The sequence below is a fragment of the Uloborus diversus genome, chromosome 9, assembly GCF_026930045.1.
Source record: "Uloborus diversus isolate 005 chromosome 9, Udiv.v.3.1, whole genome shotgun sequence".
Lineage (NCBI taxonomy): Eukaryota > Metazoa > Arthropoda > Arachnida > Araneae > Uloboridae > Uloborus > Uloborus diversus.
Window position 1 is genome coordinate 61,850,976 of NC_072739.1, and position 72,089 is coordinate 61,923,064.

General features: G+C 32.0%; 2 protein-coding genes across 2 annotated transcripts; both read left to right on the top strand.

The window, feature by feature from the left end:
* The first annotated feature begins 1,060 nt into the window (after positions 1-1,060).
* LOC129230692 (alcohol dehydrogenase class-3 chain L-like) lies at positions 1,061-17,804 on the top strand. Its single transcript, XM_054865111.1, has 11 exons — positions 1,061-1,128; positions 4,776-4,808; positions 5,683-5,784; positions 6,622-6,763; positions 7,548-7,636; positions 9,216-9,338; positions 9,438-9,654; positions 10,511-10,638; positions 13,711-13,846; positions 15,266-15,404; positions 17,562-17,804. The coding sequence occupies exons 2-11, from the start codon at positions 4,788-4,790 to the stop codon at positions 17,596-17,598; spliced, it is 1,134 nt and encodes a 377-aa protein (XP_054721086.1). The 5' UTR covers positions 1,061-1,128; positions 4,776-4,787; the 3' UTR covers positions 17,599-17,804.
* Positions 17,805-28,912: 11,108 nt separating this feature from the next.
* LOC129230261 (alcohol dehydrogenase class-3 chain L-like) lies at positions 28,913-59,036 on the top strand. Its single transcript, XM_054864662.1, has 11 exons — positions 28,913-28,945; positions 38,071-38,103; positions 39,714-39,815; positions 41,256-41,397; positions 45,464-45,552; positions 49,411-49,533; positions 51,416-51,632; positions 52,876-53,003; positions 53,934-54,069; positions 57,185-57,323; positions 59,000-59,036. The coding sequence occupies exons 2-11, from the start codon at positions 38,083-38,085 to the stop codon at positions 59,034-59,036; spliced, it is 1,134 nt and encodes a 377-aa protein (XP_054720637.1). The 5' UTR covers positions 28,913-28,945; positions 38,071-38,082.
* The last annotated feature ends 13,053 nt before the right edge of the window (positions 59,037-72,089 follow it).

The window sequence follows — 72,089 nt, forward strand, 5'->3', positions numbered from 1 at the left end:
TGCTTAAAAACATAGGTCCAAAAGTAGTGAAAGACTACACTACTTTTCAGTACTTTCAAAGCTTTAATCTTCCCCTTCCCTTGAATGCACGGCAAGTTTTACGTTCTGTGTATCAATGCAAGCCAATTAGTGCATTAGCCAATGTTTTGGCTAGGAGTGACACATAAATTATGCTTGGATATGTATACTATATACAAGAGATCGGCAATGTTGTTCTTTTCAATGATCCGTTCTTTAAAAAATCGTTCAGTTTTCTTACCCGTTCACTAACCTCTTTCATGTGAACGACTTCGTTCATTTAGAAAAGTTGCAGGTGGTATTTCTGCGAGAGTTGGTCCTGCATATAGTCAATTGAAAACGTTTCATTGGTTTCGTTACATTAATTTAAGGAAAAGCAATTAAAACTACATAACAGTTGGGGAAAATATTTCATTTAGGTTTTGATGCACAAAGAAATTATAGTTGCTTTTGTAAGCTATTTCTTGGCACTCGAGTGGTAAGATATCTGTTCTCCATTCCTAAAGTCTCAGATTCAGCTCCTGCATGGCTCCTGCAATTTTGAAAAAGTTTAGTTACCGTAAATATTTTACTTTGACCCACATTCCATTTCATAAGAACTTCTCCGTCGTTGCATTTTGTCGTATCCGCAGACATGGTTATGCCATATATTGAATAAATTAAGAAAGGTCTAGTTTTAATAAAATGAATCTTTCCATTTAATGTCAGAATTTGAAACTTTTTGTGGTTTTTTTCTAAATAGAACAAGGCTCCATTTACGGTTTTTTCAGAAAAAAAATAATTTTATGACATTGACTGAATTCTGAAGATAAACTTGAACCTCAAAGCACGCTTTATCGTGATACAAGAATGCATCTTTTATCACTGCATCGCATTTTAAGAACCATTTCTAAATTTACCTAGATTAGATGTTGAAAATAATCTGTGTTGTGCAATGGTTTTAAGGCTCACCGCTAATATCCAGTTCGTTCAAAGTTGACTATGTTATATCCTCAAGATATACTATCTCATGATGCTGATAAGATATTATTAAGTGTTTTAAGAATTTTTCAACCCTTATCACACTCCGCCTTTTGCTGCCGTTCGAGCTCCACTTCTTTGGGCGAACAAGTACGTATTGAATTTGTTTGAAAAAGATTTCTTTATAATTTTATTTTCTTATACAGTTTAACCCGACATTACGCATTCCGTTGAACTAGTGATAAAAACGCACGAAGTGGGAAAAATCGGGGACCGGGGAAAAAACATTGTTTAAACATTTCCTTTCTCAATGAACTTGCGATAGGAATCTGCTATCTCTATTGTTTTTTTTAGATACAATTTCATTTATAGCATGTTCTACACTAACAGTTTTTTGCAGTTTATTCTTTTGGTTTGCTTTGACGAACAAAATTTGCTTGATAGTTTTTATGCCTTCACAATAGACAAAGAGAATGAGACGGAACAGAAGGAAGGACAGAACGACTTCAAACAGCTAAGAAAAACAATTATCTTGGGGGAGGGGAAAGACCCAGAAAAAGGTTTCTGAGTCTTGGTAGAAAAACATGATATAGATATGTTCCAAGAAAAACGTGTTAAACGTTTTTTCTGAAAAAGGATAACGTGAAATCCGGAATATTTTAACATTAGCGGATATTGTAGTTTTTAGTGACCAACAGAAAATGAGGTAGGAAGCGCGATAACGTGTGAAACAGAGTGTAAAATTGGAGTTATATTGGATATTGAACTGACGTACGCTGGAAACTGAAAAATAAAAATAAAAATAAAAAGCTTAGTACGTCATAAGTTTTCGAGATTTTTTTTCAAAGCTATAGCTAGATGACTTCTTTGAAAATGAAGTTACTCGGCGAAAATCGAATTTCGGGTTTCCGGAAATGAATTCTAAGTGTCTTTTATTATAAATTAGTTACTGAAAATTTAATTACTGTTTAAATATGGGTAAACATTTTTGAGTATTCATAAAATGGAGTCGTTAAAAATATATATTTATATATATCTTTCTAAGACCCTACATATTCTATGCTGCTTAGTTCCACATGGGAAAAATCAGGACTCTTTTTTTCTACTTGCTGTTTTTGATACAACTTTGTTACTTCAATCAATTATTTTTTCCTTACGTAATTTGCATATAATAATTGTAATAAGTGAGTGCAAACGTTTAGTGCCCCCCCCTTTTTTTAAATACAATTTAGCTTAATAATGCGAAAATAACAAAATGCATACATTTTAAAGAAATGTTTTACAGATTTCGATCCTAAAAGATGTTTACATATAATTAGTGAAAATACCTTAATTAAATATTTTGCAGCACACTATTGTAAAAAAAAAATCAGTAAACCCACAAGACCTATGTGTGCACAACAACAGGAAACGAAAGCTATAAGTCAAACTAAGGCAACTACAAGCGTTAGAAAAATACTGAAACGTCGTAACGACCTTTTTTAAAAAGTTACTGCTTTTCGTGATGAGTCTGTGCGTGTGTTAAGTCCTTACTTGTTGGTAGCAAAACTCGTAATGCTCTTTTTCTCTCCCTTTTTAACCTCTGAAAAATCCTCACTGGACTAACAGACATATTCATCTATTAATTTTTATTTATTTATTTTTTTTTCATATCTTTCAAAATTCTTTGCATTTGCCTTTCAGTAGATTGTTATGTATTTTCACAGAAAATATTTTAGCAGAGCCTTTCATTTCGTACTTTCCTAATATTTTCTTTTATTTCATCCCTTGGTTTATAATTTCTTTTTGTGAGATCATTTAAATAAAAATAGCTCAGATATAAATGAAACTAGGAAAGTAAGCAGAAGAAAGGGGGTACATGTGAACATGGTATGTTTTACTAAGATAACTTCAAGTAAAAACCTTGAAAATTCTCAAGCAATGGCAGTATAGTAGTATTACCTCATGGCCAAGACTTTAGAGCAATGAGCTGTTTTATGCTTCTTTGATGGCCATTTTTTTTTGTTTGATCAGATGTTGTATGTAATTGTATCACTGTATTTTTCTCATGAAAACATATGTGCTTTAAAACTAAGCTATTAAGCTGAAATTAACCTCTGGACATTCAAGCAAATTTATGTTAATGTTTAGTTTTTTTTATTAAATAAAGAATTCTTTTTTAATAAAAAAAACTTCTCTTTTTTTTTGCAAATTAGGGCAAAGGTAGATGATGGGGCACTTGTGAACATAACATATAGGAACACATGAGAACATACATTATATTAATATTAACATTAGAGTAATGTAACCTTCGTAACATCAATATTAGAGTAGCATATTATAAGTGCTAAAAATGTCTGAACATTTAGATTTTTTTCTTCTATAATCAGATTGTAAATTTATTCTTACTGTTTCTTACTTATTGTTATTATTATTAAATAATTCGTTTTTTTTCTGAATTTTTATCATTTTTTTAAAACTTTTTTGTAACCAAATAGTTGGTCTACAATTTAGGGTATATAATGCTTATAGGAAATAAAAATACACTAAATATTTGCATTTAGTCAAAAACTGAAGTTTAAAATACACTATGATACTTTGTATAAAGCTTAAAAGCAATGCGTAAGTAGAATAATCTTTACATAATGAAAAATTCTTTGCACTGTGCAATCTTGCAAATTTTTTGTTACGTGTTGTCTATCCAGTGATCGTAACAGGCTATGAGATTTTTAAATTTGACCGTGAGCGGTTATACATTTTGGAAATTCATATTTTCTTAATGATGCAATTACTCTACAGTTCCAACTGATACAGTATAGGTTACAAATCCTTCAACGCAATTCGTATGTACGTATATGTTTCACATTAAGGAGTTTAATTTAAATGCGATTCTCATCCTGAATTTTGTAATCATGTTCATATGTGTCCCAGGCCTGTTCGCATGTGCGCCCTGTAAGGGCACATGTGTGCAACTGAAGACATTTTAAAAAATACTATGAAGTAAAGAAACAATTTTTAAAACATGTCAAAAACCCATGACAGAAAGAAAAGACTATTCAATCATGTGGAACTTTCTACTCTGAAAAATTGGTAATAGTTTTTGAAAAAAAAAAAAAAGAAATGAAAAAAAAATCACATACGCCCTATTTCCCCTACTTTGTACATATGCTTCAGTAATACTTACTTCAGTATTGAACTCAAATAACCGGAGTCAATGTCTAGAGTTACGCACAAAAATTCGTGTTTGTAAAATTCACGTTGATTTCATTATTCATTTAATTTTATATAAAAAAAATACCTCACTTTTTGACGCATTTATACTTAAGTAATTTCTGTATACATAATGAGCCAACTAAGTTTGAAATTTACAGCTTATCTCCGGATATTTACGGTGCCAGGATGATCAAGGAACTTTAATGTTTTTTAAAATTTGAGTTTGATTCTAAATGCATACGTGATTTAATGTTATTGAAAAATGTCAGCTGGAGCATAACACTTAGTATGTAAAACGTTACATAGCAATTGATCTGTTATTTCTCGAAAAATTTGAAAAATGTGAATTTTTGAAAGTGTTCGATTTTTTTGGTAGTAAGTGAAGTTTTACAGTTGACAAAAGAGCCAATAAGTCGTCAATTAACGGTAATATTGAAGCAAGTATTTCTTTTTATCTTAATGCAAAAATAAAAAAGGCGTATCTTATCATTTGTTTTATGATAAATCTTATCCATGCCATTTGTTGCATTAAGATAAGATTTCTTAATTAGCTATTTTTACATTCTTAATCTTTTGTCCTCATTCTCACTGTTTTTTCTCATTAGGTCTGATTCAAGATGTCTAAAACTGCAGGAAAGGTAAAGTATTCTGGTTGATGTTTCATAGAACTGATAAAATTGTTTTAGAAATCTATGAATATATTTTTAATGTTTAAAAACATTCTTAGATACCGCTATTGTACATATTTATATGTATCTTGAGCATCTCATTAAGAGTTGTAAGTAATATGGCAGAATATAAAATGGCATGGTTGAAGAGTAAAATTAATTCGTAAAAAAAACAGTACTTGTTGTTTATAGTGAAACAATTAAGAAACGACCAACTATCCAGACCAATAAACGGCAGTTAATTTTCTTAAAAGGGTACTTCTGTTCATTGAAAAAGTTTTTAACTTCATAGATTTGCTTAATTTTAGGTAGTGTGAAATAGTTAATAAGTTAATTAAAACAAAAGAAAAACGGAATATTATTTCTTTTTTAGAAATTTAAAGTTTTCAGCTGTAATAGCTACCTTTGATGTTTGTCTGAAAAACCTTTTAAAATAGAATCAAAAATTATTTTTTTAAATTGGCAATTAAAACAGCGTGGTGTCTTAGAGAAAACTGGCTGCATTGCTCGTCGTTGCATGGTCTACGTCATAATAAAAGCTGTGTCAAATGATGCATGTTCAACAATCAGGGTAAGAGGAAAAAGCAAAAATTTTCCCGTGAACGTGTAAGGGGGTTTCCCTCTCCATGGGACCCGCTATGAACTCTTATGGAAATTCCCCCAGAGAAAAAGGACCTCTGTGCTAAAGTTAGGAAAAATTCTACGCAATCTGTGAACTTTTATTAGGAACACACATACATATGCAGTCATTTATGTGTAATACATACATATTTACTTAAAAAAAAAAACTTATATGAGAACACTCCTAAGGCTCTCGATATCTGAATAGCACCTTTCTTTCTAGCCAATCAGATGCCATGCTGCTGTGTTATGGAGCGCAAATACTCCGTACGCCATAGAAGAAGTCGAAGTAGCTGTTCCGAAAAAAGGGGAAGTTAGAGTAAAGGTAAGTTAAGGTAGAAAACTTAAAAATACAACTAATTTTCAATAACGAAATGCATCATATTTATTGTATTTCAGTTTCACGTGCTTCTCTAATATTATGTAAATCTCTTTTTTGGCATTTAAGTCGAAATAAATAAAGAACTAAATAAAATATAAAAACAAATAAATAAAAGAAAATAATAAAGGAAATGTGCAAATAAATGAAATAAAAATCCTCATTAATTGTGCCACCTAGTATGCCATACGAATTTTGCTGGTTTTATTTCAATTTCTTTTACACTTTTTAGTTATTAAAGGAGCCTCTTTTTAAATACTGTTTAAGGCTTTCACGGCCGGCGTCAATCTGGATCTGTTTCTACTTTGGCTACTACTACTACTTTGGCTGCTACTAGCCGCTGGGATCACCCAGCGGCTTGAATCTCATCCAATCAGGAACCTTAATCCACCAGCGGCTTGAGAACGCCTCCCAATCAGGACCAGCAGCCCAGCAGCAGTTTGCTGAAATACCGGAGCCACCGAAGCCAGGAATCAGTCTCGCCAAACTCAAACCACTGATGATGGCTGCAGCAGAGCAAGCCGAAACGTCTGGAATTTCTACTCCAATTAGACCACGGCCAATAATCCCGGAAATGTTATCTCCCCATATTGAGCCTCTTTTTATTTATGGTTTTGTTTTACCTATATTTAATTTTGAAACAGTTTAACCTTCATGCTGTAAATAAGCTTTGATAGTCAAAAACACCTAAAATCCACCAGTTTACATTATTACTTACTTTCTAAACTTACTTTATTACAATGGAAGTAAACAAAACCTATTTTGGAAATTATTCTTCTTCAGATGGCCTCTACCGGACTCTGTCACTCTGATTTGCATTTTCAAGAAGGAATCGACAAGCAGTGGCCTTTCCCCTCCGTCATTGGACATGAAGGTGCTGGAATAATAGAAAGCGTGGGTGAAGGCGTTACTTCTGTCAAACCTGGTAAGCAAAAATTTTCTATATCCTTTTCGACAGTTGTTGAAATTCTTCCATTAATAAAATATCATAGGTTCTGTCCAAAATATCATAGGTTCTGTCCATAAAGTGACCCTCTTTATTTCAACATTTTTGACCCCCTCCCCCTCCTTCAGGGGCGCCCCGAACTTAAATTCTTGAGAAGGCGGAAATTCTCAATTTGCCGAATATAACACCAAATGTCACCGAATGATGATAACTTTATGAAATAGAACTCCAAAATTTGCCGGTTTAGGAAATTTGTGGAAGGTTACAGTGACACTAATTGGAGCTTACTTTTCGGTATGAAAATTAGGAGAAAACAATCATGGCAGTGTTAAAAACATTTAACTTCCCATTAATAATGTGTCAGAGTTTTGAATTCAGAAAATATTGTTAAACTTTGCATACTTCTTTTTACCTTTTATCGATTGTAGAGTTAAGTACTATTGTTTTTTTAATAGGAGTTAGTGACAAAAATGTCTAAAACTCTTAGCAAGTCTTGGACCTATCTTTCTTTAAAGTAAAGTTTTTTCTGTGCTATAACAGAAACGTGAATTTGAATAATAGTTAAGTTAGCATACATTTTTATTCCGTTTTTCCTTTGTAATATAAGCGTTAAACTTTTTTTTACTGTCTTAATAAAATACAAGATGCAAACAAATTATTTTAAAAATTGAATTTTTGTTGATTGTTGAAATTTTGAAAACTCACAAGTGTTTTGAAGTTGAAAAATAAAAAAAAAACTTGATCTGTAATTTTTACTTTTTAGGTGATACAGTGGTATTAGTGTTTGAATCCTATTGTGGGGAGTGCGAGTTTTGCAAGAGTCCCAAGACGAACCAATGTAAAAAGCAGCCGGTAAATGAGAATTTTTAATATGTTGCACCCTAATACAGTATGAAAATGATACAAACATGCATTGAGTATAGCATAGATAAAATTTATAATCATTCTCTTCATTAACATTTTGGTTTCTGTGACTGCACTCTGTAGTGCAGTATTTTACAGCAAAAATATAAGTATCTTTGAGTGTCCTAAAGGGTATATCGTAAAAGGGTAAAAGAGGGTCTCGAAGTGTGTTTTCAAAATTTTACTCTAACGACATAAGTGAGCAATTTCTCCGCATATGCCTAAGGTAAGTTCACATCGTAATAGAAAAGCACAATAGACTGAAAAGTTTTCGAAGTAAACTTTTCATGCGCGGGCTTTGAAATTCTGATCGGCATTTTTTTTTTTTTTTTTGCCACTGAAGTGGCGCGGTTGTTTTTTGTGCGATGAAATAAGATTTTCTCGCTTTCTTCTTATTTCGCATGCATAAAGAGCACGCTTAATGCATGCAAATGCATAAAAAGAAATACTGTTTTTTTTTCGTATATGCATACAATTTGTTTTGAACAAAATGCTCCTGGGTGACACTCAATGTTATTTTTAGAAGAAAACGTGATTTAGGACTAATACTATACTGTAAAAAAAAAATCCGAAACGTTACTGAGTATTTCCGTGAAACGTTTCGGGATTTTAATGGTTTTTATACACTTCCTGGAAAAATCAAGGATCATTGTCAAAAAGTTTCCTGAATTGCTACAAGTCGCACGGATGCGGACTTCTCACTGTTGTGAAAAATATTTTTAGCTCCCAGTTGGCCCGTCCAGACCGATAAATCTCCCAAAGCGAGCATTAAATGCTATGATTGTGTGGGTAGCTTTGCAAGAATTGCAGGCGGTTAATATTCTTGATACTTGCTTGCAATTCCAGCATAGCTTTGGCCATGTTTGCAATACTGCTCTTCCTTCATAAATCAGGAAGGTTTTAGAGACATGACTGGATTTAAACGGGAAGATATCAGAAATTTTCAGAAAGCTTCCAGAATAATTTCAGGAAGGTTACTAATTTTTTGCGAAAAACGTTTCTGGTTTTGACAAGATATGTTACCGGCAAAAATTGGGCACATCGGCTGCCTATTATTTTCAAGAAACGTTTTTGAATCGTTCTTACAGTGTAAGTAACGCTAAGATATTTTCACAATTTGCATGTTTAGGGATATTTCATTTTCAAATATTCAAGTGAAATGAATGTAGTTATCCTAGATAAATATTCTTCTAATAGGCTATCGACCAATGGGATAAATTTTATCAATCTAGTAAACGCTCACTTTTACTACTTTTTATTCATTCTTTAATTGAGTTAGTATAAGTTTAATTCATCTACCCTGATTTTTTTTTTTTTTTTTTTTGAAGAAAGAAAAAATAATGCATGAAAATATTTTTGCTTTTAATTAGTAATTAATGAATCGAATGATTAATTGCATAGTAATACTGATTTATTCCTAATTATCTCGAGTTTATGACATGGTACACATACGGAGAGGGAGTTAAAGAGAATTTATGTGCTTTAAATATAAATTAAAAGCAAGACATGATTATTTATTCTTTTACAGCGAAATCAATTGCAAATGGATGGCACCAGTCGCATTACTTGCAAAGGACAAGCCCTCAGTCAAATGTCATCTATCAGCACATTTTCAGAATATACCGTCACATCTGAAGCAAACGTCACCAAGGTATTTAAGAAAAATAGTCTAACAAAAAATGTACTAACTAATAAAATGTGTTTTTTTCACTTCCTTTTTTTTCTAAAATAAATTTATTTTTTTCCACAGGTGAATCAAAAGGCTAATCCGAACACCTTGTGCTTAGCAGGATGTTGCATTCCTACAGGATATGGGGCCGTTATGAACGCGGGGAAGGTCCCTAAAGGTGCTACGACTGCAGTCTGGGGCTTGGGGGGTGTCGGAATGTGCGTCCTCATGGGACTCCGGGACAGTCAGGCTGGAAAAATCATTGCCATCGACACCAACCCAAAGAAATTTCCCCTTGGTAAGTTCACTTTTTAAAATAATTTAAAAGTAATTCAGTGATCAAGAAGTCAAGCAAAAGTAGAGAGGCAAGAAAATAATCATAAAAGTCCGAATCACTGAAATTTAAAAAAAAAAAAAAAATATCGCGACGAAAAGTTCATGAGGTTTTTAGTTTATTCTTTAAGTACAAGAAACATGTTTTATAAAATAAAGTTTCGAAATCTTTTTTTTGAAACTTATTGTTGAGAAATGTTTGAAAAACTTTATCTTTGAAAGGAAAAAAAGTTGAAAAAAAATATTTTTCGGAAAAAAAGGTAATTTTTACAATTTCTTATTTTCCAAGAAATGTGGCATGAGAAGGTGTTTTTTTTTTCTGAAGCGTATTCTTAATGATCTTTTCTTAAGGCTAAAGTACCGTAAAGGAAATAATCATAATTCTTAGTTTATTCTGTAAAAATAAAAGCTTCCTTGGAGAAGTACTTACAAAACTCTATTATCTTTAAAAGGAAAAAAAAAGTTTAAAAAAAACCTCATCATGGGAGAAAGGAGATTCTATTTTCTTTTATTTCAAAAAAAGATCCATATTTATTGTACTGAAATGAGGGAAGAAAATGTTTGCAAAAATAGACCAATTTTAGGTATTATGTTTCTCTAGGTAGTCGATTAATTCAGTAACTGCGTAAAAATTATGGTTTCTCTGCCAATATCCAAAGCTTGGAAACATTTATGATTTATTGAAATCATTTCAAGCTCCAAAGCCAAAAATGTTTTTAAAGAGTAAATAATGTGGAGAATTAATATGCAGCATAAAATGCGAACAATATGGAAAACTGTCTTAAGTATTTTTCGTTTCTTTCTTTCTTTTTTTTCTATAGCCAAAGAATTTGGTGCAACTGACTTTTTAAACCCAAAAGAAGTGGACGATGTTCCGAAGAAATTGGCGGAAATGACAAATGGCGGAGTCGACTACTGCTTTGTGTCCGTTGGCATCGTACCTGTTATGGTATGTAATAAGAGTGTACTGAATATTAGTACAACATTTGAAGCATGAATATTTTGAAGATAAAAGATAATTTTAACTGAAAACTTATTAATCAAGACAACAAGAGATTAAAAAGAATAACAAGATATTCCCCCTCACTTCATTTTGTTTTGAATTTCAGAAGTTTTGCTGAAATGTTTAGTCTTAACCTTTTCACTGATGGAACAGTTTTATACAAATCACTTGAAAACAGTTGATCAGACGTAGTCATTTTCTAATTACCGACATCATGGAAAAGTGTTTTATTTTTTTACTAAATTAGAGCTTCTGTAAATCAGTGTGAACATGTAAGAAACATTATTTTATGAATATATTTTGCTACTCAATTTTGTCATCATTATACCTTATTCTGGATTAAATAAGTACCATACTAGTTTGAAATTATATTTCATTACATGCATCTAAAGCTGGTCATGATCTTCTTCTCTTTTCTTCGTGTTAAGGAATTTTTTGAGATTTTTTAAATAAGTATTTCTTCATTAAATGTTTAAAAAAATGTCTTCCATTATTCACATGTGGCCTTAAAAGGGATCACATGCGAACAGGATTGGGGTACATATGAACTCGATTACAAAATTCATGACAAGTATTATGTTTTAAAGAAGAACTCTTAAATATGAAATATATACGTATGTATATACCAATAACATTGAAAGTTTTGTATTTTATACTGCGCAAATTTAAATTATATAACAATTGGGTCCTTAAGAAAATACTTTTTCTCAAATCAAAAACTGTTCGTCGTCGAATTTTACAGTCTGCAGCCTACTCTGATCACTGGATAGACACGGAAAAATTTACTAGACTACATTTTACAAATAATTTTTTATCATATGTAATGATCATTATAATTATATAATGTTTTTAAGCTTTAGACGGAGTTTTATAATGTATTTTGGAATTATTTTAAACTTTAAGTTTTTACTAAATGAAAATATTTTGTCTTTTTATTCTTGTGAGTAATAAAAAACAAAATCGTTGACCAACTATTCAGTAATAAAAGAATTTAATTAAAATATTAAAAGTAAATAAATGTATATTTAATAATAATAAGTAACAATAAATTTACAATCTGATTATATAAAAATATGAAATAAATATTTACCCATTTTTTACCTCTTATAATATGCTACTCTAATTTTAATACTGCGGAGGAGGTATGGAAACTGTTCCCATGTGCCCCTAGATGTTGTGTTCACTAATTCCCCATCATCTACAATTAGAACTAACAAGTAGAAAAAGAGATTTCTTAATTTAACTTAAAAAATTCAACATTGTCATAATTTACTTCAATGTTCATATAATGGTTTGAAATAAATCAGTCTAGCGCACTAATTAGTTTAAAATACGTTTTCACGAGAAAAATAGAGAGATAAAATTACATACAACGCCTCCTGAAACAAAATTAATCCGAGTTAATTGGTACCGTCGGATGTCTGAAATCACGGTTAATAGAAAATTTTGTATGAAAAATTGTCAGGATCGTAAATTTTTAAAATGTATTGTTTAAAATACAATAGAATATTTTTAAACTGAAAATGAGCATATAAAAAGTAATGTTTTACAGTTAAAAAACTTAAATAGGAAAGTAACTTTTAGTAAGTTATAAAAAGTCGATTGAATTTTTTTACAATGCTTAGTTAAATAATGTAGTAACATTTGAAAAAACTCAAACTTTTAAGAAAGTATTTTTATTTTTTCAAATTGAAAATTCTATATTTTATTTAACTTACATTTGTTTAAAAAAAGTCTGGAACCTTTCTTTATAAAAGTCCCGAATTTCTGTCAATTCGCAACTCCAATAAACTATAGGCGGCGCTGCAGCTGCTGTCTAATGGCGAATGAAAAAGATAAAACAAACAAATCCCGTAACTTATAACTTGTTTCGACGCTTAGTGAATGACAGTAATTTTTCATCGGGTTTGTGGGAAGCTTTCTTTTCTATTCTTCTGAAATTACATTACAGCACAAACTGTCTGAATCCTGTAATTTATCGCAAAGAAAACTCGTGGAATGTAATGCTTTACCTTTTTTCGGAAGTACTGTCAATCACTGTAAGGTAGCGTATTCGAGCTCTGGAGTTGCGAATAGCTACCAGATCACATTAAAAAAAATGACTTTAATATCGACTCGGTGAACAGAAACTTCGGTTAATCGAGGTTCTACTGTCTTGCTGAAAACCTTGATTTTTCTCTATTGCTATTTTTTGAGATGTGCCACTAGTTTTGCCGATATTTCCCCAAATCCCATATCAAGTGAAATGAAAAGCAACACAATATTTATGTTTAAAGACATAGTAAACCAGTTGACTGAGTGACCAAAAAGAGAAAGATAATAAACTCCGATATCGATTATGAATTCGCAATCATCGCAGTACACCGATACGCATTAAATATACAATATCATCTGCAAGTTTTCGATTTTTCGTCCAACTTTCGCTCAATGACAGCTGCCAATAAAAATATTTTTGGTACAGAATGTAGAAACATTTTTCGATTTTTTGAGAAAAGGAAATATTCGTTTTACTTCGAACTGATATTGGTTGTTTCATGTGTTATTAGGCTCAGAGTGCAATCGAGGTTAAAAACCTTTGCATTAAGATGCAAGAAAAATATAAACCCAATTATGAAAAAAGGAAGCACTGATTCCATTTATATGTTGTTGCACTCATTTCATTTATACGTATTGCTCTGTTTCTCTTACACTAAAAATTTTATCAGTTTTGTTTTCATTGCATTAAATCTCGAATTTTTCATAAAAGAATGAATTCTCCTTATATTATCATAGAACGTCTATTTACATTTCTTGAATCGAGTTGTATGACCTCCTTTGTTAAGAGGACCTACAAATACTCTCATTTTAAACATCTTTTGAACTGATGCAAAACATTTTTCCAGAATATTTAACAGTTTGGTCATTTTATGTCTAAGAGATCTAGTTTTATTACAGTATGTGCTTAGAGTGTTAAAAGAACTTCTTATTTTGTAATGATTGTAATATCTGAAACTAACGCGATGAATGTTATTATTTCAGGAACAAGCATTTAACTCTAGTCACCCAAACTGGGGGAAAACTGTCATCATTGGACTGTCGGACCTCGGTGAAACCATGAGAGCCGGGGTGTGGGAATTGCTTTTTGGACGTCAACTTGTTGGAACCTTCTATGGATGTAAGTTCAAAGAAGTTTGAAACTTTTTTACTGGATGGTTTTTTATAAGGATATTACTGCTTTAAATACCTTAACTTTTTTATTGTGATGAGTTAATTTTAGAGCACTACATTTTCTTGAAAGTTGTTTTCAGCAGGGTTGCGAGTCGGAGGGAAAATGACCGACTTAAGCTCCGACTCCGAGAATTTTAGAACCTTCGACTCCGAATTCCTTACCCCGAAATCAGTCTGACTCCGACTCGGACCCCGACTCCTCAAGCACTGGCAGAGTGGCGGACTTGTGTGAAAATGATCGACTCCGACCCTTGGAATTTCAAACCATCCATTCCCGACTCCGAGTCAAACTGCTTTACTCTAAAATCAATCCGAATCAGACTCTTTGACTCAGACTCCGACTGCTTAGCCCTGATTTTTCAGCGCTAATAAAAGAAAATGGCCGAGCTTGAAAGAAAAAGTTCGGATGATGATATATGTGAGTTTTAGTTTTTTTCTACGGTTATAAAAGGAAGTTTTTTGAGTTTTAAGGAGGGTAATTGTCTCCAAACCCCTTCCTCTGGATACGCCCGGTTAAAACAAATTGTTTCTTGTAGAAATTCTAAAATCCAAAAAACTTTGTTTTGAAAACGTTTGACTTATTTTTTGTGGACGACGTTCTGTTTTATAGTATACAAATATGTAGTAATGGTTTAAACAGGGTTGCCAACTCCTAAAAATGTTTCCCCCTAAACTCAACTCATAAAACCCCTAAAACCCCTAAATGACGTCAGAAAGTACGTGATCCTTTAACTGTGACTTCACACATGGGATTAAAAGATCACGTGACCATTGCTATTTTTCGTTGCTGAGTGAAATAAAGTCATTTTTATCATTTTTATGTCATTTCTGCTCAAAACCAATGGTTACAAGGCTCAAAAAGTATATGTAAGTAAAAAAAATGCATGAATCAATCGAAAAATAGCATTTTCATAGGTAAAAGAAGAACATTTTTACCTAATAAAACCCTAAAATCTAAACCCCTAAATTTACCCCTAAAAATTTTATCCCCCTAAAAAAAATCCCATTCTAAAATTTTCCCCCTAAATTTAGGGGAAAAACCCCTAAGTTGGCAACAATACCTAACGAGAAATGTATTTCATGTTTTCTTTCAACTCAAACGTAAATGAGTTCGTGCAAAGACAAGCATGTTTGTACTTAAAATTCAAACACGATTTCCATGATTTATTGAATGTCTTTTCAGTCATAGCCTGATTTTTTGCTTTAAAAAATAGGTTCTTTGTGAAACCAAATCGGGTCTGATATTTGTATTGATATTCTTAATGTTGTTGTGATGTTTTTGATTTTACCATTTACCTGCTATTATAAAACTGATAAAACAGCAATATCAAATAAATAATTATGAAAATATTTTCCCCACATTTAGCCTATAAAGCAAAGTTAGGTATTCCAGACTTGGTAGACAAAGTGGTGGCCGGACAAATCCAGTTGGAAAAATTGATCACCCATCGCTTGCCGTTGACCAAGATCAACGAAGGATTTAATATGCTTAAAACTGGAGAATCGTAAGTGTGTTCATTAATATCATGCTCATCTTTGTTTTATTGAAAGAAAAAATTCTCATGGTGTTGGGAAATATTTTGAAGAAATGTATCAAGAGGTTTTCTTTTCTACAGTTATCCTAGCCAAAAGATATAATATCTAATAATTTTCAGATGACGAGTAAAATGATTTTATTCTCCTACACGTATTTTTGAATGCATTTTTCTACTTAATGAAATTAATGGTGTAAAAAGTGAAATGACAAAAATAACACCGAGCTTAAATAACATGAAAACTTTAAACTACTCTTAAATGACAGAAATTTTAAAAACAAAAATGTGCATGGATTAGTGAAATTACGTGGAGTTTCTTGCACATGAAATTCCTATCATAGGAAGTTTTAATGGAAAAAATAGTATATGAACATCAAAAACGGTTGGATGGAAAAAAAAAAGAAATTTTTAAATTATTCATAAATAACTTTTTTTAAACAAGCAAATTAGATGCATGTTTCGAAAATGGCAGTACATAAAGATAGAACAATATATCTTATTATAAAAGTTGCATTGAAATATTTTTTTTACATTTTTAACAGTATATTTTTGCCCTCGAAAGAAAATGAGGAACATTTTCACTGTTTTTTTCCACGGAGCAAAGTGAACATTTAAATATTTTTCTAAGGAAATATTTTCTACTTGATTATCAAAAATACTTTTGATTAAATCAGCCACTAAGTAAAGGAAGAATTGAATAAATTAATATATAATGAAACAATAAATGAAGGAAGATAAAACTTAATTAACTTATGCGTGAGAAAAAGATAATGAGACAATAAAGTAATGAATGAATGAATAAGAAAACACATGATAATTAATGAATAAATCAAAGAATTATTAATGGAGTGCAAATTTATCAATTAATAAATGAATATGGAAGTGATTTAATAAATAACGGAATAAGTAAACGATATTAACTGCTTCACTTTGCGTCGCATGCACCTGACTGTTTGTATAAGTGTTCAAAATAAAAATAAGCTAAATATTAAATACATAAACATTGTATTGAATATTGGAAGTTCTGAATCAATATTTAAAATATTAATAACAATAACTTAATCATTTTATGATAACAAGAATATTTTTGACTTAAAACAAATGACTAAAAGTTTTTAAAACTTGCTTGTATTGTGATATGTTTTGATCTTCAAAGATAACTTTTTTCTGACTGGAATAGACTACATGTGTTACTACAGATAAAGATAAAGAATAGATAAAGTATTACCAGAGAGACTGATACATTTGAATAAATATTTTAAAATTTCACTTTGCACCACATTCCCATATTTTAAAGAAAATTTTTATTAGTGCTATTTTTCAACTGACCAATATTGGTTTTTGCTTAAAAGTTTATTTCTTCAGGGAAAGTTTCTGATAATAAAGTCATCACTTGATAAATTTCTGCATTGAGTTTGTCAAATGTTAATACGCAAAATAATTTTAGGCGAAAAAAAAAAGTTGATTAATCCCTAATTCACGCATAATAAAGCCATATCACTTGATAAATTTCTGCATTGAGTTTGTCAAATGTTAATGCGCAAATTATTTTAGACGAAAAAAAAAGCTGATTAATCCCTAATTCACACAAGGTGATTGATTACATTGTGGAACAACTTTCAACTTAATTTTTGAAGAGAAGAATGTTTGAGTTATTTTTGAGTAAAATAAACATGCGTAATGTAAAATACTTACTACTTAGTTTTCTTCTATTACGTCAGGTTTTTTTTCTCAACACTTAGTAAGAATAGGAGAATGCAATCACTTACCCGCATGAGAGTACATATGTCGAGAATCTCTACTGCTCTCTAATTGATTGACATAAACCATTTTAAACTAAAATAAAATTATTCTTTTCCAAAATACTAGTATTATTATTTGTGACAAACTTTAATTCGTTTTATTGTCACGATAAGAAAAATAATAGACAAGGAATCTTCAATTTTATGTGCATTAGAAACACAGGAAGGTAACTTTTTATGTAGTGCATAAAAAATTTTAAACAACCAGATAATTTCTTTGAAAAAGAAATCATGTTTTTGATTTTAAAGATTTCATTTTACTAGTTAAAGAAGCGATTCAAAATATTGATGATTAATGATTTTTATTTACTTTTTTATTTTTCAGATTAAGAGCCATTATTGATTACGACATAAAAGGATAAAATAAGTGCTTAGTTACATACTGATTTAAAAGAAGAATGGAAAGAACAGCAGTATATTTCTTCACAAGTCTGTTTCAGGAAACCATTTTCATGCCGTTTGCAACATTAACTGTTTGAATTCAAAGTCAAAAGCCATTTTAGTGTTTTTGGCAACACTTATATTTGTTACATGTGTATATTTTCACATAAAAATATTGAATTTCTGATCTTGTCAATTTTCTTTCCACTGTTTAAGAAACAAAATCTAACTTTTAAAGAATATTTTGATAAAATGCAGAGGGAGTGCCCAACCTACGCCCGAACATCCATGGTGTATCCAGGAATATATCCATGATGTATTATCATATGTCTCCCGATCATCGATGATCCATGTGACCCGTTGCTATCATCAATATTACGAATCAAAAAATGTGTTCTGGAGTCTTTCAAAACAACCAATGATCTTCATATGGTTTTAAGATTGAATGATTATTAGAATCATTCTATGATTGGAATTAAATTATTATAAGAATGATTATTAGAAAATTTAGAGCCAAATAGTTAGAACTAGGTTTCTGAAAAACAGATGGACATTTTTTATTGATAAATCAATAATGCAGCAATGAGATTGCAATAATTCTTAGTTTGTATATTCCCTTTTCCGCGTTTTCCAACGTCATCAAAATGTTATCTACTAATGCTATTTAAAAATGTATTAGTAAAATTTCAAGTTTATATGCATTCTGGCCTGCGAGATTCATTTTAAAGCGGCCCGCGGAGAAAAATAAATGGGCATCACTGAAATACAATACTTACCTTGACAGCTTTAGAAACACTATTTGACAAAGAGTGTTTCTAAAATGCAGAAATCTATAGAATTTGATAGAACTTCTGACTTAATAATTGTTTTTGGATGTTCAACTTTTACAGAAAAAAATCAAATTAGTATGGAATGCACTTAAAAGATCAAAATTAACACATACTGTAAATGATTTCAGAGGTCGTCTACAAATGATGTCACGTTTTGAGAGGGAAGGGTGTTCGTGAAATTGTGATTTTCCAACAAGAGGAAAGGAAGGAGGGAGGGAGTAACTTACTTTTTTCTCTAAAAATATATTAGTGAAAAAACAAACCGTGGCATGTGATAGTGGGAGAAGAGGGGGTAAGGTATGAAACTTCGTAACAAAAAGGGTGACGTCATTTATGGACCGACCTTAAACTTTTCAAATATAACGAAAGCTCGATTCAGAATGACCCTTTGAAAACAAACTAACTACAACTTGCATTGTAACTCTATTACAAGTTCGAGGAAATGTATTTTTGAAATTCTATATATGTTCCAAATGCAATTTTGACGTTATGTATTTTTTTATAGTAATTTCATGGGTGTAAAAAAAGGTTTAATTTTTAATATACAGAAAAGCATTGGGGCCTCCATTATGTGAACTTTTCTCTTTTAATTGGGAAGTTGAAACCTATTAAATGTTCATATTTTGACTATTGGATATTGTTAATTGACCCTCAAAACTTAAAAATTCATCATCGCCTAATTTTAAAACATCGTGATTGATTTTTAATGAATTTTTAAAAATCCACGCGCAAAAGTGCGCTTTTCTGAAACGTCACGAGCTTACGTCACAGGGCACTAATGGGCAGCCTTCCGCCGAAGATCCCTTGTTTTCGCTGCGGACATTTTGACCGCGGTGATATTTTTGTTTTTAGAAATTCAATAATCCTTTTGAACACACTATGGAGGCCAGATTCGTTAAAGCACAATCTAATAATCTTCCTCAAGTAACATCAATGATGGTATTCGAATATTTCCGAGAGGGATGAGAGGTTTAATGTTCCAGAAACGCGAGGAGTTAAATGCGAGGAGGTAAGCCATACGTTTCGTCTTCGAAGCCAACTGCACGTCCTTCGGCTTCTCCCGCGGCGGAAGAGCGCATGACGTCACTTCCTGTGCCATCTGACGTCACAATTGCTTGAACTTTAAAAATTTATTTAAAAAAAACTACTCATCGTATCGCAAAATTTTTTTTACCTATGATGTTCATCCATGTTACTTTATCATATAAAAATAAAATTGAAAAATCGAAAACTTCTCTATTGTATTAAGATATCTATATTCTTAAGAATTTTGGCTTAATTACAGAAATTATACAAAGGAATATTTGTACACTACTTTCTACATTTTCTATTACATACAAATAAATGCAATATAAATATATTTCCTGTGAAACATCACATTATTCACACTATACAATAGCCATATTATTGAAAGGTATTTTTACTTAGTCAGTTGAAATGAAAAATTTTTTCGTATAAAAATTAATTCAAAAACTATTATGCAGTTATATTGTGAGAGCCTTCTACAATGCCGTTAGGTATACTTCACAAATAATGGTATAACATCATTCAAAAACTCATCCAAAGGACTCAAAAATTGCCGCAGATTCAAAACTAAAAGCATCAAGTTTCTTTGGTTCTTTATTTCTTCTTTTCCGTTTCCATTTGTCGGGGATATAAACCACCAAGTAAACTGTAGAATTTCACTCACTTCTGAAACTTGATTTTCGTACAAGAACAGGGCATGCTCCGAAGCATTTCAGCTAATGCAAAAATAGTGAAACAGACAACGACAACATACAAAATGCTCCAACCACAGTTGTTTTCTCTGTCTCCATAACTGTACTGAAACATATCATGAATCCAAAATGCATCACACACGCAACGCTTAGTTTCCCAATCACATATCCCATGATTAAAGTAATTGTTCTGGCATACAACTGTATCAACTAAAAGAAATGCTTCATCCAACAACGAACTATCAAAACCATTTTTTACTTCCTTTTACAAAAAAGGAAGTATTGTATTCGCGAAAAAATTTTCACTCAAAAAATCGACCTTAATTTCCATTTTGCTCACCCCCGAATGAATGTTGAGTTTTTTTTTCAACTTGACCACACGTGGGTAAGTGCCTAAGAACGTATAGACACGCGAAATAACCATTTTGAAAATTCCCGAAAAAAAAAAAAAAAAAAAAAACCGAGTTTATGTACGTATGTATGTCGCATAAGGGTCATTCCATGCGAAATGAGCAAATCAGCTGTGGCTGACATGTCACAGATTTCAATGAAAATTTTTATTTAGGTAAACCATGCATATCTACGAGGAAATGCAAAGTATGAAAGTTTAAAAACTGTTTGTTGCTTTGTTATTGAAATTAGAAATTGATGCTTACGCTAAGCCTAAATTTTCAGAGTTCATTGCTGCCAGTTTGTGACTCAATAACTCCATAAGTTATAAACGTACACTTAAAAATAAATATTTCCGCATTCTATGAACAAATCTCTATTGGGAAAGAGCAAAGTAAAATTTATTCGGATCTTTTTTTGAATCTGAGATATTAACAAAGATTGAAATTTTGCCAATTTACTTCAGATTTCAAATCACTCTTCTAGCTCTTTTAATGAAAAAATAACAGTAAAAATGATTCAAATTGAAAAACTATCTATAACTAACTATCTGCTCTAATTTAGTAATTGTTTATGAATTTCTTGATAACGAAATCGTACTTTAAAAAATCTAAAATTTCCGAAAATTTCATTTTTTTCTCTATTTCAGATGTTTTTTTGAAGATGAGGGAATTCTCTAAATTTACTCAATTTTTTTTACGTAACATAATGAAGTGTCTTTTAGATGTTACTAAATTTTAATGATTGGTATCAGCGTATTTTTGTTACTAGAGTAACTTGAGCTAAGGAAAAATTTCATTAGTTACTTCTTTTTATTTTGTAAGTTTAGCAAAACTAACCATTTCTTTCGTGAAATACACCGCCAGCTCAGTCATTTCCTAGCTAATGGGAACTTTTTGCTTTACAGCTAATGGGCGGTAATTTACTGAATACATTTCTTTCGTGTTTCATTTTCTCAAAAGCATGTTTATGAAGTACATGCTGAAATGTATATTTTTTTTAATTGAAATAAATGTCAATTTTACTTGCTTTTATATCATTTAGTCGTTTACCAAGTTCTTTGAATTCTCGTTATTTCACATAAGGGTGAATCCATAGAGGTTCCACGCAGTATAAACTTCTCATTCATGTCCAAATATTTCTAAGTTATCAAATTAAAATAATTATTTTGAAAATTACAATATGTTTTTTCAGTAAAATGTATAATATAAGGGTACAATATACGTAATTTAAGAAGGTGCCATGAAGTTTTTACACTTTTTATTTCTGTTTTAGTGTGTGAATTGACTAGCGAAATTGCTTAATTTCAAAGACCTGTATCTTTTTTACAAACCAAATAAAAAAAACAATATGTATAACATGTATAGTACTGGAATGGAATATTCAATTGGACAGGAAATTTTATTTTTAATTCAATCCTCTTTTGGTTTATAGGGGTCTAAAAATGTCATTTTTGTCATTTTTCCGAATTTTGAGGGGCTATAATCTATAAAGGGTACACAAACACACAGCAACAGTTACATACTCTATTTAGCATGGTTCCAGTGATTAGTTTTTGCCGTATTTCATCTTGTGTTTCCGTCCCCTACGTGAGTTATTCCCCTTTGAAATGAGTAAAATTTTTACATTTGGTCTTGAACTAACCTGTTGCCATTATTTTAATTATTAACGTACAGCTACGTAACTTAGCATGTAAGACTATCAACTTATTCACTTTAAAATCAAAGCGTTAAAATAACTGTCATAAATGTAATTCAAATAGATTTTGGCCAAAATGCAAAGGTCTAAAAGTCCTATTTTTGACTACGAAAATCACTTTTGATGACCTCCAAAAAATCAAAGTTGAGAGAAAAAATAAAAGAGGTTTTAAACATCTTTCATATGCAGCTTTTAGGGATATGAATTTCAAAAAATTTAAAAATGGTCGAGCGCAACCATCCGTCGAACCTGTATGGATTGACCCATAAAACAGAAAGAAAATGCTATTTTTCTGATTTTTATTTTACGTTTGGAAATCAAAAACCAATTTCGAGTTTCTTCAAGCAAATAGTAGAAACACAGCTCTATATTCTTGAAAAATTTAAAAGTTGTCTGAATTTTCCCTCATTTGAATTTTTGTGTGTACGTGAAGGGGAAAATCATCATTTTACAAAATGTCACTAAGTTTAAAACTGATTTTGAAGACAAATGAGTCAAAATACAACTTCAAAAATAAGGTATTTCTTTTATGATACTTAGCACAGTATTGGGTATTAATTTCATCAAAGCTAATGCATTCCTTAAAGATTGAGATTAAAAAATAAAATGTTTAATTATGAGAAAATTGAAATATTTTCAGTTTTTGAAACTCGGTTAAAAGTTAACTATAATAACTTTGAAAATTTTACTGATATCAGATTGATTACCCTACTCCATAGATTGCAAAAACATATAACTTTTATGTTTTCATTAAATAGTTAACAAGATACAAGCCATTAAAAGTGCAACATTTAGCATTTATGAGAATGCTGTTCAATTTGACCAATTTTCAATCGCATGTAACTATTTAAATAAAAAATTTTAAGCAAAAATATTTTAGATATTTTTATACAGGCATAAAAGGAACCTGTATACCAAATTTCATAAAAATCTGTTACCATGCGGCCACTACTTTTTTGCGAATTTTGCTGATTTCGCATGGAATGACCCATAACTCAAAAACGGAATGTCCTAGAAAGTTGAAATTTGGTACGTAGACTCTTAGTGGGATCTAGTTGTGCAACTCTCTTTTTGGTTGCATTCGGGTGTTTCTAAAGGGGTCTTTTGCGTTTTTTGAGGGGAAATCATTGTTAATTTCGATGTAAACTCAAGTGGTGTTATAATTTGCCTAACATTTCGCGATATATCGCCAGTCTTTTGGTCGCCAAGTTTTGTCGCCAACTTTGGCGATTTTTTTTATTTTTTTTTTAAAATCTGGTTTCAATTTGGCCACCGTTGGTGATATTTAGAGAGTAAACTATTGAATCACATTAAAACTGCCAATAATGAGAAAATGACATTAAATTGGAGGAAAAGGAAGTCATGTGATGCACACATCAGCTCGTTTTTTCTTAATACGAGATACAATATTAACTTAACCATTTTTAGACTATTTTAGAAGTGCGCATAGGAAGCCTTATCGTCTCGATACAATGGGAATTTTCCTGGAAACAAAGTCTGTATAAAAAGATACGCCGGATCTCTGAGGATGAAGGAGAAAAAAAACATGGAAACAAACACAAAGAAAAATATTCGATACTCCGTATGCTATTGTAAAAAAAAAAAAAAAAAACTGTTTGCTTGCTATACATCTTTTGTTATTTACAAGATGTTCAACAAGACGCGAGTAAATAACATTGCTCTTAAGATTACTCTGAAAAAATCGGCATGGCACTGAAATTTTTTCAAAACTAATTTTATGTTATACATTGTTTTGAAAATTGAGGGTTTTATGTTTTTTAAGATTTCAAACAACAATTTTAAAAAAATTGAAAACATGCTTTATAACTTCGTCATCTTCAAATTTGAGAAATTAAAAAAAATATGCTGCTTTTAAATAGAATTAACTCTTGGTTGTTAGTTTCACATATAAATGTTGCGATGACGCTAATTTTGAGCTTTGGATGGTTGAGCTTAATAATTAAAATATTAAAATGAAACCTTAAAATTTTAAGTGTAGAGTTAGTCACTAAGAAGAACAATGATCTAACTGCTACTGTTAAAACATTTAATGATTTTTTCACAAAGCAACTCGTGGATCTTTTTACAAAGCTAATTGAAAGAGAACATTATTAGAAGCCTTTAGTATCGAAACCAGATCAATCTAATTTACAAAATAACTCATGGATCTTTTTACAAAGCTTACTGAAAGCGGACATTATTTGAAGCATTTAGTATCAAAACTAGCTCAATCTATTTCACAAAACAACTCGTGTATCTTTTTACAAGGCTTTATTGTAAGAGGACATAATTTGAAGTATTTAATATCAAAACTAGCTCAATCCATTTTACATAACTACTCATGGTTCATTCCACGGAAAACGGTAATTTTGTCCCCCACGTGACGCTGCATATGTCTCATAAAAAATAGTTTAAAAGATGATGAACAAAATTTTGTTGCTTAAGAAATCACAAACGCATGTGTGACTTCTAAGCAAAAAATTTCTTCAAAAATTATTTCTCTTTTATGAAATATAGGAACCGTCACGTGCGGGACAAAATAACTATTTTCAATGGAATGGGCATATACATATTTTTTCAATAGTTTAAATTATTATTTCTAAACTAATTAGGTATGTTTTCTTTGCATTGAAACCATAGCTTTCAAAATCTACAATTTGTTTCGTCTTTGCTATATTAATAGAGCAAAAATATGAGCTTATTCATAAGCAAGTTACCAAAGGTTGACTTCGGATGTCCCGCACGTGGTGACGCATGTAAATAAATTTTATTTTAAGTAGCAAAATTGTTTAATAAAAATATAGTTGTGTCAGGAGTATCAAAACCAGCTCAATCTATTTAACATAACTACTCGTGGATCTTTTTACAAAGCTAATTAAAAGAGGACATTATTTGAAACATAAAGTATCAAAGCAAGCTGAATCCAATTTTTCTTAAACTTTAAAAGAGGAATAAAAAATCATTTCACGATTTGCCCATTTAATTTTACGGAAAGAGTTTCTTTGTTTAAATAACATTTGATACACGAATTAATTTTTGTTTTCTTTACAAAATTACTTGCAAATTATTTACAGATAAAAGAATGAGTTAGTTTTGAAGTAAATTGGACTTTAAAAATTTTTTCATTTAATTTCCAATCAAATTCATGTGGTTTTTCTCTTTTATTTCGCGTACTAGCCAGTACCATCAATAATGAGACTAGATTAAGAATGTGTGCCTGTTTTACATATGGCTTTATTGGAATATTCAATACATACAAGTTTAATTAAGACAGCTTGGAAATCACATAAAAGTCAGTAGGATAACAAACTACAAATCAACTAAAATAGGAACTGGAATTAATCAACAAAAGATCATAAGATAAAGATTTAAGAACTAAACTTACTTTTCGTCGACACGAAATGTTCTTCCTTCTCGTCTTTCAGTTTCAACCTTATCCTTTTGATGTACTTTGGGGATATTTTAAATGTGAGTGAAAAGAAAGGTATATATATATATATATATATATATATATATATATATATATATATATATATATATATATATATATATATATATATATATATATATATATATATATATATATATATATATATATATATATATATATATATATATATATATATAACCCCCCCCCAAATAAATAAAGATAATAGGAACTTACGAAATAGACTTTACAGATAGTTCATGTAAGTACTAGCGTTTCAGTATCTTCACGTTTCTAGTGAGGATTTTCAAAATTTTGGGTATAATAAGACGTTCTGGATTCATAACGCCCGAGTTATTCATCTGCCATATACTACATGGAAATATGCCTATGTTATTGAGATGATTTGCCGTGTGGTTTATACCGAGTTGCGGGCGCCAAAATTGTTTTTCAATTAGCATCAACTTGGAGGCACGTGTGAATCAAAGATTTCACGAACGCGAGTAACATTACCGCTCAAATTGATTAGGTACTTTTTATTTTATATTAATCTTGTTAATGATATACCGGTTCTTTTTCACAGTGGTGATATGGTAAAAAGCATGGGTTGAGCTAATTTCGAAATAAAACTTTTTTACCAGTGCTTTTTTATCTGATTGACAGTGATTCGTTGCAAATCACTTAGTGGAGTGTTAGTATAGTACTGTCACTTAACGAAAACGCACCACTTAGGAAATTTCGTGTATTGGGTTGATTTGGACACTAGACACGTCAAATACAACTCAGATTTTTATTTATTTATTAAAAGTATTGCACACTAGAGAAAGAATCCAGTTGCAGTGGCAACAATATAAAAATAGCAGTTAAAACGAATTATACATTTAAAGTATTAAAACATAAAGACTTACAATTCTAAAATGACAAGTTAAAAATATCTAAATCGCTATTAAATAATTACACAAAACTCAGTGCGTTATCAGCAGTAATTATTTTTATTGTAGTTACTGCGGATATCCTTTCTTACCAAAAAATACAGCATTTTCTTTCACATTTTGAATACTTATTACTTCAAAAAATCAAAATTCTTGAAATTTGATAGCGCCATACTATATTGCTCTATATATTATTCAGCAGTTATAATATATCTTACAACTTCCAAAAAAAAAAAAAAAAATGAATTTACGAAGCGCTTTGAATGCACGTATATGAGTGCACGTATCTATTCTTTTGAGTTGTTAAAAATGCATTTACATTTTACATTGCGTTACATCAAATATTTAACATAGGTGAAGTTATGTAGTGTACTCATCGGATATCTTTCCTTCATTTAAAAGATAAGTCAATTATTACCTGTGCTCATGTTAATGCCTTTACAGGGGTGAAGTTATGTAGTGTACTCATCAGATTTCCTTCATTTAAAAGATGAGTCAATTATTACATGTGGCCATGTTAATGTCCTTAAAGCAGCAGCCTCAGATTTGAATAACCTATTGTTCATAAAATCTATAAAATATGCAAATAGAATCAAATTGTATTGATTATTTAGATTTCATGAGAAATGTGAAAATGTGAAAACATTCCCCGAAACGAAAATCTGGTGACGGCCCTGTGTAAAATGTACGCAAAACAGTTATGCGTAGTTTATACAAAACCAATATTGATATTCAGAGTGTAGAAGTGCACCTTTAAAAACCGTTAGCGATTTCTCTCGCGTCATTTGCCAACAAAATTGGCTGCGTCGAAAACATAATTCCTATATATTTTAGTACATGAGATTTCATCCAACCGCAATATTTTATTATACCTTAAACACAGTCACAGTTGTGAACAGGGCGGCCAAAGTTTGGGTTTTCTCCCAAGATCTTGAGTTTTCAATAGATATCTTGGGTTCTTGTTTCTTTTTTAAAGCCACGGTTTTGAGGTTTATTGATAAAAAAATTAATTTATTGAATATTTCAATGAAAAATCCTAATAGTTTCTCTAAAATATAATTGTTTGAATAAGCAATTTGAAATGGCGATATCTTTCGTGCTTATTCTGTGAGTACTTCTGAGAAAAAGATTGTGTTCGGAAGGAACCTCCCCCACCCCCCGGCTCTACCTGTGGAATATAATATCTTCCTTAAAGTTGTAAATCTTTCCTGCCTTCCATCTTGTGCTGTTTGTGTAATTGTATCAAAAACTTAATAAAACTTTTTATTTTTATTTTTGCAGTAGACGGTTTTTACACCATGTTTTTATGAAATTGTTTCAATGAAATAATTATTGAAAGATCAATTTTAGTATTTAGTGTTAACATTTTTTTACATTAATTTTTAAGATTAATCATACCGACAACAATGCATGCAATGGGGTCGTTTCCGAAATTTTAAAAGTATTTTTTTCTGAAAGAGCATGCCTAAAAACATATAGATTGAAACTATTATTGTTGTTTTTTAAATAACTTGACAAAGTTTCACATTTTTTAGAAAATTATTTCAATCGGTTAGCAGATTCAATTTTCTTTTTTACGTTTCTGCTCATGACATCACAAGTGAAGAAATGCCATTCACGGAGGCCATTAGCGCAGAGCGCAATATTTAATTCGCTTCTTAATCATCATAATCTGTAAATGTGGAAGAGAGCAAGCGTAAGCACTCAGACGCCAGTGGAATAGCGCGCCAAAGTTCATCACTTGTGACGTCATAAAGTTTCACGCCTTGTTTGAAAAGCCGATCATTTAAAAAAATTTTAAAAATTAAACGTTTTGAAAACAAAAGATTTTTTTCGCTCCATGTCGTTTTATTTTATTTTATTGCTAACTCTATCAACTTCAGTGACTAAAAGTAGTACATTTGAGGGATGGAAACAACCCCATTACGAAAAAAAATAATAATAAGAGTTTACACGATCTTGGGTATTATTGCCGAGATCTCGGGAAATTAATAAGCTCAATCTTGGGTTCTCAAAAACTCATTGTGACGTACAGGAGAAAAGTTATTAAAGACTTAATTTCGGTAAAACTTTTTCATTTAATGAAGGCTTATATACGTTAAGATATCTTGTGAGGTTTTCCAAATACTGAAAGGCTTTGTTAATAGATTTTCTAGAAAGATAATCACTTCTTGGCATTGACTGAATTCTATTGTCCTCGAAATTGTATCACGTGATGCTGATGAGATACGCCTCAAGTGTTTCCAAGATCTTTAAACGTTTTGAGAATTTTTCAACCGTTATAGCACTCCGCATTTTGCTGTCGTTCGAGCTCCACTTCTTTGAGAGAACAGGTACAAATTGAATTTCTTTTGAAAAAAAAAATCTCCTTTTTTACTTACTAAAATACTAGTCGCGTCGTCCTGCTTTCATGTTCCACATTGAAAATAAAAGTTATTTCAAGTGACGCGTGTTCACCAATTAGAGTTCAATTAGAGAAAAAAAGAACAAAAATTAGATAAAATTTCCTGTCAAAATAATAATTCTTAAATTTCGTTAACGGTAAATCTAAAAGTCTCGAATAAATTAAACGCAACTCTTTATTAATGCAACTAAAATCCTTGATTATCTTCTGCTGGCAGTAGAAAAAAATTAAAAGGGTAAAATTTTACCTCAAAGCAAAATCAATATTTTTATTTGTTCACAGTCGAGAAAAAATGGCAACATATCTTTCTTCACGTGAATTTAAACTGAGCTTGTTGCCAAACGATACATTTCTGATTTAAACTTGGAGTTCCTTTAGGCTTAAAATTACTTTTAGTATTTTGCCCGGTGATTTTACAGCCTTGCTTTTTTTAAATTCGTAGGAAGTAACTTCAGGGGTATTTTTTGTGGTTTTTCGAATGGGACTTAAATCAAGAAAATCGGACAATTACTTCGGGTAGAAAGAGTCATTACATGCCATTATTGGGTCCTAAAATTAAAATTCGAACGGTTTGGTATTTTTTTGGCGTTTTAAAAACCCTACTTTTTTTTTCCTGTGCCCAAGTACCTCCCTCCCAAATTTGGTCAAGATCCGACGTGAACTATTGATTTGTATAGGGGGGGGGGGTATAATATGCAAACACACATACACACATACAGTGGCTCCCAAAAGTGTTCGTACACTTTGAAATTTTTTAGTAAAACCAAAATAACGCAAAACTGAAATCGAATATGAAATCCAATATTGTTTTCAAATCATTCCTATGTCATTTTAAATAAAACTCTGTAGTTTTTCAAAAATATTGACAGATCTTCTTTTTGAAATGGATCAAAAAACGAAGACACAGAGAAACAATACGCCTCAAAAGTCGGCGCACACTCAAATATTTTTGAATAAATTAATGATTAAAATCATCACATGTCGTTATTTTTACTATTTTTGCAGTGTGTTGACCCTTAAAAGTCATTTGGCTTTAATTTTTTGTTTATTTATTCCTCAATATTGTGCTTATTACTTTAAAATGGCTGGTATTCGTAAAAAATCACAAACACCATTCGAAATTTGATTTCGTTTGTCACAGTACCGGTAAATTGATTTGAAATGTCTCTAAATTAGTTAACTTATTCCACTCTATTTTAAAGTACTTGATAAAATGCTTTAAAGAAAAGAATCGGACATAAAACAAATTAAGAAAAGGTCAACCGGCAAAGTTGACAAAGCGTGATCGGAGATTTACAATTAAACAATTTATGAAAAATACACATTTGAGTGCCGTAAAGGTTTCTACAGAGTTAAATGAAACTTTTCACATTTAATTTTCACCTAAAATGGTTCGCCAAGTTCTCTGATTAGCTGGATTAAATGGGACCTCTTCACGCAGACATTTTCTTGGCTGTGCGAAAAACAAAAGGCTTACGCTTTTCGTCGCAAAATCAATGATAAATAAGTTCAAAACGTTTTGGAATAACGTCTTACTTACAGAAGAAACTAAATTCAACATGTTAGGTTAATTTGTTGTATAATTGTAATTAGAAGAAAAAAAGAGGAATTTAATCTTAAGAACTTAGTTTGACCAGTTAATCAGGACGGTGAAGATGTTCTTGTGTGAGGGTGCATATCAGCATGAGGACTCGGTAGTTTGGAATTTTTTGATGAAATAATGAATCATGCTGTTCATTAAAATATTTTAAAAACCAATTTTAAACTCTCAGCCAAAAATTTGGTTATTGGAAACAACTTTGTTTTGTATCAAGATAACGATAAGAAGCACACGGTTTTCGAAGTTTACGTCTAGTGCTTCAAAAATTGTCCTAAAGTTTAGAAAATACTCCTTCAATATCCAGATTTGCACTTAATGTAACATATTTAGAGATATCTGGAGGCTAGATTACGAAAATACGGCTTTGAAACGAAAATAGAGCTAGAAACAGCAACACTCGAAGTATGGTTGAACACTTACTCAGGAATTACGCAAAAAAAAAAAAAAAGAAGAAGAAAAGAAAAAGAAAAAAAGAATGAAATTTATTCCTAGACGTTTATAAAAGGTGTTGTTGATACTGCATGATATTCTACTAAAGAATAATTTAATAAAAAGTTTGATTATTCAATAATAAATAAACATTTTTTACAGTGTACGAAGACTTTTGTGAGATAAAATTTCCGGCAATTTTTGGTTTTTGATTTTTAAAAAATTAAGTTTTAATATTTTTAAAAACATTTTCATGTTAGTTTTGTTGAAAATTGATCATAGATCTCATAACTAAATAGTTACTCCGTAAGATTAATTCTAACCAATGAATAGGACCCTATTTCATTGAAAGTTGTAGAGGTACGAACACTTTTGGGAGTCACTGTATATTTATTTGTTTTATGTATCCAGATTGAGGTAACATGCGCGAACGACGCTGGTCGTATTTTTAAATAAAAAAAATAAAATCTTTATTGCCATGAATTTTCGTGAAAACTTTCAAATTTCGTAAGAAATTCCATAGTTTCAAAAACGGCTTCATCCGTGTGCAAGTTGAAGGATTTCGTCAGAAAAAAAAAAAAAAAATTCTGGACTTCCGGAAATTATGTTTTGGATTAAAAAACATATTTTAAGTATAATTTTTATGAATTGCTTTTTTAAAACTGAATTAATTTACGTTTTAATAAGGGTTTGCAAGTTAACAACTTGTAAAATAGGTCTTAAAATTAAATGTTTTTAAAAAAATTAAAATTAATTTATTTAAAAATTTTCTTTTACAATATTTATCATTAGTACATAATTAATTGAAAAAATAAATGTGATTACAAAACTTACAGAAAAGTCAGACATCGCAGAACTTATATTAAATTTAAAATTTGAACTACCACAAGTTAAAAAAAAATAAATAAAAATTGGCTAGAAAACCAATGCAGTATAAAAATATCAAACACACATACAGTAAACCCCCGTTTTACGCGGGTTTATTTTACGCGGTTTCGATCATACGCGGTTTAAGATTTGACACCTTTTTTAAATTTTTTGCTTATGAGTTTCGATATTACGCGGATGCGGCAATGCAAAGAGAAAAAAAAAAAAAAAAAACCTTCTTTCAAAATCCAAACTCCTAAAGATTGCTCGTAATCAACTGCATTTTGGCGTGCTACAACCCAAATTCAAAATACTAGAATACGTCCGACTTTTTGGAAAAAAGTTTATTCTAACCAAATATAAGTGAAAATTATCACTCTTAATTCAAAAGAACGAAAAAATAACTCTTAAAAAGAGTGAAATCTATTGCGGGTGCATTCATTCTTTCTGAGTGCTAGCTTTATCGAAAAAAGACGCTTTACGAAAAAACCAAGACTAAAACTTTTCCTTTATTGGCGTGAAATTCGGAAACACTCCCTTTGATGAGCGAAAAATAAAAACATTCTTTAAAAGAAGGACTCAAAAACATTTTCATTGGTTCGATTCTGTCACGTGATTTTGTTTAGGGAGAATCTTCTATACCTCCACGTTCGGTTTAACTAACGTTGGTGGCGAATACCAAGTGGATGTTGCTATCTAAATGTCTTCATTTAATGAATTATAACAATATTCGTTGCCGAATGAGGTTTCTGAAGGAAATGCACGAAAACGGTATGGTAAGTGCGAAGGATTTTCTTTTTTATTAAAACTTGTAACTGTTAATATTTCTTGAACTGCTCGTATATCCTTACAAATCACCCACGTGCAATGTTACGGCGAACATTTTGTAACTTTTTCTTCCAAATTAATGAAACTTTCATCAACAATTTTGTTTCGGTCATCGAATCAAAAATATGACATTCGAAACAGTCGTTACCATCTTTGGTGTGTGTGTGTACTGTATATATATTTTAGGCAGGTGTTACAGACCCGACCATGCGCAAATCTATAGGTCGGATACCGAATCCGCTCCCAATGGTCGGAGCTCCAACCACTGCGTATATTTTAAATTAATCAAATATTGTTTTTGTGTGTAATAATCTTTAAACAGTATCATAAACTTTGTATAATACACTCATTCATAAGTGTAACGGGCCATTCATTAATAAAGTAAGGGTCCTGAGGGGGAGGGGGTGGAAAATTCTCTACATACCCTTGCTTGGAGAGGGGGGGGGGTAGATCCATTCTTACGTAACATTTCCTAAGCCGATATTTTATATTAGAAATCCGCGGTCAAGTGGTTTGGCAAATATTATATTTCATTTGCTTCAGGAAGGTAAAAGTATGTATTATAGGATGAGCTGTTTTTTACTTGTGTTTCAAAGAATGAAACGTGTAAAATATAATAAAAGAATCGCACTGTGTTTTGCATGTCTTATTTTTAATTATTATCGCATCATATACAAAAATTATTTGTCGGAAAAACATTCGGTCTAGAATCCTTACAGTAAACATTTCTTTACTTAAAAATGTTTTAAAAAAAATAATAATGATAGTTAATTTAAAAACGATCCCAGTGATGTAATATATGTTATTTTATTATTGTGAAGAAAAACAGAATCTTACGTAAGATGGGGGGGGGGTGTCTTACATACCCTTACATAGGGAAGGGAAGGTCAAAATTTGCCAAAATTGTCCTTACGTAATTAATGAATGGCCCCGAAGAAACAAAATTGAATTCAAACGTATCTTGTCACACTTTATGAGTGACTTTTTAAATTAATTTGGACTGATGTAACTTTTAAAACATTATTAATGTTAAAAGGCACACCGAGAATATCAACATAGAGTTTCAAAATTTTTAATCTATTTATTTGGAACTGTGTGGGTTTTTTAATTTTATTTCAATCTTTAGATTCGGAAATGTACGTAATATTGCACGTGGGTGATTTGTAACGATATACGAGTAGTTCAAGAAATATTACCAGCTAAAGTTTTAATAAAACAAAATTCTTCGTACTACTTAAAATACAGTTTTTGTGCATCCTCTTCGGAAACACTAAAAACAGTTTTTTTTTTCATTTTTTTAACTTAAAAACTAATTTTTTTTTTTCAAATGAAATAACAGTTTTGAAAACAGTTTTAAATTCAAATACACAGCATAAGCACATGAAAACACATTTAAAAAACAATTTCACCAAATGAGAGTGAAATGATTTTACCTATTTTATTCTAAAAAAGAGTGAAATAGCGGCTTTCCAAAACGGAAAGCCGCCACTCATTTAGGATATTAATTTAGTCTTAAAAAAGAGTGAAAATAACTTATCAAAACTGAGTGAAATTAGCTTATCCAAAAGGAGTGAAAATAACCGCTCCGCAAAAGGAATGAAATTCACTCCTATAAGGAAAGTGCGTTTTCGACACTGTCAAGGAGTGAAAATTTACTCAGTCTGAGTTAAAATCGCTGGAATTTTTTAAGAGAGTAGCCATTTAAATTAACGTGCCACCTTTCTTAGACCTTAAAGTGTGCATTTCATTTCAAATATACTCAATTAAAAATAATCTTAGAAAGAATAATCCAAAAGTTTATAGTGATGAAGATTTACATTGAGTCAAAAAATTAGAATATTCAAATTAAAGGGGGAAAAACACTTTCAAAATAAACAACATCAGTACTAGAATGCGTCATTTTTTGCTGGATTCAATGCTTCAATCCTTTCTCACACGGATTCTACCACCTTTTTCCATTAATCGTTTCTGACAGTTTCCATATCCTCTTCAATGAGGCAACGAGCTCAATTTTATTCGCGAGCACCAGGTCTTGAACTGCTTATTTTAGATTTGACGGTACCACAAATTCTTGATCGTATTGATATTGGTACAGTTGCTTGACCAGTTTAATACCGAAAATCCTTTTTGTGTTTAAAACCTCCGAGTTTTTTTAGAGATGTGACACGGATTAGTATTTTGCTGAAAAATAAAAGCGTCACTAAATCTGTAACTGCTGTGCCTGAGATGAAGTAGCATGCAGTATTATTGATAAACAGCGGAAGTCACGCAGTTTCATTTTACGCGATATACATAACTTCCCAATTCCAGCAGCCATCATGCACCCACAAACCAAGAAGGATGTGTCAAAGTGGAGAGAACGTCTTAAACAAGATTTCTCATGCGCTTTTCTTTTTAAACGTCAAACCCTAACAACATTTTTCGCTTACAAATATTTCAAAAAAAAAGATTCATCACTGAATATAATTCTTTTCCAACCTTGCTGCCCCTGTTTAGGCTTCTCTTTGCTCCAGGAGAGTTGTGCACGTTTCTGCTTCATGTTTATCTCTTTGATCTTACTTCGTAGATCTTCAATTAAAATTGCAGTTTATGCAACCGTGTAAGTGTAGTTGGCGTGGATAAGATAACTATAGATTCTGTCCAACACTTATGGACATAAGAAGCATTTTTCAACAACTATTTTGGACAAAATATTTTAATTTGGGTTCATCTCTTCCAGGTGTTACAATTTTTCTACTTCGTTTACTTCGGTTACTTTTTAGTTGGTCAGTCCTTCTATATTCCTTTAAAATCTTACGTACCATGGATTATAGAAGGTTCCTTTGAATTGAGTTGGATAGTTTTTTTTTTCTAATTTTAAGAAATGATACAATATGTAACTTCGTTTTTTTTCCTATTTATCACCTTGATGACCCATTTTGAGCAGTAAAAGGCTTTTAAAAGAGCGTAAAATTATACAAGCGCTAAGTTGCATACTTGTGACAAACTATAAGGTAACAGGTATGCAAATATTTTCGCTACTTTTTAAAATTTACATTGAATTAATAGATTATTCTAATTTTTTCACCCATATAAAAAATCTATTTTTCCAGTTTGTTAATGATCCATAAATTAATAAAGTAATATCTGAAAAAGTTGTTTAAATTGATTTACCCATTCATGAATAATGAGTTTCAGTCTTTTTAATTTGCATGCGTTCATATTTCCCGACTCAGGGACAAGTTTTGTTCGAACAGTTCTGATATTCTATTATTTTGAAGTAATAATCGAGCTTGGGTCACTGGAGACATTTTAGGCGACTGGTTCCAGAACTCTTTCCACTAGTAAAGTTATTAAACTCACACAGTTCAGAACTCATTGGAAGAAGAGTTTTTAGGAGTGACAAAGGAGGCTAAAACCAACGAGGATACCGATGTCGGTGACGCACAACCAATAACATTCACATTGAAAATTTTGAGCCATTCATAGACAAAAGACGCAAGTGGTTATAACTGCGTTGATGCTCTGCAAAGAATTACAGAGCAAATTTCTTAATGACTGCCAAAAGAATATCATAGCCAGCTCCTCTTTATAAACAGAGCATGAAATTAATTTACGTTTTCTTTATGCATGTTGAGCATAAAAGTCGATATAAGTACACATCAAACTTATTATACAATTAGTCATCACTAGAATGAAGTATTTTGTTACCTACGGAACCGAACCCCTATTTTAACACTATTATTAGGGCTCAATTTACGCGGTTTCGATTTACGCGGCATTTCCGTGGAACGTAAGCCCCGCGTAAAACGAGGGTCTGCTGCATTTCAAAAGTACATAACTTTTAAGAATGATGATGATAATAATAAAAATAAAAAGAGTAAATGAATAAAAAATGAATAAAAAATAGTAATAATAATACTAATAGTAATAAAGAACAAATTATTTAAAAAAATGATATTTAAAGCACTGATGATTAAACAAATAAATAAATTGAGAAAGGAAAACAATCCTGACAATGCGATATATTTTTAAAAGAATGAATATTGCGAATTCGATAAACAAAATGCATTTTTTTCTAAAAATGTGAAAAGGTCCTCAATTTGATTGAAAACGTTTTGAGTATTGTTGACATGAAAAAATAGGTCAAGAGAAATCTTTTGAACAGTAGAGAACAGATAAAAACACAAAATCTTAGCTCATTATCTTTTTACGTTTCTTAAGTTTTTTTTAATTAAATTTTTTTTTCATTATTATTCAAGACTTCTCTTTCTAACATTTATACATTTTGTTCGTTGTGTAGTTTCGAAGTACATGTTCGATACAAGATAGAATCACATGTGAACAGCAAGGCAAATTATATATTTTCTTCTGCCTGTATACATATCTTGAACATTTTCCTTCTTTCTTTCAGTAACTCTCAATTATTAAAGATGAGAGCACATTTTATAAGTACATAAAAATATTCCTTTGATAAACTTCAGCTTAATAATGCGTCAACTATTCGTTTCAAAAACATTTTACTGTTTACAAAAGCAAAAGACGTGGACCTGTCAATACCTTTCTTTTTTAAAGTAGTTTGGAACAAGCAACTGAAAAGAGCGTTACTGTAAACCCATCAATGCTTTTGTAAGAATAACAGGAAGAAACGAAACCAATAAGTTAAACTAGAATAATTTCACACATAAAAAAAAAAAACAAGTGTGGACAGAAGCAACTTTTAAAGTGATAACTGGAATCGGGGAAGGCGTCGGAAGCATATGTTTTTTGAACGGATTTGAAAGCTGAAAATCAGAAAGCCTAAGTCTATGCTTGCTTCATTCAACCTTGAATTTTATTTGTTAATTTTTCTAACAATCATTTATATTATTTTTATTATTTTCTTAATATTTTTTAAACATTGAATTTTTTTTGACTGGGGGGGGGGGGAGACGACTGAAAAGATTTCCCACCCAACCAAATTGACGGAACTCTGCAATTTTAATAAAAGACAAAACATTAAAATAATGAAACGAACGTTTTAAAAATCTTCTGTTACTATTTTTCATATTGAGTCGGTGCGTGTGTTACCTCTTTCAAATTTTATAAGAAACTCTTAATGAGTTATTTATTTATTTATTTATTTCAATTTATTTTTTAGGGGAAGGGGAATTATCTTATCCTAGAACTTACAGACATATTTGTTTACATTATTATTTTGTGTAATTATCTTAATACAGAAATTAAAAACGATTTTGCTTATTACTTAGTTTAATCATAACTGTTAAACGTATCTTGTATTGGAATTATAAGATCTTTTAGTTTTCGAATTTTATATTTTTAACCTTATGTAATTCTTTTTTACTTATCAGGTCTTATTCAAGATGTCTAAAACCGCAGGAAAGGTAAAGTATATTAAGATGTTTTAAGCTGTTAAGAGAATAATATCTTCTAATAGTGCAAAGTTTCAATTAACATTATAAAACGTAAAGAAAAAGGTTTAAAAGAATCATGACTCTACTTTTTAAAAATCTTACCTATTTAGTTAATTTATGCTGTTTAAGAAAAAAAATAATGCGAATACAAGTATATCTTACTGTGATTTATATATGTAATTTAAAACTAACTAATTTAAAACTAATAATACTTTTTTTAGATCTTTCAAAAATTTCATCATGTTTTTCAAGTTAAAAAAATAATGACAATGCAATTAAGTAAAATTGTTTTCAAACAAAAAAAAGTAATAAAATAATTTTCATACATCATCAAAGAAAAAAATCCTTACTTGAAAAATTTAATATCTCTCTCAAAATTTGAAGTATTTATATGGCATGAAATTTAATTCAGCATAAGCAGACAGCTGAAGCATACCTTAAATGGACTTCGAAGACAGGAGTTCTTTTCAAAAATATTCCTTACGAAGAATTGGTATAGAATTGTTTTTCAAGAAAGATAATCAATTTCTGGTTAGTTTATAGTTAGAGAGCTCTGAATTCAATCTTGGTGTTTTAAGTTTGTGTAAGGTCCTCATTTTTTAGAAATACGCGTTTAAATTAGCAGAATATGATGGATTAGGCGCAGCGTGTCGGGCATAGATGTAAGAAATTTTCTATATACGTTTAAAACAACAACAAACGAATTAATTTACAAGTATTTTGTACACAGAAACTGAATGTAATATTGAACCAGAAGTTGAATACGCTATTTAAGAGCAGGCCTGATTGCCTGGACAACAACCTATTGATTAAAAACACACATCAAAATTCTGGATGTACCTCGCGACCAGAGTAGTCTAACTTACCAAGCACGAAATTGGACCCCAACCATTGAATTCAGCATCTTTCAATTCAAAAAATCAACCATATTTATTAATTTATTCGTCTTTTTATTTATTTATTTATTTATTTTGGATCAGAAATCAAATCTATTGTGTTCTTTTGCTTGCAGACAAACAAAGCATAAATAAGTATTTTGAAGATGCAGAGTAGAACTGGAAAACAAGTTTTAACAATTTTTCTGTTGAGTGTAATTTTTGAGCTTTTATGGAGTATAATAGGCACGCTGATTTCAAAACTGAAGTTAGTCTTCTTTTGCCACTTCAAGTTTTTTTTCTCACTACACCTCATGCGAATGTGATCACATTCCTCGGAAGAACGTTTATCACAGAAAGACTTACTGCTCTTCTATTGATTGACTTAAACCTAATATCATATGATGTAAAATATTTTTTTCCGAAATATAATAATTTTTAAGAGTGAAATATTTTAATTCAGGCTATTGGCAAGGTAAATCTTACATTTTTAGTAAAGAAAATTAAAAATAAAAAAATCGCGTGCTCATCAGTAACACAAGAAGGCGTTTTAAGAAAAATGTTGACCGTGAGATACTACAGTTAAGATCATTTTTGGAGTCAGGGATGAAAGTTAAAAAGCAGCTTCTTATTTCGTGTTTGGCCGCAGATACAACTTTTATGCTTAACATGGTAGAGCGTGTCCCATTATCTCTTTTTTTTCAGCCAATCAGATGCCATGCTGCAGTGTTATGGAAAGCGAATACTCCGTACATTATAGAAGAAGTCGAAGTAGATGTTCCAAAGAAGCGCGAAGTTAGAGTAAGGGTAAGTTGGAATACAAAATATGGTTTTGATACTAGGAATTTATTTTGATACTAGGAAGAAACGAGTGTGAACTATAATTTGAGGGATATAAAAATATAAGGTATGATTCTAATAAAAGTAGATCAAATATTTACACGCGAAACGTAATGCAGAATACATAAACCGAAGAAAATAAAAATAAAACAATGCCTTCTGAATGTATGACAGTACTTTTAATCCCTTGCACAGTAAAAATAGTTTGAAGCAGTAAAATTTTAGATAAAATGTTGTGCACTATTTAATTTTTTCAAATGTTAACAGAAAAGACCTGTAGTGTAGATATAATAATGATAAATTTAAACTTTAAGAAAGTTTGATTAAAACTACAGTTTATAAATCAATTTTACAAAATGACAGCTGCGAAAAATGCAGTTGTCATTAGAGCCCAGTCAAGGCGTACTTTAAACGCAAACATTTCTTTTATATAGAATCACTGGTTATTAACTAAATCAAAAAAACACCTTATTTACAGTAAAGAAATGAAGTTTTTCGATTGGATACTACTGTTACGCGGGCCTGATACATTATTAGGCAAAAAAAGAGGGGGGGGGAGAATGGTGGGTTTAGTTCTTCAAATTGGTTTTAAAAGGTTGTATTAATAATGAAAAACTTTAATTCTTGTTAATTTTAGTGCTTTTTATATCTCTTACGGAAACCTTTCGCGAGTATTTCCGTACACATAAATTGTTCCTCAAAGGTATTCAAGATAAAGCAAAAATAAACGCTCTTTTGCAAACTCACCCAATTAATGGTTACATGCACTATATAGATTTGGTGCCATCATTTCAGTCTCTTTTTACTTTTTATATATTGTAGGAATATTTAACAATAAGTTACCGCCCCAAAGCAAGGACTAAGGGAAAAATTCATGCACTATACCAGACAGTCCACTCTAATAAGAACGAAACAGCGTTTTTGGATGTGATAACCCGGATGTCTGGTACAATGCATGGAATTTTCCCTTAGTCCTTGCTTTGGGGCGGTAACTTTTACTGCTAAATACCCAAGCTTTGCCTTCAATTCACGAGTCGAACCGCACTATGTCGCGGACACACGCTGATGAGATAAATTTACTTTATCTATCCGTTTGTTGGCTCTCTCAGCTTCAATGAGATGACATCAGCCTCCAGCTCGGTTATTCACTATTCCAGACAGAAGAGTTTTAATAAGAACGAAACTGCAGTCTCTGGATGTGATAACCGGCCTGCCTGGCATATTGCATGGATGAAAGAAATGTGTTTCTTGTTGTTTTTTCTCTTTCTTTCCACTTAATTTGTTGTAAATAAATGAAACTTTATTTTAGGAAAACATTTAAAACCCCATGACAACATACAATATATTTTTTTAATGTTATTTTCATACAAGTTAACAAAGAATAAATGAGAAGCTTTTGTCCTTCAGATGACATCTACCGGACTATGTCATTCGGATTTGCATTTTCAAGAAGGCATCGACGAGAAGTGGCCTTTTCCCTCTATCATTGGACACGAAGGTGCAGGAATAATAGAAAGTGTAGGTGAAGGAGTTACTTCTGTCAAACCTGGTACGTAGAGAATGCAGTTTATATTTTAATCAATGGTTGTTTGTCAATAAAAGCTAAAAGTTCCCTAGTTTCTAAAAGCAGCTTGAAGTAAGTTCTTGAATGCTGAAGATGTGAGGTTGCGTACTAAGATTTTTGACGAAAAGTAAAATCTGAATTCACTATATCAAAGAAATTACTTGAGATCAAAACGGCATCGTGGACTAAAAAAATATGATGTTATACTTGAAAAAAAAATGTAACTTGACCGATTAAAATCCTATCAACTAAAAACCTACGCATTGTGATAGAGATAAAAAAAAAAAACTTAGATGAAGTAGATAAAATATAGAATAGTGCAAATTCTCGACATAATATTTATTTTTAAAAAAAAAACGTTTGCTAAAAGGAATTTACCCCTTTATCAATATCAATATTAATTCTAAGGATCTGGTTCAACTAGATAGACTTTTGCTTTGAGTGGAGTTAAATACTTTAGTGATTTTAATATATAATTAATTCAACTCTCTGAAAAATAATGATTTGATAAGTTCGACGCATACTTTTATTTTAAAACATACGTGTTTTATGCGCTTGCTTTCATGCGTCACTCAGTTCATTGGAAATGCAAAAAAAAACATTGACAACATGGAAAGGTATGAAACACTTAAAATAGAAGTAGAGTAAGAAGGTAGTTCTAGCTGAGATACCTTATTACTACAGGTTTCTTTTGAGGATTTTGTGCTTCCTAAATATTAATTCATTCGCAGATATTGCCATCGTCAAAATTGGGGAAATTTATGTAAAAATGCAGTAAACTACCTATCAGTAATTTAAATCAGAGTAGTAATGCTGTGGATAGTAAAAATTGCGGATAAACCACCAAAAAATGTTAAATGAGGAACTAATAAGGTAAAAATTGTTCATCCTCAAATAATTGGCTGTATTGATACATAATGTCTACTACAAACAGTTAAATATATACAGCGCAGTAAAAATGTTTGGTATTTTTGCACAACAAAACTTGACATCAATTAAAAAAAGTGTATGTACGATTAAAAAAAAATTGTAAAATATAACAAGTAAATAAATAGTTCAAGCAAAAGCAACCGAGTTTAAATTTACAATTTTTCGAGAAAAAAAAATGGTGATAGGTATTTGCTGCAAAAATACATGTTCCAGATTGGTAATTGGCTTGCGGATAATCCGTTCGCGGATAAATGGTAGTTTACTGTACTTCATTGAGCATATCGCTCCATTTTCCGTGCATTTTTTCTTTTCTTCCCGCATACTATTTAACAGCGGTAAAAGCTCAAAATGGATTTAACGGCGGTTAACAGAAACAATACATCTGACTCCGAAGAAAAAAACCCAAAAATACTTTAGTTAATATTTATTTTTAAGTTCAGGAGGTAAGGACAGTAAAGCAGCAGTAGCGAAAGAAGTTTTTGCGCAATGCTTCAAATCAAATTTCTTTTTAACATGAGAGAGAAAATTACAGACTGCATTTTCCTTGAAGTGAATACGGTATTCCTACATTTTAGTAAATAATCTTGCAAAATAAAAAATCCCTTTCAAAACCGATTCAACTTCAGTTTAGCATAGAGAAGCTTCAGAAGAGAGTAGTTGAGGACATTCCAATTTTTTTTAATTATTTGAAGGTATGTCAATGCAGAACAAATAAAGATACTTTCTCCAAACTTACTCTACGGCGTCTGTTTGGCCTTGCGAAAAAAAAAAATAGTGGAAAGTTTAAATTACCCTTTCTCAAGTTTTCTTCAAACGCGCTAGTGAAATAATGTTTTCTTTTCTTTTTTTACATCGGTAAGAAAAATGGTACACGTGTGTAAAATAGTTAAAAACCTATAACTTCAGAAATAATTGAAATATTTTCTTTAAGCGCGAATCGCATGACAGATTCAAAAATAATGTTTTGAGCTATTATATGTTCTTGAGTAGTTAAAGATGAAAAGATATGACTGATGAATGTTTAGCTTTGTTGGAATAGCGTTGTAGATACAGCTTAGTTTCCTACTTATCAAAGCTTTGATGATTGTTAATTTTTTTAAACCCTTGAAGTTGTAGACAGAATTTTAATTTTTTCTGTGAAAAAATAGGGCTAATTCTGATGAACTTTAACCCATCAATTAAGTTTGTATGATTATCGGTTTATACTTTTTCAGAAATATTATTGTGAAGTTATTGAAACGCAAATGACAGAGATTGATTTTAAAAACGGTCGACACATCCCTCCCACCGACAAATCACTCACACCATTACTTTTATAGTAGCAGAGAGCATTACCCTTGTATTGGACATTTTATATTAATGACTTTTGCAGGTTCGTGGTTAAAAAATGGCAGTCATTTATGCTTCGGGCAGAAATACACTTAACAATATTCACATACAAGAAAAGAAAAAAAAAAACGCCTACCGACTTAAACGAGAAATCTTGACTTTTTATCGACAATTTGTGCTCAATTTGCGCTGTTTTTACATTTTAATCATACCCCTATACCTCTTTACCAAAAAACAAAGAAACTTTTTATCTGCTGAATTAGTTTTTACAATCAGCGATATCCGCCGAGTTTTGAATTCATGTTTTTTTAATGTTTATTGAAATGTTCTTTTTCTTTGAAAAATATTTTGCTCTACGGTTAATTACACCGTGCTTCTAAAAATTTAAATTTGACATACATTTGAGGCCATCTTTTAAAGTTTTTTTTTCCCGTACTAAGTAATTCCAAAAAAGAAAGAAAGAAAGAAATTTAATAAATCTTAAAAAGTTAAATATCTTTTGCATAAGAAATTCTTAAATTATAAAAGATTTAAATCTAGGAATAATTCATAGTTTTCGTATTTAAACTTACAGTTAAATAATAATTTTAAAATATACAAAAATAATAACATGCACAATATTTAAAACATTTTTGTATGGATTAATCCAAAAGAAATTGCCGAAAAATGAGAGGAAATAATTTAAATTAAACAATGTTTTTACATGCGAAAAAAGCGCACAACAATATTCACTAAGAGAGACGTATTTATTTCCATCAATAAATTAGCTTTCATGAATTTCATATCAAAAGTGATGAAAATCGTTCAAAAACTAATTTTGTTCAAGAAAATTACCGTTCTTCAAAAAAGTTCCAGTAAAAATCTTCTAAAAATTATTTTTTAAGCAATGGCTTTGGATAATGTGAGTCGCTATCTGCCAATAACAAGGTGAGTCAGCTATAGTACAGTGTAAAAAATTTGTATTCTCGATTTCTCTACGGAAAAAAAAAACAAAAAACAAAACAAGGTTTCAAAAATATTGCGAAATAGTTTTTTTTTTTTATAAACAAACGAGATCAGCAGAACTAGCGTTTTCCTGAAGGGAAAAAAGCTGTTTTCATTTTGTTCAGAATTACATATACTTTAATATAGGATTAAAATTTATTTTGTTGTCAAAATGCACTGTGCCATAGCGTGCACAACGAGGTAATTTTATTCAAATTATATTTTGGTCTTTATTTCAGCTTTAGGCTAAAGTTCTCGTATGTTTCGTAATTTGGGGAATGAAAATTATTCTACTGCTCCAAATTTTCATGTGTTTTTACGTTAGGTGAGGAATTCTTTTCGCACTTTCTATGTATTAGAACTTTTGCTTTAAAATCAGTAAAAAAAACTAAATCAAAACTAAGAATGTAACAGAATTTTGAGCTTTGAAACTTCGTAAAACTCTTTTACCTTTTATCAATTGTTAAGCATGGGAATATATTTTTTTAATAGAAGGAAGTTGCTATTAAAAGTTTAGAATTCTTATCACATGATTTTAACTTGGCATTTTTTTTCCTTAAAGAAAAAACAATTAATTAGATGTAAAAACTTTACGACTATGTTGTGGTCTAGAATGCAATTAACTATGTTGTGATGTAGCTGCGTTCACATACATTTTCATTCTGCTTATTCTACTGTGACATAAGCGTTAAACCTTTTCAAAAATGATTATTAAATGTAGGATAAATATTGAGTATGGGATAAAAAAAAATTACTGTTTTGTTAAATGTTTTGGAAAAAAAGTTGATCTATGCTTTTTACTTTTTAGGTGATATAGTGGTGTTAGTTTTCGAATCGTATTGTGGCGAATGCGACTATTGCAAAGGCACCAGGACAAACCTATGTCAAAAAACGCCGGTAAATGGTATTTTTTGGTCTATTAAACATTGGTTTTTAAGGATAATGATGAAAGAATTCTCTGAATATGAGATAGGTTAGCACCATTGTTGGCACCATTGTCATTAAGAGAAACTCTTTAAACTTTGAGGTCATTAGGGTCAAATTATGGTGACAATAAAGAAGTCCAACATCTAAAAGGCAGATGCATCCCATTCAAATTCCAAGAATAATACAGTAAACCTGTAAAGTTGACCACTCTTGTAAGTCGAAGACCTGTCTAAGTTGACCGCTTTTGTCACGTGCAGAATTAGTCCTATATCATATAAATCAACCTCGTAAGTTGACCACCTGTTTAAGTTGATCACTAAAGTAGTGCACCGCAGGTGGTCAACTAAACAGGTCTCACTGTATTCTCTATTGGCATGAAGATAACAATATTAGCCTCAAATAAATACATATAATTTAAGGTTAATTCACAATGACTCGAATATTACTGTAACTCGAACTTTTTATCAGGTTTTGAATCCTTTGTCTTTAATTACATGTAGTTTATCCTCCATATCCCGGTGTTTACTCATTTAACTCAAAGGACTTTTTAACATGGATCAAAATTTGATTTATAAAATAATAGAAACTCAAGAATAAAACTAAAAATTATTTCACCTTCTCTTGTAATTCTTGCACAGAATACTCCAAAAGCCAAAAGAACACGTTTTGATGCAGAATGTTTTGAAGGAGTAACACCTGTTTTTTCTGTAGTTGTACTGTTTGCACTTGAAACGCTCCAGTAACTGCATTTCACGATTTTAGCAACACAGTGCGCCAGTGTCGACTTTTTCAAGAGCATTTGCGCATAAAAAAGTTTTACGCATACACTACAGCCATTTTCAGCGCATTTTTAGAGATACATAAATACAGTTTTACAGCAAAGTGAAAGGTAACAGTGACTTTTCAACGCAGTTCGTAACAATTTTACATTTTCATTTTCCTACATTTTCGTTTTTGCTAGAATGAAATATATTTTGATTTTTCAATTAGTTGCTTATATTATGATTTGCATTAATGTGCATTGGTTTAGTTAATTTTAAAAACTTTTTGCTTATTTTAACAAATATGGTGATGTTACTCACGTGGAATTTTTAACCTGATGGAGTGGGGCGAATTGCCTGACTGTCAAGATAATATGCCCCAAAGCTGCAGTTTTGCTTTTTGTTTTCTGCAGTAAAATATTTAATTCATAGTTTATGGTCATGATAGATTTTACACATCATTTGGATCTAAATCAACGATGGCTGAAGGCATTATTTTTATTTTTCGAGAACATAAAAGTTTTTTAAAAAGTCTACTTAGGTGAGGCTTACTCTATGAAGCATAAGTAAGTAGCTGTTTACAAAAGTGTAGCTTTTTCAATGGAACACTCAGTGAAACACTGATTTTTTAAATCGAAGAAACGATCCTAAAAGATGTTGATAAAGTGGAGTGCAAAATATTTTGACTTAAAAGAAATTTATTACAACAACGGATTTGCAACAAACAGTTGGTGCAAAATACGAAAAGAAACTAAATTGCTGCAGAAGAAGACATACGAGGGGGGACCCAAAAGTGCTATGCCAATAACTAATGACTAATAGTGCGATGCCAATCCTAGATGTAGTAGAGTGTTCTCCAGCTAGATGATTCAAGTAGAGACCTTCACAAACCAGCTGTGCAAATGGTGTCAGTTTAGTTGATAACGTTGGATCGTAGTGTTGGTTTTCTCAGGTGTTGTTGCTTTCCTCCTGCGAACTCATTATGGCAGATTTCAAAGAACAAACTGTAAGCTTGAAATTTTGCTTCCTGCTTGAAAAGTCGGCTACGGAATAGCTTACCAAATGCTTCAAAAAGCTTTCAACAAACGATGCTATGAGCCGTACACAAGTTTTCGAGTGGTTTGGGCGCTTTAAACGTGGTAGTACGAATGTTGCAGATCATGCTCGCTCTGAGCGCCCTTCAACGTCTCGAAATGATGAAAACGTTGAAAAAACCTGCCAAAAAATCAGCGAGAGTCGTCGTTTTACAACTGACAAAACTTTAGAAGAAACAAGAGTGAGTTGGATCTCGTGCGGGTGATCAGAAGAATGGTTCCTTCACCACGATAACGCTCCCGTACACACAGTCTTCACTATTAACCGCTAACTTGACCTCTCAGGGGTGGCCAGTCATTTAACGACCCCCGTATTCGACAGACCTAGCCCCCTGTGATATTTTCCTGTCCCCGAGGATGAAAAAAAACCTGAAAGTGAAGCGTTTTGATGATGTAGAGGCTATAAAAACTGCTTCGCAGCGGGCACTGAACATGGTCAAAGTTAAAGAGTTCCAGGGGAGCTTTTAACAGTGGAAAAAAGAATTTACAAGTGTATTGCATCTAAGGGGGAACACTTTAAAGGAGACTAAAGAAATTTTGTGAATAAACTAATAAATAAATATTTTAGAACAAAAATCCGGTTACTTTTGGGTCCCCCCTCGTATTTGTGAAAAAGCTTGAGGATTTACTGCTTCACGAATCACAAAACTTTTTGCAACCTAAAAGAACGGATTATGTCTAAAAAATGAAATACGAAGAAAAAGTAGGATTTTATTTAATTAATTAATTAATTAATTTATTTATTTTTGCTCTTAATGTTTTAAATTAAATTGTGAGCATTTTCTTCGATAATTATCTTAAACGTTGGGTAACTGTATCGTTACAGGTACGAGTATATTAATTAAAGTATCCGTGTGCTTTCCCTGCTAAAGTGTTAGAAACCGGAAGTAGTATAGTAAGTCGAGTTTTACATAAGTCGAAGGTTTTCTTCCGTCCCGCTACATTCGAGTTATGTTACGAATTGACTACACAGAGAGAGAGCTTAATTGATAGATACATTTTCATAGATCACCCATGCATTAATATTTTTTTCAAAAAGAAACCAAAATGAAATGCCCTGAGTGACATTGTATTGAAATACCTTCTAAGAAGTAAGTGTACTTTTGAGTGAAAATGTTTCGTAATATTTTGTATCAGAACATTCAAATGTGAAATAATCTTAGATAACTAAGCATTCGTCTTATAAGCTCTGGACGTTTAAACAGGTAATTTTTAGAGCCTACTTTTAACGCTGGACAAGGTTGTAAGCGCCGGAATTTAATACTGTTGTAATGTTTAATGAAATTATTTTGAGCATGAATTCACCTACGCTAAACCATTTGAAAAAAGAGTAGAAAATATAAAATATTTTACGTCTAACTTTGTAGTTTACGAGTCGAGTGATCAGTTGCAGAGTAACTCTGATTTGAGTTTAGTTATCTACAGTCTGACCACCGATGATATCTAAAGCCAAACATCAGGTTTAAGGGTTAAAATGGACGCATCTATTAGTTTACAGGGGTGGTAGATTGTTCGTTATGTATATGCGCTTTCGTTTCTTAATTATATAGACGCGGTTTTGTAAAAATTACAATATGTTCACGGCAATATTTTTTTTAAATCTAAACTTTATTCGATCTATATTATCACTACAAAAGATAAATGATTTAATTTTTTACAACTTAATTTTAAGCTTTCCATTTTGCGTTTACATTTCCGGACGAAATGAAAAGATTTTATTTTCTTTTTGCTGCTTCCATAGAAACTCGTTTCATTTCCACTCGATTTCAACTTAGAGAAGTAAATGACTCTAGTGACCTCATAAAACGCGTGCATCAAACTCCATTTCTTCGCCTTAGCTTGGCCGTTTGCTGATTTCCATGTCTTTCATGGTTAGACTGTAGATTTAATGACATTTTTCAAAACGAGATAGAGAGAGAGAGGGAGAAGTTTAGAATATTGCCAAGACATGCTTATTTATATATTTCTTCCAGCGAAATCATCTGCAAATGGATGGCACCAGTCGCATCACTTGCAAAGGCCAAGCCCTCAGTCAAATGCAGTCCATCAGCACATTCTCAGAGTACACCGTCACGCATGAAGCAAACGTCGCCAAGGTACTTAAAAAAATAAAATAGTAGAAAATGTACTAATATTACAAAACTTAAAGTGTTGCAATGAGTTAACTATGTGTTTATCTTAATTTTATTTAAACTGTATACTTACTTTTTGCCATATGATTTTAAAAGATTAAGCTGTTAGTAAATAAATGAATTAATAAAATATCAACCATTTAGTTTTAGATTTAAAATATAAGGCGAATGAAATGTAGGTTTTTAAACTTTTACAGTGTAACTTGTATATGCATAGTGGTCTCATATGACGCAAAAAATAAAATACTGAATTTCTAATACAAATTTTATTTGAAGGTCTTTGGCTCACAACACGTAAATTTTTCAGTCATCCCTTACCAAACTTTTAGAAACATAATACTAAAATTCGAAACATAAATATTGAAAATTTGATGAAATATGAGCATTTAAACAAATAAATTTTCACTGTGCATTCATGAATGATGGCAAATTATATCTATATTTTCTTCTTTTAGAACCGAAGTAAATATTGCAACTCATAAAAAATACAGTTAAATGTCTAAAATATTTAGAAAGATATCGGTGATCTATTGAGATGCATTTTAATGATTCTCGGTAGCGCGACTGCAGGCAAGTGCTGAAAATTCATAAACGATCTGTTACGATTCGTCGCCTATCCAAGAATTATTGAAATTTGGCTCATTAGATCGCCGATATCTAAGATTAAAGATATTAAACTGAAGTTTTTTCATCGGTTACCAATAATAATAATAATAATAATAATTCAAGTTTAAATTGAAGAAACTTAGCCTCACAACTGAAAATATTCTCTTGAATTTAAAAATGTCATCCAATGTCTGAAAATGTTGTCCTTGTTGCAAAAATATTCCCCAAATTCAAGGAATTCTCCTTCTGAATTGAAAAAAATTCGCCATAGACATAAAAACATTCTATAATACTGAAAAAAAAAGTGTCTGCCGGTGCGGTGCCAGCGCAGGAATAGTCTCCTAAATGCTAAAAACTTAATTACGTCAAAATTACGAATTTGGAGGATTGTGAAGGAAGTTATAGTGCAATCCCGTTACAACGGGAAAGGGCTGCACATTTTTTCGTTTGTTTGAGAATTCAAGCAACGTAATGGAAATTAAATCTGGACTAAAAACTATATTTCATTGTATTGGTGTTGTAATGGGATTTCACTGTATTTCATTTGAATATGAAAAGTCTAATCATTCCTGCAACTAGTCCTGTGTTTCATGTCTAAAAAGCATTTTTCCCTACTTGTTTTCATTTTGATAGACTCAATTCAAGCATACTTGCTGCTTTCAGATTACAATAAATCTGTTTGTAAATAACTAAATTGGCCATTACAGATTTTTCACTTTCTCTTGCGCTTCGGAAAGTAATTTGAAGCAAAGTAACATAACATACATTATTAATATTTTCATTATGGAAAAAAACAGAAGATTTCAGCAAAATCTTGAGGCTGGAAAGGCATTTCAATTTCCTTACTTGAAGGATAGAAGATTTTTCACATTTTATTTACACATACTGTGTAAAGGCAAGGATGACTTTTCACTATAGATGTTTTTCTTATGATGAGAGAAGGGTTCGGGGCAAGAATGTGATATGTCACATGATTTGAATTTTCAGTAGACCAATTTCCAACGAAGAAAAAATATTTGTAGAAGTATAATACAATCTATATTCTGAAAATACTAAAACCAGTTATGTTTTTCTCCAAATGACATAATCCATTGTTATGTTAATTTCAATTTTTAAGTGATGTGAAACAAATATTTCGAGCTAAAAGTCACTCATTGTGAATTGTCACATTTCTTCCCCAAGCCCTTTAAATATAAATGTGAGTTTTGACTGTTTGAAATGTTTTTTTTTCTTCAAACAGGTGAATCAAAAGGCTAATCCGAACACGTTGTGCTTAGTAGGATGTTGCATTCCTACGGGATACGGGGCCGTAATGAACGCGGGCAAGGTCCCTAAAGGTGCTACGACTGCAGTCTGGGGCCTGGGAGGTGTCGGAATGTGCGTCCTCATGGGACTACGGGACAGTCAAGCCGGAAAAATCATTGCCATCGACACCAACCCAAAGAAATTTCCTCTTGGTAAGTTCACTTCTTTAAATTAATCCAGAATAATTTAGTTACCAATAGCTGATTGACAAGCAAAGCCATAGGAATCAGGAAATATCCAAAAGAGTATGATTGCCTAATAAGAAAAAATATCGGAGCCAAAATTACCAGTAGCGGAGGGAGCGCACCGCCACTGGTGACACTTTTTGGAGGCGACATTTTATATCTTTGAAGTGGGAAAAAAACATATTTTTCAAACAAAGAGATCATACTTTTGATCTTTTTAATAAAAGATCAAAAGTATGATCTCCTTACTTAAAAAATATGTTGTTGTTTTTTTTAAAGGCAAAAACGAGTAAGGTTTTGAATGAGAATCAATCATCAGACATAATCAAAAGAAGCCGTCAAAGAGTTATTTGGAGCAAAATTATTAATTATTTCGACGACAATTGCCCTGAAAGGAATACCAGCTTTATGTTTCTTAGGTAAAGCATAAAATCTAGCATAATTAGCAATCGAAAGAATAACAGAGCGCTTAACATTTGATGAAGTAGAATAGACTGACTTTACAGCTGAAGGAATAGCTTTTAACTCATTATCACAAGGATATTTGGTAATTTCCAAATAGGGCCCAGAAGAAATCAAATCATAAGTTTTATCAACATAAGATGACTAGTCAAGAACAAGAATTTGACCACCCTTGTCAGCTTTTGTAACAACCAAATCTGAATTAGAAACTTAATTCCTTATGCAACGATTAACGGTATTGGCAAAAACAGGTGTAGAAATTTTTAGAATTGAATTCAATAGAAGAAGCTATAAGATGCAAAACAGAGTTCTTTTGATTTATAGATAAAGCATTAAATTTAAAAGCTTTCTCAATTGAAGCAATAAGCTTAGAGAAATAAAGTTTACTAACCACAGCAAAATTATAATAAGAGCGAGAACACGTGTGGTTCATCAGCTCAAAAACTCCATTCAGAACAACTGTGAAAGAAACAAAAGAAAAATCCTTATTAAAAGTTTCAATAAAAGTGGGAAATAAAACTTCCAATAAAAGTTTTCATTTGGGAACTGTTTAAAGGAACACTAGAAAGATTAACAACTTCATTCTGATTCACAACACGCAAATTATCGGAAGATAATTTGCGAATATTTTTCAGAGTTTAGCCAATTTCTTGTTTTATTTCTAACACATTGAAATATAAAGCATGTGCAGTATAAACTGTAACCAATATTGATAATTTTAAGTATAAGGTTTATCTCTTTTTTTTAGCCAAAGAATTCGGCGCAACTGACTTTCTAAACCCGAAAGAAGTGGACGATATTCCGAAGAAGTTGGCGGAAATGACAAATGGCGGAGTCGACTACTGCTTTGTATCCGTTGGCATCGTACCTGTTATGGTATATTGGGAGATTTTTTTTTCTATTTTTTTACTACGCATACTGCCTGGAAATAATTGTGTTAGTGAGAATGATATTGTTATGCCAACTGCATGCGAGAACAATTTTTGACACTTGAATACTTCGTTGAGGAAAAAATGACGCAATTTTGGTATGCAATCCTGTTTAGGAAAAAGTTAGGAAGAAAGTGGCAGCTTCATTTATGTCGAGTTAAATGCGAAAAATTATCTCTAGTCTGTCCAATAGTTGTAGCAGATTAAAATCGAGCAACACTCTAGAGTTGCTACTTCTTTCTGCCCTGTCAAACCGACTAATACTACAATAACTAGTTTTTTCGAGTGACATTTTTATCTATCGCCTTAATGTCCTCAACATCCATTCCTGTCACTGTTGCCTTGTGAAGTTGCATAAAATATACCAGATTGGTGTATGTTAGTCCCTTTGATTTTAAAATGCGATTTCTCACCCAAAATGTCTTGAAAATTTTGAATGAATGAAAACTGAGAAAGGCTAACTATATTATAAAGGCAGTTTGAATGTGATCAGGCCTTTTTAGTTTCTGTTGTGTCATTGACACTTTGGTTTCGCTTGCTGTATCACGCCATTGTGTAAGGATTTAAATGTTTATCCCAGAGTCAGCTTCTAACTAGCTATAAATTCTGCTTTAATTAAAATCTCCCGACTTGCAAAAATCTGATAGCTACTTGAACCTTAGTGTAACATATTCTGCCATTAGACAAGATCTGCTTCATTTTTCCCTGAAAGCTCAATTCCACCATGAACAGGGCAACATTTCAATCTCTGCAGTTTGTGTCAATAATGCACTCGCACACTTTGAAATACAGTCATTTGTACCGTTAGCAAGAGGCTGTCCAGTATTATGCAATACTACTGAAACTAATTTTTTGAATATTAGCAAAACTATTTCAGGAACAAGCATTTATGGCCAGTCATCCAAATTGGGGAAAAACAGTCATCATTGGTCTAGCGAACATCGGCGAAACCATGAGAGCCGGAGTGTGGGAATTGCTTTTTGGACGTCAACTTATTGGTACCTCTTACGGATGTAAGTTTAAAGAAATTCTACGCTTCTTCATTATAACGGAATGGTTAAAAGAACCAATGTAAAAAATCAAAAATATCTTTCCTTTCTTCAGTACATTCATTTTATTCTGATGGGTAATTCAAAGGAAAGCCGTATTTGACGAAAGTTGTTTTAGTGTTAGAAGTATTTAGCGAATCATTTCTTTTGATGATTGTCAAATCCAAGATAATGCGTTTTAAACATATCTTCTTGTTTTACAGAAATTCCTTACTTTCACGGAAAACACATTTTGGATTCTTTTACGGGTCATTCTCCAGAAAACGTAACTTTTGAACGCAAATATTTTTCAATTTCGAGATCTTTTGTTTTCTTTTTTTTTTTTTTTCATTCTCACATGAAAGTGTTACCTCCTGGAAGTAACCATAAACAATGGCCCAGCTAAGTTCCAAATATTTTACTCACAAATAAAAATAAATAAAAAAAAGTGCCTTGTTCACGGAAATAAAAAACAAGAAAAGAACTTTTTATATTAAAAAAAATCGAGGCCAATTTAATATCAAAGTAGTAATTTTGTTATTTGGGGTGCAAACAATCAGCTATTTTAATGATTAGTGGAAATATAATATTAAGCTCTCTTAGTTAAAGTACGGCTTAATTAGTAGTCTCAAATGTATGTTAAAAATAGTATTTAGTAAATTTGAGGATATACTGGCAATTTATAATTTTGATAGAATGCCTATTATTGATGTATTTCTCCTCCATCATTTATTTTCCCCTCAGAAATAATGACATTGATAAGATCTGTCATGGAGGTGAGGAATTTTCTATTAATATAGGCATATTTTTTTCTTCGTTGGTTACAATCTGCACATGTTAAGTATATGAAAACAGGTTCATTTCTTTTTTTACATTAATTTACATCCCTGAAATTATTCAAGTTCACGGAGGTGAGAAATCAGAATAACCACACTAAGTTTTTAAAGCAAAATTTATCATCTTGTTTTTCGAAAGAAATCTCACAGCTTCAACTTTGGCTGAAAATAAACAAGGAAGCTCCCTTGTATCATGGAAAAAAAATTTGATGTCATTACTGCCACGTGTTAATGAGAAATAGAGTTTTGTGTTTAGGCAACGGAGGTGAGAATTTATTGTGCGACATGACTCCTTGTAACATAAACAGTCACACAAGGTGTGTGACATGCCACGGAGGTGAGAATTCACATATTATGAACCAAAAATATACTAAAATTAAAATTATTATTAAAAAATATATTGACAGGTTTAAATAGATATTTTTTAATGAAATTAAAAATCATTGTTAAATGAATCGTTCCTTAACGTTTTTACTGTAAAAGGCGTGTGACAGAAAGTTACTTTTTTAAGAATGACCCTAACGCTATTTCGTAAAAGAGTCCAATAAAAGAATTCACTGTTTGTTGTAAGTTTTCAAATTTAGTACAAAGAACATACGTTGGTTAATGTTTAGTTAACTTGTATGCAGTTCAGGGCTTTCGTTTTCACAAAATAAAATCGCGAACATACATTGAAAAAGCTGCCTTCTTAGAATTTTTCGCTCCTCGTTCATGAAATACAACCACCAACGCTTATTAAGGCAATTTGATCTGTTTTCAACGAAACTATATCAGCATCTGAAACAAAACCACGAGCACATAATGAATATGTTTTCAGAAATATCGCGAGTAAAGCCCTTACCTTACAATTAATTTCATAATGACTCGGTTTCTTTACACTTGTATCAAAGTAAAATAAGATCATTGCAGGAAAGTATTTTTACTTTTATTTTTCCTTATGAAAGACAAATTTACGAAACAGTTTAAAGTTATTTATTTATTTACAGAAACTAATCATCTTCACATACATAGAGGATTGCGTACAAAGCGCCTTGCCTCAGGAAACACACAGGAAAGATTTTACAACAAAAAAGAATGAAATAAACACATGGGGTACCGGTGGGAATCGAACCCACGACTTCCGGATTGGAAGACGAAGCTTCAACCACAGAGCCACGGAGGTCCCGAGTTTGAAATCACTGTCAAATTCTGGCTACACGTCGTTTCACTTTACCTCGATTTGTCCACGTAGCAAAAACGATCAGTTTAATCAACGACCGCTGATTAAACTGATCGTTTTTGCTGCAGAGAGCATATAGTGAAATCTCGTTACAGCGAATACCAATCCAACGAAATATCCGTTTCAACGAAGTAAATGTGCAGTCCCAATTTAACTTCTTAATTCAATTGCTTAAGTTCCGTTGCAGCGAGACTTCCGTTATAACGAGTAAAATCTGCGATCCCTTCAAGTTCGGTGCAACGGGATTTCACTGTATTCATCTTTGCATTACATTAGAGATCGCTCGGGCTGTCCTGTACCCCCATATGAGTGATGGCGCACATCTCTCAAGTATTATGGAGCAACTCCCCCCTCGCCATCCTTCCCAGAACTATTGCAGTACAATGATGAAAATGTTCAAGGCTGGTAAAATCTCAGAATAACATTTAAAACTTTTGCGACAAATATGCAGTTGATTTATCAGGAATGTTTTCTTTACTTGCAGGATCTTTTGCATTTTACCTTTTGTATCTTTGAAATCACATTTTAACATACATATAATCCACCGATTATGAAATCCAGAGACTGCAAATCATGGACAGATCAGTCTGGAATAGTCAACACCCATGGTCTAAGAATATGTTATCTCATGAAAACCGAGAGTGCCATCAAACTGGTAGCTAAAATAAATTTAACACACCAGCGAGAATCTGAAGTAATGGTGTGGTCCAACTTGTCAATTGAAGGTAAAGCTTGGGCATTAAGTAGTAAGCTACCAGTTTGTTGGCACTTTTGGCTTCCATGACATATCATCCGCCTCCAGCTCGAGTATTGACTATTCTACACTGATGAGTCGAAAACAAGGATGGAACTGCATTTTCTGGATCTCAAAACCGGGTCATCGGCATATTGCATGTAGTTCTGCCTAAGCCCTGACAGAAGGGTGTGGTAACTTACTGCTTATTACATTCTTATTGATTATAGAAACATCATGATCTGTTCTTACAGAACTCAAAACATCTATCTATTTTAATGAAATAACTATGAATATGATTCCCTCATTTAGCCTATAAAGCAAAGTTAGCTGTACCAGATCTGGTAGACAAGGTAGTGTCTGGACAAATCCAGTTGGAAAAATTGATTACCCATCGCTTGCCCTTGAGCAAGATCAACGAAGGATTTAATCTACTTAAAACTGGAGAATCGTAAGTGTCCAATGAAATATGATTTCTTTAATTTTATCGAATACAAAAATGCCCATCATTTTTTGAAGCACGACATTATGAAGATTTTTATAGCAATCTCAAGTAAGTCAAAGGTGCTGAATTAACTGAATTTTGGCTAACCCTAATAATTTTTTCCATATATCCGTTTCCCTACTTCTTTACATTTATGGGGCGGAAAGTAAACAACATTGATACATAATTCCGTAACAGCTTTAAATTTAAAAAATTTTCATGAAGCACGAAAAACAACGTTATTAAAAAGAAAAATACGTTTCAATGCTTATTTATCCATATTTACTGTAATTGTAAAGATTTCTTCAAAAGTTATCTTTACAATTGGGTTATGGATCAATCCAATTACAATATGATTAAAGATGGTACAAATGTATGGTACAAAACAATATGGTACAATCGGTTACCATATGGTTAAAGATCTCTTTTCAATTGATAACTATTGGTTTCGTTAAAGCGTTAGCTTTCTCTCCGTCAGTGAAAGTTCTTAACAGTTTTATCACATAAATTTCTGCGTTAGAGTTTATCAAATTTCAACAGACGAAAGAGTACTGATTAATCACCAATTCTGACAAGATTATTTATTTTTTTTGAGATGTCTATGGCAAGATGACAGTCGTTTAAATCAAGGGTTCTCAACCTAGGGGGAGTAGAAAATTTTCAAGAGAGACGTGAATGTATTCCAGAAACAAAATAAAAGTTATTATAATTTTCTCTCAATTTAAGGGCACATGTAAATATTCTTGACATTATCTTAATTTAGAATCTTTCCCCCAATTTCCATTTAAGTACCTTCCTATTATTAATATTTGCTGTGTGTACTTCTACTTTCTTGAATTATGTCCTTTGACGTCACCTTGCTAAGTCTCAGATTAAGATATTGTATGTAGACATTTAATCGGTGATCATGGTTTTGCCTTGTTAGTTCTAGGTTTTGCAGGGTATAAATTGATTTTAGGTCTGCTGATTATTTGTACTTTACTTGATAAATTTTCCTCTTTTGTGTGTATTATTTCTGGTACCAGAACTTAAACCCCGTAAAATGAAACTGCGGCATGCATGTATCCCGACAAGCGGTGTGGCATAGATCCCGTCTTGGAAGGTACAGAAAACTCACCCCATTATTTGCCTACCATCTTAAAAGAAAAAAGAGTATTCGTACACAAAATATTCTTTACGGACCCTAAAATTGGCTTTCACCCTAAATTTAGGAAGTAATAATTCATGATTATATTATTATTTAGAACACAAAAGCTATTTTTGTACGAGTTGTATGTATTTAAGTTTTCGTACAGCAAATATGCGCTTACTTTAAAATAATGAACAAACGGCTAAAAAGGATCATTGAATTAGGATTAACGGTAAATGGTGCCAAAAGAAATTTTATTCGGAGCATTTATCTACGATCCTTCGATAACCACAAAAAATATAAGGGGTGAGGCATCTTTCCTGGATGCGGCAATTCTCCCGTATTAACCCTAAAGCAAATGGAGACTTTATATGTTTGTAATTCAAGCGAATAAAATCTCAGAAAAAATCCCCGTTCAAACTAATTTAATTTTGACGCTTTCGTGTTGTTACTTGGACATACTGTTCAGAACCTCAATGATTATTGCTTTTGATCTATTTTTGTTCTTTTGCAGATTAAGAGCCATTATTGATTTTGACATGAAAGGATAAAATAAAACTTTTCAACCGCAAACAGATTGCAAAGAAGAATAGGAATAGCAATACTATGTCGCCTTCTGCTGTCTATTTTATGAAAATGCTATTATATCTCCGTTAGAACTTCCAACTAAAAGTCACGCTTTATAGTGTTTCAAAACTGTTTTATTGAACAAAAACTGTTTGTAAGGCAAATAAACCTCGATTCTTGTGGAATATCTGTTATATGTTTTACATATTTGTATATTTTTTCATTAAAAGTATTAAACTTCAAATCTTGACTTTTTTTTTTTTTTTTTGCACTACTTAAAAAACAAAATCTAATATACAAACTATATTTTGTCTCAATATACTACTTACCTCGATAAGTGTATAAACTATCTTGACATAAGCATGTGCGTTCTCTTGACACTCAGAAAAGGCAGGAATTTCATGACTGGTTTGCAAAAAAATATCTTGTATCAAATTTATATTTATTTTAAAGATAGATCTTAGCTTAACTAGAACACTGTTATAGTGGTCCAGATTGTAAGCACAAATTAGTTAAGTTATTTAAGCATCAAAAAATTGATGCCCATAGACGTGACACCGTCACATAGTGTCACATTTTATTATTATCAATTACCTTGCTTGCATAGTTCAAACACGTTTTTTCCAGGCATTTTACAAGTTATTTTTCCCGTGTTAAATCTTGAAGTAGCTCAGTACGGGAATTTGCATTAATTAAATCTAGCAACGTCAATAAATCTAGCAGCTTCAATTCTTTTTAACAGCATGCCAAAAACTGCATCACAAAAACTGCAGTCGCAAGTACAATTTCGCTTTTAGAAATCAAGAGACGCAAAACAAAATGACCTTTCGCAGTAAAACTGGGAATAGCTAAAATGTTTCAACTCTGAATATGGAAAAGTAAATCTCAAAAATATGTAAAAATATCATTTTAACCTTTTTTTGAAAGTAATTAAGGTACTTAAACCTTATCCACATTGAAAATTTCGGTTATTTGATCTTTGTATCCACATCTATGAGCACAGTGTCGAGCCTGCAAACATACTGTGTCCACAGACGCTATAAAAAACCTAACTTTATTACGGGACGCGGGAGCGTCCCGCCCCGCCAAGGAATTCAAACGTCAGCAGCCAACAGAAGTAAATCCACCGCCAAAGATGAAAGAAAATAAAGCGACCAAGAACAAGATTACGCGACAGAACAAATTGGGGTTTTTTGGGTTTTTTACCCCTCTGTATCTCAGCCCCATGAAGACCCCCGGAGTTGATTTTTGGTACACTCAATTTCTAGTGGCCCCTGACGCCGTAAGCCAAAATACAATCCCCTAGACCATCAGGGGGAGGAGGTATTAAAGTTATAAAATCGCTGTTCCAAAAAGTTTTCGCTTTTTTTGACAGGGCTACAGCCCAGACGAAAAAAGGAATCAAGCTGAAATTTCGCACACACATTCCTTGTGCCCTACTGATGTGCCTTTTGTGCTATTTGACCCCCCTCCCCTTCCCCCTCGTTTTTACCCCCCAAATTGTACCTTCCCGGGGTTCTATCACAGCCCCCCGGGGGGCTACGATAATGATTTTTTGTATACATATTCTTGGGGGGCCATTGAGTACATATACAAAAATTCAACCCTCAGGGACATCATGGGCCGGAGTAATTAAAGTTTGAAAATCACTAATTTTCCCTAAATTCTTATGTACAGTAGCCCCTCGTTATATCGCGCCTCGTTATATCACTCATTCGGATATATCGCTCTTTTCTTCTGTCTCCCGAAATATTAAAGCCTAAAATAAGAAAAAAACTTTGCTTTAAGTTTGAAACCATTTCTGAAAACATATGGTATTGCACAGAGAAGGTCTCTTCCTTCTCTATTTTGTCAATGAACAAAAGGAAGCAATTCCTGAATTCGCTGGAAAAGCAGCAGCAATTCCTGTCATCCAAATGTACATACCCGCACAGTATAATTCAGTTTAAGATGGTCTGTAAACTACTTGACATCTTTTGTATTGATACATTGCCTTTACAAGGAATGAGAGACATCAAGCAAGTGTCATAGTAGCCCATGCAGAAGAGGACATACGCCCTTCTTTTAGTACAGAAAAGATTTGTACTTGGTTGCACAAACCAGGATTTGCATCAAAGAAGGGAATAATGATCTGGACGGACGAAATAGTTTCCTGGAAACAATCTGGTTTCTTTTACTTTTCACATCCTTTCTACAGCAAGTAAAACGGATTAGAAAACAAACTCGGAATAAGAGGGTATTGGAATACTCATTCTTATCTCGCGGTAGCTCAGAAAAATTGTCTTCATTCGCCATTTGATGATTTTAACTTTCTGACGGTGAAAATTTACTTAAATTTCAATCTTGTTTAAATTTCAATAGGTGTGATAGTACCCACATCGAAACCATTATAAACTAATGTCAAAAAGAACGAATGCCAATTTACTTGTGGTATTAGACATAACTATTTTTAATGCCCTCCGTTATATCACGCTTTCGGATATATCGCTCTTTTTCTTTGTCCCCCGAAAAGCGCGATACAACGAGGGGTTACTGTACTTACTCTCAGTTCATAGGGTTTGTTCATCTCGGACTGCAATTGCAAGGTTAGAACAGATCTAACAGTTATCTCGCTTCCTCTTCCATCTTTAATTCATTAACCAAATTTCTGAGGAGAATTTAAATAGTAAAATACGACCGTGAAAGAAAAAAAAAACTATACGCTTGGGGGGAAAAAACTCCGTCTCCTATAACCGTAACTATCTTTTCAAAGGTCATTACGGAGAAAAGATGCATCGGAATCGAAAATCATTAGGCCTACAACTAAACTCTTGTGTATGATCATTAGCAATTACGAATTTATCAAAACTCGCTTGTTGGATGCATTCCAAGCAGAAGGGCAATCAGAAGAGAATTAGTGCCAAAAGGAGAGCTTTTATAGCATCTATGGGTAAGATATTGTTTAAAAATAGTTGCATTATCGTTAGTTTCATTGAAGGGCAGATTTTTGCACTTCTGAAACATGTATGTGAACTCTGCAAAAATAAAACGAAGCGTTTAGTATCAAAATCAGTTCAAGTACTTTTTTTTTAATTTTACAGGAGCCAAAAACATCTCAAACACTGTTTCTTTAGTTTTTCTAAAAATATATACATTCGCTTCGGTTTGAAATACATTTGGTGCACGAATTCCTTTTTGTTTTCGTTTTAAACTTGCAGTACTGTCTATTTTTTTTTACATATAAACATTTTTCGATTGGACTGGTTTAGAAATAAATTGACCTTATTTTGCTTTCATTTTTTTATTATCCATCCGAGTTCCAACTAAATTCATGTGGTTTCGCACTTTTACGCCATGTACTAGCTTGTACAATCAGTAATGTGAGTTCAGCAGCAATTTAATGAATAATGTTGCTTTTGTTACCCATATGTTTTAAAAGTGGCGATACGGTAACAGCATTGATTGAATAGATTTTGAAGTAAGACTGAGTTTAGGCAGCAGTTTTGAAACCTGACTGAGAGGAATTGTTTCAAATCGCTTTGTGGCATGATCGTATAGACCAGTGATTCTCAACCTGTGGTCCATGGACCACTGGTGGTCCGCGATCAGTTTTCATGTGGACCACAAACATCTAGTTAAAATTAATCTACATCACTTTTAGCCTACTGTCTCAAAAAAGTTAAAGAGAAAAGAAAAAAGCATGAAAGACTTAATGCACCTTTAAAATATCAGTATAAAAAAAAGTCAAAAATAAATAAAATATTTACATAAATATAAATTTAAAAAATTGAAAGTAGGTTTTTGAGATGGGAAAATGTATGGCTGTCTGTCCCTTCCCCCTAATAACCCCTAATAACTTTAGAGTGAATAGTCCGATTCGAACAAACCGTCTTTTGCTTGAAATATCTTGGTGAGGACACCTGATTCTCATATTTCCCTTTTTCATTTAAAGTTTTTTGTTCAATTTTGAACGGTCAAAAAAAAAAAAAAAAAAAAAACTCAACACTAGAGTAATCGGGAAAATTTAAGGCAAATACAGATCTGGAACTTAGGCAGATTTGCTTTAAACAAACTTTGTTGAAAAAAGTTCTTGATAAAGAACCCCATGTATAGAAAATATTTTTTTAACTTGAACAACTTTTCGTTCAAACAGTTCAAAAAAATTTTAAAAAAAAAAGAAGAACTTCACATCAGCACCAACAGGGAAAATTAAGGCAACAATACATTCCGAACTTAAAGCTGGATTTGCTTCAAACAGGCTACACCACTGTTCTACAAATAAAGACAGTATCAAATTGGGAAAAAAAAAGTTTTTTACTGAACTGGTTTTGATACTAAATGCCGCAAATGAAGCATATCGAGTTCCTAATCAAGTAAATTATCAAAATCTTCAACATATATTTTTAATACTATTACTTTACAGATTTTTTTTTAAAGTTGAATTTTTTTTCTTAATGTTAAAAGTACCGTCAACGCGACGCATAGAACCTCGACAAAATGGATACACCGTTTAGAAGCAAGAACAATAGAAGAACAGTAGACACTTAGGGTAGCTTCGAGCCAAAATTTCTGTATTTTAAACTGCTCGCTGATAATCTAGCAATGATATTTTCTTTGTTGGTATAAAAAGAAAAAACTTCTAAAGGTGGTACAGGTATAGTTGCGTCCTTTTGCTGCTTCGTTTATTATTTTTTTCTTTAAGTTCTTTATTCCACGGAGATAAAAGCCCTTCTGCATTATTAAAAATAAATAAATTGAAATAATTTCACTGCAAAATAAATGTCATTTGTTTTTTTTTTCTCAATTTTAATGGTTTAATTTTATTTAGCTGTTGTGGTCGTGTGCCAGTTAGGCCCACAATTTGGGGTGCGCTGCTTCACTTTGCCAACTGTATCGTAATTTGGTGTGAAGTCCGACTTCTACAGTACACATATGCAATAAGGACCCGTTTATACGATAGGCAACCATTCACAGCACAACATCACATTCACACAAAGAAAGGATAAGGACAGGAGAGAGAAAGTACGTCCTTGGCCGAGCCGGGATTCAATCCCGGACCTTCCTGTCGCTGTCGGACTTCTCTGATCACTGGACAAGGCAGGCGTGGCAATTATATGTAGTAAATCATTACAATAAAGCATATCTAATAAACACATTTAAAATGTTTTTTCTAAAACGTTAAATTTCGGGAAAATATATCATTTTGCTTTTTAAGCAAGAAAAGAATTATTAAACTTCCGCAAGACTTCAGCTGGGTGATGTAAGCAAAAAAATTCATTTCATTTTTTCTTTTGTCTTACTTTTCTACATTTAATGAAATATAGTCGAATTACATTTTTATTTGGAAATTCTTTAACTGTGTGGTATCGGATTATACAGGTGAATCGGATTTATAATGTTGATAGTCCTTTTCAAATGATAAGCCATTTTTAATTTAAATTAACTACAGGAACAAATGAAATAAGAAATAACTACGTCAAAAAGCACGAATTGCAGATTACTACAGACACGTGTTTCAGCGTTACAAGGAACGCCTTTTTGAATGCAAAAGAAATGAGCTTATGGATGAAAAGACATCCGACAAAGGCCTATATCCGAATCAGCTTTCCTCGGATGTCTTTTCATCCATTATTATTTAACTAACTGGAACAAATGCTCACTTTGCCTTTCGTTTAAAGATTATATAGTTTCCGATTTGCTGCTTGATTTATTATTAAGTGAAATGCATTAGTATTAAATATTATATTTCCATATTACCAAGCTGTTCTAATGTATTTAAATTCAATACGCAAAACAAACGTTTTTTAAATATACAACTCTAAAAGTTATGCTCATTTCGTCCCGATGAAGGTAAGATTTCTATTTTAAGTGATAGTTAAATCTCGGAAGTAATTTGACGGGGTGACATCGTGAGTGATGGGCATTTGACGACAATTTAAAAATAACTCGAAATGTTTGAAGTCAAAAATAATGCCTCAAATTCAGAAGCTTACATGAGCAATGAGCGTATGCAATCATGATGTTCTTTTCTTTTGCATTTTTCTCGCAAAAAATAGAGTTGTTGGCGAAATAGAGGCTAATTAACTGGTAGTCTTAGGTGACAGTTTTCAAATCTGCCCAATATAAGTGCAAGTAGATATCTTGAAAAACAATGTTACTGAACGCTTAACAGAAGTTACTTGTAAAAATACAAGCAAACCAAATGTTAATTTTTCAAATTAAGGATGGCCATGAGGGTTACTGCTAGTATTTTAAATAAAAATGCTTCAGCTTCAAAAAAAAAAAAAAAAAAATCTTCACGTTTCAAAACTCCCATTTGTACTGCACAACATCACAAGAGTTCTAAATAGGAAAATCACTTTCAACAACTTCAAAAATAGTCTCCAAACAGCCACTTCAGAATTAGAAACTGATGCATTAGTTGTGTTACTGCTAATTTTTTTTCTAAAAAATAAAGAATAGAAAACTTATTTCACCTTGCCAGGAGATCGCCGCGCCGGTGAGATATATTTCCTTAATCTACCAGTTTGTTGGCGCTCTCACCTTCAATAGGATGACATCTGCCTCCAGCTCGGTTATTCACTATTTCAGACTGATGAGTTTTATTAGGAACAAAACTGTAGTCCCTGGATGTGATAACCGGGCTGTCTGGAATATTGCATATTGAGACATGCTTTTGAAGCAAAAATTATTTGCCCTCGTCTACCCGTTATCGAGATATAAGGTATTAAAGGGTGCAGAAATTTCAAGAAAAGTGCCAAATTTAAAGACTTGAGAGAGATTGATACACAATTATCCGTTTGCATCTACCTACATATGGCGTGAAAAGATATATTCCTTTGCTGCCTGAAACTCGCTAAATTTGGCGAATTTTCTTAAAGGGAGTCAGTACCCTGAATACTTTCAAAAAATTGGATTTTTTGATTTTGATTTTTTTTTTTTTTTTTTTTGAAAATGCATTTCAATACCTTTTTAACGATGCAAACTTCTTGATCGTGCTCATATTAGAAGTCAGATAAAATAAGCTTTTAAAAAATGTAAAACAATTTTGAAGAGGTATGATTTTCCCCTTTAGATTGTACTATCTCGAAATGGTATTTTTGAAACTAACTGTCCCTTTATCTCAGAAACTAAATTGTGTTAGGCATTAAAATTTTTACCACCTATTCTATACATATAATTGCACATACTGAAGTAAATTTGTCTGCATATTTGAAAAATATTTTTATAGAGCTGATTTCGTGTTGCAAAAAGGCATTAAAAAAAACCAGTGAGTTACACATTAGATTTAAAAAAAAAAAGCTTTCTTTCTATAAAATTTTACTTCAGTATAGAGAAAAGAGTCTACTTAAGATGCAGAAAAAATTTCAAAATTGTACCTTTAATAGACTATTAGAAAAAGGTACATGAACCTGTGAAGATTAACATTGATGGTATAAGGGGTACTGACTCCTGTTAAAAGTTCGGCAGACTTCTAAGATCTCATTCTTCAAGAACGGGGCAGCAGGGCAAATAATGTATTAACCCAGAAACATGTTTTATAATGCTCTTTCGATTGCTACTTATCTCATTTTTAAAAATTATTACTATACTATCGTGTGGTTTCCTGGTTAGATTCCGATTTTGGAAAAATGGACATAGTGCCCTTTACTTCCCAGAAAGAGAGTCACACTTCTGTGGGCAGGTAGAAACTTGTATTTTTTCTATTTCTTTACATTTTTCTCATCTATTGTGCGTTAGCTTTATTGTAAACTAGTGGTACCCGCACGGCTTTGCCCGTAGTTGAAAATTAAAAGGTCATTCGATTCGCCTGTATATTTACAAATAAGAGATGACGAATTTCTCGCCAATTGGCTATGTTCATTCGCTCTCCCATTCCACGTCATGATAATTTCGTAATTTACTCGTCCATCTTATGATAATTTTGCTCCGGAAAGTGTTCTTAAAATTGAAATAGAAAAGAAACAAAATCGAATTTTCGAAAAATCGCTTCGAGGTGCACATCCCCATAAACAAACTTTGTGACAAATTTCATGAAATTCGGCCGAACGGTCTAGGCGCTATGCGCGTCACAGACATCCAGACATAGAGACTTTGAGCTTTATTATTAGTAACTAGTGGTACCTGCACGGCTTTGCCCGTAATAGAAAAATTAAAAGATCTTTTAGTTGTGCCCATGTTACGGTTCTACGTTATGATAATTTCGTAATTTACTCGTCCATCTTATGATAGTTTTGTTCTTAAAATTGGAATAGAAAAAGAACCACATCGAATTTTTGAAAAATCGCTTCGAGGTGCACACCCCCATGCTACAAACTAACTTTGTGCCAAATTTCATAAAAATCGGCCGAACGGTCTAGGCGCTATGCGCGTCACAGAGATCCAGACATCCTACAGACATCCTCCGGACAGAGAGACTTTCAGCTTTATTATCAGTAAAGAAGATAAAGAAGAAACTTTGCTCACACACATTGTCCGCTGAAACAAAAACCTCTAAAAAATTGTCTCATTCCACCATTTCCTTATTGTTGGTATTGAATCCAAAACGCGTTTCTTCAAACATCTCGAAAACTCATTCCTGCAAATACTGCCATTTACCAGCTCACGTCAGTGTAAGACAGTATATTTCGTAAGCGTGAAATACATATCAACATGAGCATAACAGTATGACAAAATTCATATTCTTCATATCATTCATTGAATAACACCAATTTAATCGAGTTAACTACTAGTAAAGTGCAATTACTAAAAAAACCTGCTGTTCTTATAGGAAATTTCTCTCGATTCTTCTCTCAGAAGGTGGTGGTTAATCTATTTTATTAATGACCCCTTTTCACGATACCGCCACACGAATACGGCGACCTCCCGCTGATATAAATGTTCTAACTTCCTCACAAATGAGGTTAAGCACTTCTAATTTAGTAACTTAGTTTGTTTTACCTGAAACGGAAGGTCTATTGAAACAGTTAATTGCGTTAGCAAACATAATTTAACTAAACAGCAAGCAAGTAGTCGCCATAATTACAAATTAAATCATTATTCGGGTAAAAGGTTAATTTTTTGTCCCCCTTTAACTTTTTTGGCCTTTGAGTGCCATATGTTGTAATTAATTCATCCAAAAATTTATGTAACACCACCAACTAAGTCTACACATGATATTTAAGATTAAATGCATGAAAAACTATTTTTCCCGTTTAAAAAAGAGTCTTTAAAAATGCAGTTTTACCAGAATTGAAAACAGTTATCCATTTTTGTCCCCTCTGAAATACACCTTGTGGAAGAGATATCAGTGGTTTAAAACCAGGAAATATATAATTATAATCCAGGCTGCGAGTTGCATTAAAGAAAAGTCTTACAAAACGTGCAATTTTAGTACAAAATATTCAATTGAAAGGTTGACGTTTAAACCAGCCAAACAAACGTATCAAATGATTTTTATTTTTATTTATTTACTAGCAAAAATACCCGGCGTTGCCTGGGTCAGTAATAATTGTGAGAAACAATCGCCATCATAACGTTTTTAAACTAACTACCAAACGGCACGACCTTGAGGGTCACGGATTTGGACGAAATTCTAGGTATAGGTCAATTCCCACTAGGTATGAGCACAGGTAAAGCGGTTTGACTGCATAGGCCCTAGTTCGGCTGCAACGGGGGTCCAAAGTTGTTAATATGTACCCAGGATGCAATGGAGTTTCCTTTAAAATTACCATTTTTATCCTTTTTTCTGCTACTGTACTGCAATATGAGCCATTTGCATGTTTACCTTTGATTTAATTATGTTAGATATTAATTTTTAATAAGCGGTTCTAAAATTTTAATTTGCTGATACTTTTAATTTCAATAACTTGAATGCTAAAATAACATATTTACAGGATATTTATCGTTTGCAAATGAAACTAATTATTTTCGTTTTATATTTATCGTCTGCTAGTAAACAGTATTTAACGTTTGCTAATAAAAACATTCACTTTAACTGGATATTTATCGTCTGCTGTCAAAGATATCCCACATTGATAAGCAAAAAATGGGAGAGGAGAAAAAACACTGATTTATTGCACATGGCACACAAACACACACACACACACACACACACACACAAAAAAGATCGTTTCGACTTTTCAAATAACTTAGATAGTGCCCATAAATAAATACGTGTTCTCTCTCATACTCAATTTACTAACAAAAAATGCCAAAGGTGTTGGGAGATCGAACATAGTGTCAAAGTCTGAAATTCCAATGGAAACGCCATTGCATTTCCGAAGCCAAACTAGCAAATTTGGGCCCTCTTTGCAGCCAAACCAGGGACTATGCAGTCAAACCGCTTTATCTGTGCTCATACCTAGAGGTAATGGACCTATAGCTAGAATTTTGTCCTAATCCGTGACCGTCAAGGTCGTGCCGTTTGGTCGTAAGTTTTTTAGGAATAAATTATAGCCTAAGTTGCTCTCTGCTAATGTGGCTATTTATGGTGAAAAAATGGTTTAAATCGGTCCAGTAGTTTTGAAAATTACCCCGGACATACATACATACATACATACAGAAATAGCTATTTATGTATAAAGATGAGGATACAATTCCTGAGAAAGCAATAAATGTCATGCTTGCTCCAGAGAAGCCGTGATTCAAACTTTCATTATGATTACTTTTAATATTGCTGTTGTATGGCAACGAATTTTCGTAACAATGGGTTTTATATTTAATCATTTAATGGATATGACATTTACTGTTTTCCATCATAATATTTTTAAACTAAATTTTTAGGAATAAATTATAGCCTAAGTTGCTCCCTGATAATGTAGCCATCTATGGTGAACAAATGGTTAAAATCGGTCCAGTAGTTTTGAAGATTACCCCGAGCATACATGCATACAGAAGTAGCCATTTATGTATAAAGATTTATTTATTTATTTTTGTTACATTCTTCACCCCGAAGCACATTTTGCGTTTCCCTGGGGCACCACAACGCACCGACATTTCTCCATGCTTGTTTGCATAAAAATATTTTTGGCACATAGAATACTCTGTGTCATCGTTTTTTACTCAAATACTCGTAGGGGACGATTGAAAACAAAAGAGTTGACCTTATGGATGAAAAGACACTCGACAAAAGCTCTTAAAATGCTGAATAAGGCGTTCATTGGAAAACCGAAACACGTATGGACAGTGGGCAGTAGTTCTCTGCAAGTTTGTGCTATTTAACGTTGAAAAAATCTGTATTTCAAAGCCAGATCACCGAAGGTAACGTTATCACTACTTTTACAGAAGGACGAAAAAACATTTGTCTAGTGCATACAATGGCTGAGACTCGCGCTCTTATAACAATGGTAATTAATTATAAAGGAAATTGCTTTTTAGATTGACGTGTTCATGGCTTAATGCGTAACATGGTTCTACATACAATGCAATAAAAATCTGAGAACCACCACGCTTGGACTTGCATTAATCTGGCCCTGAGGGGCAGGTTTTTTTTTTTTTTTTTTTTTTTTTGCTAATGCGGTTTTTGTTTAGATGAAATATATGTATCCTGTATATATATTGCACAATATTTTTTTGGTGATGTTACGAACCTCAAGGGATACTTCAAGAGTCGACTCGATACTAAATGACAATGTGCTCTAATGATGACCATGCCTCATTCAAAAGTCATACGCGTTTAAAATACAAGACAGTATGGACCAATTAGTTGTTCTGAAATTCTGAGAAAAATAATTTTAATATTTTTTAATGTCTTGTTGCTTTGTTTCAAAGAACTTTTTGTCAAAAAAACGGTCAGCCTGCAAATTTAAGGATTTTCGTTTAGCTTATTATCCATATTACCCCTTGATCCGGATGTTCAATTCTCTGGATTGTCTTTGGTCTCAGTTAATCTGGATAAATAAGGTTGTACTAAAAAAGTAAAAGCTTAAAAAAATCACAAACCGCTACATGCAACGTACCGATAGCCCGGTTATCACATTCAGAGACTGCAGTTTCGTCTTTGTTGTGAAGTCACCAGTCTGGAATAGAGAATAACCGAGCTGGAGGTAATTGTCATCTCATTGAAGCTGAGAGCGCCAACAAACTGAAAGATAAAGTAATTAATCTCACCACCCAGAGTTCGCAACGTGGTGTGGTTCATCTCGTAAATTAAAGGCAAAGCTTGGACATAAGCAGTAAGTTACCATCCCTAATCCAGGGCTAAAACAGACCGTATGAGACGTCATATGCCGCCAGCTCGGTTATTTACCATTCCGGACTGATGAGTTCACAACAAGGGCGAAACTGCAGTCTCTGGATGTGATAATTGGGCTACCGGTATTTTGCATGTTGCTCTACGTTAACCCTGGCTTGGGGCAGTAACTTACTAAACATACCGCTAGTTCATAAAGTTATGCTCAAAATAGAAAAATTTATTTCAAACTCTTTCCTTTCTTAACCATAACTTTTGTTAATTTCATGTTTGAAAATTCATATAAAAATATTTATGACATCTTATTTAATAAGAGCATAAACGCTTCAAAGACTTCTGCAACCAAAAATCAAAATTTTCAAAATCGCGCAAAACTAAATTAGTTTTATATGATATTCATAAACCAGACTTAGGAAATAAAACGATGCAACAATCAATCAATCAGGCATTTTGAATTCAAAATGGCCACAAAAAGTACAATTTACTACAAGATAAATGATGTGACAAAAGACATAAAAATAAATTTCGAAGCTTCTCGACTATTTTGGTATGGTGAATGTTATATATTACTATCAGTAATGAGACACAGTGAGCATAAAAATAGTCAAGTCGTTTCTAAAACTACTGTATAATTAATGGTGATATGACGATAAATGCTTTAGTAATGGAGCTGCAGATTTTTCGCAGTGTCGTCGTTAATTTGTTATAGATAGTGGTTGCATAGTTAAAATAACTTATGTTCTAACACAAAGGTATAATCATTAGCGTAATGGTTTAACTTCTGTTTTATTTGATTGAACAGCAGGTCTTTGTACTCTTTAACGAATGTGCTTTTACAAGAAATATCTCATGTCCTTAAAACTTTTCCTTTTAAAAGTTCACTTTC

Excerpts from the sequence above, each read along its gene's own strand:
- LOC129230692 (XM_054865111.1), top strand. The coding sequence starts at position 4,788 with ATGTCTAAAACTGCAGGAAAG. Across the intron at positions 9,339-9,437 it reads CTGAAGCAAACGTCACCAAG|GTGAATCAAAAGGCTAATCC; the intron begins GTATTTAAGAAA and ends TTTTTTCCACAG. Across the intron at positions 13,847-15,265 it reads TGTTGGAACCTTCTATGGAT|CCTATAAAGCAAAGTTAGGT; the intron begins GTAAGTTCAAAG and ends CCCCACATTTAG.
- LOC129230261 (XM_054864662.1), top strand. The coding sequence starts at position 38,083 with ATGTCTAAAACCGCAGGAAAG. Across the intron at positions 51,633-52,875 it reads CCCAAAGAAATTTCCTCTTG|CCAAAGAATTCGGCGCAACT; the intron begins GTAAGTTCACTT and ends TCTTTTTTTTAG. Across the intron at positions 57,324-58,999 it reads CTACTTAAAACTGGAGAATC|ATTAAGAGCCATTATTGATT; the intron begins GTAAGTGTCCAA and ends GTTCTTTTGCAG.